This window comes from Muscardinus avellanarius, assembly GCF_963383645.1.
Source record: "Muscardinus avellanarius genome assembly, chromosome: 14".
NCBI lineage: Eukaryota > Metazoa > Chordata > Mammalia > Rodentia > Gliridae > Muscardinus > Muscardinus avellanarius.
This window is the reverse complement of record NC_137800.1, coordinates 61,552,142-61,623,929: the sequence shown is the minus strand read 5'-3', so window position 1 is coordinate 61,623,929 and position 71,788 is coordinate 61,552,142. Positions and strand designations below refer to the sequence as shown.

General features: G+C 45.0%; 2 protein-coding genes across 3 annotated transcripts in view; one reads left to right on the top strand and one right to left on the bottom strand.

The window, feature by feature from the left end:
- The window catches only part of CHRNA6 (cholinergic receptor nicotinic alpha 6 subunit), a gene marked incomplete at both ends in the record, with an annotated part of 7,827 nt that extends 3,921 nt beyond the window's left edge, over positions 1-3,906 (top strand). For both annotated transcript variants that reach the window (XM_080710808.1, XM_080710807.1), the window contains 3 exons: positions 1,926-2,035; positions 2,134-3,106; positions 3,775-3,906. In XM_080710808.1, the coding sequence (XP_080566934.1) occupies positions 1,926-2,035; positions 2,134-3,106; positions 3,775-3,906 (1,215 nt within the window). The remainder of the gene's footprint in view (positions 1-1,925; positions 2,036-2,133; positions 3,107-3,774) is intronic.
- Positions 3,907-13,291: 9,385 nt separating this feature from the next.
- CHRNB3 (cholinergic receptor nicotinic beta 3 subunit) lies at positions 13,292-40,522 on the bottom strand (the record flags this gene model as incomplete). The annotated part of the gene is made up of 5 exons (XM_080710717.1): positions 40,370-40,522; positions 38,865-38,909; positions 19,721-19,830; positions 18,391-19,273; positions 13,292-13,426 (listed from the first exon to the last, which is right to left on the bottom strand). The coding sequence occupies exons 2-5, from the start codon at positions 38,889-38,891 to the stop codon at positions 13,292-13,294; spliced, it is 1,155 nt and encodes a 384-aa protein (XP_080566843.1). The 5' UTR covers positions 38,892-38,909; positions 40,370-40,522.
- Between the last annotated feature and the right edge of the window lie 31,266 nt (positions 40,523-71,788).

Genomic DNA, 71,788 nt, shown 5'->3' with positions numbered 1-71,788 from the left:
CTCCGCAACTTCACCAGACTCTGTTTCAAAATAAAAATTAAAAAGGGCTGGGGGAAGACCGGGCGTGGTGGCTCACTCTTGTAATCCCAGCATTCGGGAGGCTGAGACAGGGGGATCGCAGTTCGAGGCCAGCCTCAGCTACTTAGTGAGGCCCTTGGCAACTCAGTGACACCCTGCTTCAAAATAAAGAATAAAAAATAGGGCAGAGGGTGTGTAGCTTGGAGGTAGAATGTTCCTGGTTCCATCCCTAGTACTGCAAAAAAAAAAAAAAAAAAAAAGGCCAGGGGTATAGCTTGGAGGTAGAATTCCCCTGAGTTCAATCCCCAGCATCTCCCCAAAAAGTCATTATCAACAAAAAAGTCTTGATGTTTTATACAGATTTGGTAACAAATTCATCACCATAAATGTGAACTATATAGTTGGTTATATTTATAGCTATACCTCAAGCCCTTTTGATTTTTTTCATTTTGAAACAGAATTTCTCTAAGTTGCTAAGACTGGCCTCGAACCTGGGATCCTCCTGTCTCGTTTTCCCCAAGTACTAGGATTACAGGGCCGCGTCACCAGAGCAGGACTATTGACCCCAGTGACATTCTGAGCTATACCCCAGCCCTATTTAATTTTTTATTTTGAAACAGATTCTCACTAAGTTGCTGAGGGCCTTGCTAAATTGCTAAGGCTGGCCTCAAACCTGTGATCCTCCTGTCTCAGCCTCCCAAGTGCTAGGATTGCAGGTGTGCATCACAACGCCCAAGCTCTGGCTTATAGTTTTAATATCAGAATAGGTTTCTACACCAGTTTGAATATAGCTCACAGAATCTGGAAGTTATGCCTATTACTTTGACAAGCTAACTAACGATCCACAGATAATTATCTAATTAAACATTTGCCAAAACCAGCTCAGCTACTTACCTCCCCGTCTCTCATGGATGTAGTTTCCCAATTTTTGCGAGAAACCAATATACTCTCCAAATAAGAATTTGTTTTATTTTACTTTTATACTTTCATACTTTCATCAGCGTACCGTTATTATACATCATAGTAAGGTGCGAAGTGACGCAAACATGCACAGAGCACTTGGTGTGTTTTCCTCCCATCATGCTCCTCTCCCTTCGCCTCCTCCCCGTCCATGGTAGTGGGGCGGGTAGTGACTCCTTCCTACAGTGCACATAGCATTATCTGAGCTGTTTCCTTCATCAGTTCTTTTTCTCCTCCCCACCTCCCTCTCTGGCCCCCTCCCCTACTCTACTCGGCTCTCCTCATTTACCTGAAGTCCCTTTTGTTTCCTGTTTTCTCTCTAGCTTCCACGTACGAGAGAAAACATATGACCTTTGACTTTCTAAGACTGGCTGACCTCAGCATAACATTCTCTAGTTCCATCCATTTCCCTACAGATGACATAATTTTATTCTTTATGACTGAGTAAAACTCCACTGTGTGTATATGGCACGTTTTCTTTATTTGTTAATCCGCTGACAGACACCGAGGTTGGTTCCATAACTGGCTGCTGTGAATTGTGCTGCTCTGAACATGAGTGTGCCTCTGTCACTACAGTATTCTGACTTCTGGAAAGATAGCAAAGGGTGTAGAGCTGGGTCCTATGTGGGTTCCAGCCCTAGACTTTTGTGGAGCCTCCATCTTAATAAAACTGTTGAACCAACAGAAAGTGAACACCGAAAGAATGTTATTAAGACATTTTTTTTTTTTTGGTGGTACTGGGGTTTCTGGAAGCCCTTCTACCTCCGGGCTACACTCCCAGACCTATTTTATATTTTTATTTGGAAACAGGGTCGCCTAAGCCAGCACGCGCGGCTGGCTTCGAACCTGCGCCATCCTCCTGTCTCCGCCTCCCAAGCACGGGGATTACAAGCGTGCGCCACCACGCCTGGCAAGAAATTTTAAAGTCTAATTTTAATTCCTTTTAGATCTGGAGTGACTATAAGTTGCGCTGGGATCCAGTGGAATATGATGGCATAGAGACTCTCCGTGTCCCAGCAGAAAAGATCTGGAAGCCCGACATTGTTCTCTATAACAAGTAGGTGCACCCAGCAGCCACAGTCTCTTCCCAGGTTGCCCTTGGCCCATACTGACCCTGGTGGGGGGCGCTGCTGACGTATCTGATTTACTTTGCAGTGCCGTCGGTGACTTTCAAGTCGAAGGCAAGACAAAAGCTCTTCTTAAATACGACGGCACCATCACCTGGACTCCGCCGGCCATTTTTAAGAGTTCCTGTCCTATGGATATCACTTTTTTCCCTTTTGACCATCAGAATTGTTCTCTAAAATTTGGCTCCTGGACATATGATAAAGCAGAAATCGATCTTGTGATCATTGGATCGAAAGTGGATATGAATGATTTTTGGGAAAACAGCGAATGGGAAATTGTCGATGCTTCTGGCTATAAGCATGACATAAAATACAACTGTTGCGAAGAGATATACACAGACATAACCTATTCTTTTTACATCAGGAGGCTGCCCATGTTTTACACCATTAACCTGATCATCCCCTGTCTCTTTATTTCATTCCTCACTGTGTTGGTCTTTTACCTTCCTTCGGACTGTGGGGAAAAAGTGACTCTCTGCATCTCGGTCCTGCTCTCTCTCACGGTGTTTCTGCTCGTCATTACGGAAACCATCCCGTCCACGTCCCTCGTGGTCCCGCTGGTGGGCGAGTACCTGCTATTCACCATGATCTTCGTCACGCTGTCCATCGTGATCACCGTGTTCGTGCTGAACATACACTATCGCACCCCCACCACACACACCATGCCCCGGTGGGTGAAGACGGTGTTCCTGCAGCTGTTCCCCCAGCTCCTGATGATGCGGCGGCCTCTGGACAGGGTGAAGGAGACGGGTGCCCATGAAAACCCTGGTCTTTTCCGTAAGCCTGCCAAGGCCAACGCTGCTAATCTCAGAGAACCCAGACTCCTTAAGGAATGCTGCCGCTGTCACAGGTCCAGCGAGCCAACCCCCAGGGAGAGATTAAGCCATCAGCCTCTACAGTGGGCCACAGAAAATTGGGAGCACTTACCCGAAGTTGAAGATGTGATTAACAGTGTTGATTTCATAGCAGAAAACATGAAGAGTCACAATGAAACAAAGGAGGTAAATGTCTCAGGCCTACTGGTGCTTTAGACAGAGTTCCTGAGCATGATTGTGGTATGTAAGAGGGCCGTGCAGCCTTGCTTTAAACCCAGCTCTATTTTGCAATTAATTGGTAGGCTGGCGAGTCAGAGCTGGGGGCACAGTGTGGATGGGAGGGTAGGGTGCAGCCCCAGAGCAGATTGAGAAATCTGGTTCAAATGAGCATTCAGAGGTGGGTGCAGGGATACATACCTATAATCCCGGTACTCGGGAGGCTGAGACTGGAGGATCGCAGGTTCCAGGCCAGCCTCAGCAACTTAGCAAGGCCCTGTTTCAAAATAAAAAATAAAAAGGGCTGGGGGTGTATCTCAGTGGTAGAATACACCTGGGTTCGGTTTCCAGTAATACGCGCGCGCGCACACACACACACACACACACACCTACCTACTTAAGGTTTTCTGCACCCTCTCTAGCCAGCCCCATGAGGTACCAAGGAGGCATGTCCATCTTCCCCAGACAAAAGGAACATTTTATGGGCACTACATAGGAGACACAGGTCAGGCCAAATAATACCAATATTTACTTTAAAAAGCACTGGGGAAATCTTCTTTGAAAAAACTGACTTACAAAACAACAGATTTCTAATGGTTTTCCTTTTTAAAATAGCTTTGACTTTTGTTTGCGTTCAGGTAGAAGATGACTGGAAGTATGTGGCCATGGTGGTCGACAGAGTCTTTCTTTGGATATTCATCATCGTCTGTGTGTTCGGAACTGCAGGGCTATTTCTCCAGCCAGTTCTCAGGAACACAGGGAAATCTTAACGTGTATGTATCTCCAGACACTCACAAATACTGCATTCTGTATTTCTTACTATAAGGAAAGACCGAGTTCCCACCTACTGAAACTTAAGACTAACTGAAGAAATACTAACTGAAGTATTTCTAATTTAGGAGCCTGAATGCCCTTCTTGTAGCACAGGGAAGTATGTTAAGATGTTTATATACTGGAGCCCTGAGCTGGCAGCACCCATAGGCTGTCAGGTCAGCTTCCCTTGACTGCACGTTTGGCTTCCAGGGACACGAATGGCCCGCAACACAGCTACACCACGCAGCCAACCTCAAGCCACACTAAGGACAGTGGGTGAAGACGATAAATGCCTCCGGTTTATGCCGTTTAACTGTGAAAATCTAGAACTGAGAACTTGCTGGCATCCATGACACTTGTGAACTATTACATCTTTGCTTTCTCGCGAATGTCTCTGTGATATCACTCACATCCGTCAGCATTATTTGACACATTAATTGGTTAAAGGAAATACAAGATAGAAACTATCTTAGCAGACTGTATTTGATTAGCATTTGTGTTAGTCAGTTTTTGTGACTGTGATAAAACACCTGAGGTAATTGACTTAAAAGGAAGAAAAGTTGATTTGCACTTATGGTTTCAGAGGTTTCTGTCCATGGTTACTCAACCTCATTGCCCTGGGCCTGTGGTGGGGCAGAGCATCATGGGGGAGCACATGCTGGAGGAGGCCTGTTTACTTTGCAATGAAGCAGAGAGAGAGGAGGGGCCAGAGGCCCAATATCCCCTTCAGGGCTACTCCCCAACGACCTACCTTTCTCTCACTAGGCCACACCTCCTCAAGGTTCCATCACCTCCCAGTAGTGCTGCAGCTGAGGACTGAGCCTTTAACACATGAGACCTTGAGGGACCGCGCAGGTCCAAATTGGAGCTGCATTCATCTGCCCAGCACTGCTTTAGGCACTGCTAGAGTAACAGAAATGGGCTCTTCCCCCCAAGACCTTGAAGCTGTTTAGGAAAAGTCATATATACAAAGATCTGCAGGATCAGATATTGTGGAATATCACTAGGGCAATCAAAATAGGAGAACCTGATGCATCTGGCTAGGGAAACTAAAGCAAATCTTGTGTGCCCAAAAAAGTGTTTTTCTAGTCTTTTTTCATCAATACCATCCATTTAATGGTGGCATATACCTTTAATCCCAATACTGGGCAGGCTGAGACAGGAAGATGATAGGTTTCAGGCCAGCCTCAGCAACTTAGCAAGACTGTCAGCAACCTAGTAAGACCTTGTTTCAAAATAAAAAAATAAAAAGGACTGGAGTATAGCTTGGAGGTAGAACATCCCTAGGTTCAATACCCAGTACCACAAAAAAATACCATTTATTTGTTCCTTGTACTCAAACTAAAGTTTTTTTTTTCTATAAGAAATCATAATCAAGCCAGGTATGATGGCACCCACTTGTAATTCCAGTACTTAGGAGGCTGAGATAGGAGGGTCACAGGTTCTCAGCCAGCCCCAGCTACTTAAGTGAGGACCTCTGCAACTTAATGAGACCCTGTTTCAAAATAATTTAATAAAATAGGGCTGGGAGTGCAGCTCAGAGGTAGAATGCTCCTGTGTTCAATCCCCAAAACAAAAAAGAAAGACAGAAAGAAATTATAATTATGTACCATTTGAAACAATTTCTTTTCTTTTCTTTTTTTTTTTTGGTGGTACTGGGGTTCCTGGAAGCCCTCCTTCCTCCGGGCTACACTCCCAGACCTATTTTATATTTTTGAAACAGGGTCTCTTACGCCAGCGCGGCTGGCTTCGAACCTGCGCGATCCTCCTGTCTCCGCCCCCCAAGCGCGGGGATTACAAGCGTGCGCCACCACGCCCGGCAAACAATTTCTTTTCTGAAAGGGAGAACCTTGGGAATTTTTATTCTACTCTACTTATTGTATAAATATTATAGCTCTGTGTGTGTGTGTGTGTGTGTGTGTGTGTGCGCGCGTGTGTGCATGCATGTGTGTATGTGTGTGTTACTGGGGATTGAAACCAGCTGCATTCTATCTCTGAGATATACCCCCCAGCTGTATTTTTTTTTGGTGTGTGTGTGTGTGTGTGTGTGTGTGTGTGTGTGTGCGCGTGTGTGTGCATGCATGTGTGTATGTGTGTGTTACTGGGGATTGAAACCAGCTGCATTCTATCTCTGAGATATACCCCCCAGCTGTATTTTTTTTTTTTGGTGTGTGTGTGTGTGTGTGTGTGTGTGTGTGTGTGGTACTGGGGGTGGATCCCAGGGCGTTTTCTACCTCCGGGCTATACTCCCAGATCTATTTTATACTTTATTTGGAAACAGGGTCTCACCAAGTAGCTGAGGCTGGCTTCAAACCTGTGCAATCTTCCTGTCTCAGCCTCCCAAGCGCTGGGATTACTAGCGCACGCCACCACGCCTGGCTTATTTATTTATTTATTTATTTATTTATGAAACAGGATCTCACTAAATTGTGGAGAGCTCACTAGGTTGCTGAGGCTGGCCACGAACCTGTGATCCTCTTGTCTCAGCCTCCCAAGTACTGAGATTCTAGACGTGCCCCCCCTGTCTGGTTGGTGCATCAAAATTTTATCACCACAGTGTAAATTCTTGTCTCTTTTACAGGAGCATTAGGTACTCTGTAGTATACCGGGTAGAGGACTTGAATTGGAATTACTCTATTTTGAAATACTTTTACTATCTGTCAAAGACAAAATTACAAGAAAGTCAGTTTAAATGTCTCAGTTGGCTTTTATCTGCGATCATAGAATCAGACAGCTCCTCGTTTCGTAAAACAGAATGAGTGTTCTGATGAGCTGAGCAGTGAGGTTGGTTTCATAGACAGAAGAGGTCTGAGGGAAGCAAAGACAGAATGAAAAGCAGATTGGTCCCTGCAAAGCCCCTGCCCTGTCCGGGCCCCAGCAGGGAGGGCCCTAGCACGCGGGCCCACACGGGCCTGCTGGGGCTGGCATTTTCTCTCTCACTGACCTGACTTCTCACACGGTCAGATAACCACCTTAGTTTCAGCTTGGTAATGTGGAGCTCTGGCAGGAGTGACTCCAGTTTGGTTTATCTGTGGGGACTTATACAGAAGCTCTCCAAACCCCTGGGGGTGTAGCTCAGAAGTAGAATATCCTGCCTTTAATCCTCAGTACAAAAAGAAAAAAAATGGCAGGGCTTCAGACATTTATTTAGGGAAGCAAGAAATACACATTCAAGGGAGTTTCAGACCATTGAGTGAGAGAGACAGAAAGAGGGAGAGACACCCTAGGGAAACGTGACGCTTCTTGTATAGGAAACTTGGTAAATGGTGAGCACGTGGGGTGGTGTCAGTCTAATTCCTTTGATTCAGGGTCTGACTTTTCTCCAGACTTCAGTCTGACACTATCTGCTTGATGGATAACAGTTAAAACATTCAAGTTGGTATTATCTAGTTGATGAATCAGCCTAAAAATACATTCTGTAGGCTAATAAAATCTATATACACCAACTAACTGGTCTTACAGTACGCTAAGACTTCCTGGACCTTTGGAGAATTCAGCCTTCAAGGAACACAAGCCTTTAGATGGGAAAGGAGGCTGATCATGGAGTTTTTAGGCTTAGAGCGACCTTCCCTCTTTTCTCCGCTGTTTGGTTGAGACTCGCTGGCTTCTTGACCTGTTCAAGCTGCTGTAGCAAAAATTCCATAGAGTGATGGCTTATAAACATCAGAAATTTATTCCCCATAACCTGGAGGCTAGGAAGTCCAAGATCAAGTTGTGGACAGTGCTAAGGACTGGCCAGGGTCCCTTTTTGACTCCTGCATGGCCATCTTCTCCCTGTATCCTCACTTGGTGGAAGGGCCTGGGAAGCTCTCTAGGGCACAAATCCCACTCAAGAGGTCTCTACCCTTGTAACCACCTCCCCAAGGCCCCACCCACAGCACCACCACACTGGAAGTTGCCATTCTAACCCAAGTTTAAGGAGGAAAACAATATTCGGTATACAGCATCTGGGTACTGCAAAAGCCTTCCAGAGTTGAAAGAGTGACAGAAAAGTCAGGCTTGGTAGTGCATGCCTGTAATCCCAGTACATAGGAGGCTGAGGCAGGAGGATTACAGGTTCGAGGCCAGCCTCAGCAACTTAGACCCTGTATCAAAAGAAAAGATAAAAAGGGCTCACAAGTGTATAACATCACTGAGTCCAATCCTCAGTACCATAATAAAATAAAATAAAGCAAATAAGTAACTGGTACAGAAACAGGAGGTGCTCAAATGTGGTGTCCCTGTTCTTACTGTTGTCCCGTCACGGCAGACAAGAGCTGCCTGGGTCTTGGAGGCCTGGCCTGAGGGCCATCCCGAGCAGGTGCTCCCGGGCTCCTCCGACGGCCCCTGGTTCTGAGGCGCTGCTTCCCTCTCCCGCTGCCAAGGCTCGCTCCCCTTTCTGCTGTCCCCACCTGGGTTTCCTTCTTCCACCTCAACTTGGCCTCTTCTGCTGTGACTTTAATTTCTGTTGCTCCCCTTTTACACACACACACACACACACACACACACGCACGCACGCACGCACGCACGCACGCACGCTTCCAGTTGGTGTTCTAAGTGTGTAAAAGGACACTTTTGGCTGCCACAGTGAGGCAGGATGCTGTTGTCACTTAGGGCCGAAGGACTAAGGATGATCCTGGGCACCCAGCAGTGTAGGGGGGCAGGCCACCATAAAATCTTCTCTGTCAAATGACCATAAGATGACCAAAGACTCCCCTATGAAAAACTGAAACGCTGTTAAGATGTTAAGAGTATTCATGGCAGAGCACTGAAAAAGCGCAGGGTATGCGGGCTTGTGAAGGGGCAGGCACCACACGGCCTTTCCTGGCCACAGGAGCTGAGTAGAGTGATCCTTTTCTACTCTTTTTATCCCCCTGAAGGTTGACTTTTACAGATGAAGAGGACCTTCGCCTATAAATCAGGTGCGATGATAGCACCTTCCTTGTAAGGCCGTGTTTAGAAGGTTGCCTTAGCCGGGGTGGTGGTGCATGCTTGTAATCCCCGCGCTTGGGAGGCGGAGACAGGAGGATCGCGCAGGTTCGGAGCCAGCCGCACTGGCTTAAGAGACCCTGTTTCCAAATAAAAAAATATAAAATAGGTCTGGGAGTGTAGCCCGGAGGTAAAAGGGCTTCCAGGAACCCCACTACCACCAAAAATAAATAATAAATAAATAAATAAACAAATAGATAAAAGGTTGCCTGAGCCAATGGTCACAATTCTCCTTCCTCTGTTAATTCCCTTGGGGTCCAGAAATCCTTTGGCCTCACTGGATCCCGCCGTTGCCCAGGGCTGAGTGGCCGCTCCTTCAGGTGGGCATGTCCAACTCTACAACAGGCCCAGCTGACTGTCTCCTTTGCAGTCACATCTGCCAGAAGCTACGGCAGTCGACATCAGCTGGCAGCTTCTCTGCTCTCAACTCATTTCCCACAGCTATGATCATGTCCCTGAGCCAAAGACGTAACGCCACTTTTATTTTCAAAATTATTCTGCTGACACATTGAGCAGACAGTTTACATACAAGGAGAAATACATGCTGGGTTAAACAAAAATTGTCACCGCCATGGCTGATAATTAAATGAATTCATTTTTTTGTGTGTGGTACTGGGGGTGGAACCCAGGGGCTTTTCTACCTCTGGTCTATACTCCCAGATCTATTTTATACTTTATTTGGAAACAGGGTCTCACTGAGTTGCTGAGAGCCTCACTAAGTACCTGAGGCTGGCTTCGAACCTATGAGATCTTCTTGTCTCAGCCTCCCAAGCATGGGGATTACAAGCATGCGCAACCATGCCCGGCATGAATTCATTTGAATACATAATAGTAGGTGCTTCATATAAAGAATTTTGACTCAATCAAAAGGTCCAAAGCTGGATGTGGTGGTACACACTTGCAATCCCAGCATTTGGGAAGCTGAGACAGGAGGATTGCAGGTTCGCAGACAGCCTCTGATTCTTAGTGAGGCCCTCTGCAACTCAGTGAGACCCTGTTTCAAAATAAAGAATATAAAATAGGGCTTGGGGTATAGCTTAGAAGTTCCATCCCTATTACCATGAAGAAAAAATTTAAAAAGTCCATCCAAGCCTAGCATTGCAATAATTACTCTTTGGAAGTTACGGTGTTCAACGTGGCTGGTTAGGTAAAAGTCCATAACTCTGCTGTGTGCCGGCAACGGGCTATACCACTAGTTTACCCTGGGTATATGGAGAGATTGGACCAACATTACCTTAATCCAGGGATTCATCTCAACACTAAGGATACAGCCACCAGATAGTGTGTCTCCTCCTACAGCATGATATGAGGAGGCATTAATATCTCTGATGTGTTCTTGCCAAAAGGATTATTGAACTAAAATCATATTGAGGATTGCAGTTGACATTTTCAGATTATAGGAAATACAGGAGACAGAGGAACAAACTAAATGGCTAAATGATACCAGAAGCAAGCGACCAGAGGAACCAGAAATAAGACAATTTATTTATTTATTTATCTATTTATTTTAGTACTAGAGATTGAACCCAGGAATATTTTACCTCTGAATATTTTACCTCCCTGCTCTTTTAAATTTATTTCTATTTCTATTTTATTTTATTTTTGTGGTACTGGGGGTGGAACCCAGGAGCTTTCTACCTCCAGGCTACACTCCCAGACCTATTTTATATTTTATTTGGAAACAGGGTCTCACTAGGTTGCTGAGAGCCTCACTAAGTAGCTGAGGCTGGCGTCGAACCTGTGTCATCCTCCTGTCTCAGCCTCCCAAGCGCGGGGATTACAAGCCTGCGCCACCACGCCCAGCTCTTGTTTGTTTGTTTGTTTGTTTGTGGTGCTAAGGATTGAATCCAGGGGCACTCTACCTCCCAACTATCCACCTGGCTGCATTTAAAGCCTTAAGCCTTTCTGTGTCTCTGTCTGATTAGAAAGAGGCTTGGTGCGGAAAGTTCGTGTCATGCTAGTATTTATCAAAACTAAATTTAATTCATATCTGTCATGGCATGGACTGCAGGTTGGAAAAGAATTTCCAAGACAGAGGGTAGAGAGATTTATTTTTAAAAGCAGGAAGTACACATGTGGGGGAGAACACGGGCTATTTCCAGAGTAAAAAATGCATTTGGGGTTCGCGGCTCTTCTTTCTTAGAGGACTTGGGGGTGGCAGGAGAGCTGTGAGGACGCACCTCCCAGGTCCTGACGGGCCCTTCGAGGACAGTTGGAACTCGGTTGACTTGGGCCGTGTGCGTGGCTGGGCCTGGGCCTGGGACGTGTCCGTGGGTGGCAACATGGCAAGGGGCTTGCTGGGGACTGCGGTGAGAGCAGGTGTTCTTAGAGCTTCCAGTGTGCCCCTGGCAGCCTCACAAGGTTAAACACGGCACCACAGCATGCAAACCCATTTTCTAACGTTAATATTGCATTTGACCTAGCACACTAACTAGTTAAAGCTAAGCAGTGAGTTAAAGCCAATAGTCTCGACAAAAGGGACAAGAACCATCAAGCCGGCCTTCGCCCTTTGAATCCACAGACCCACCAGGACATACAGAGAGAACCCTTGACTCCCGTCACAATGTATTCCTGCAATTCCTGTCCCGACAGTGAGTAAGCAGCTTACATTTCCTCAAAGGAACAAAGTTTCAATTAGAAGCTGTGTAGTTTAAAAACCGAGCAAGCTGGGCCTGGTGGTGCACACATAGGTGTAATCATAGTACTTGGGAGGCTAAGATAGGAAGATCACTGGTTCAAGGCCAGCCTTGGACATTTGGTAAGATCTTATTTCAAAATTAAAAAATAAATAAATAAAAGGGCTGGGGATGTAGCTCATAGCTCAGAGGTAGAGTGTCCCTGATTCAATCCCTAATACCTAAGTAAATATTATGAAAGTTCCAATATAATTCTCCAAAGTACAGAATTGTAGAGCAGAAAAGAGTTTCAGAAATCATGAGGTAAGACTCTTATTACTGACCAGGAAACTAAAACCCTTACAGGGCAAATAACTAGTTTAAGATCACGGCTCACAGTAAGTCCGTGGCTGGCCTTTGTGCCCTGATTTTTATTTCACCCTGCTGCTTTCCTTTTTATGTTGCAGAGACTTGGCCTCAAATCTGTGGTCTCCTGACTCAGCCTCCCAAGTACTGGGATCACAGGCATGCGCCAACATAACTGGTTCCTCGGAGTCTCTGAGGAGCTGCGGGGGAGGGCTAAGTGTGCCTCTGCCCTGGGGCAGGGAGACACGGGAAATCTAAGAGGAACCAAGCAACTCTGTTGGAATGAATTCCATTAGATGAGGAGACATCAAAAACCATCACCACAGAACAGTCAGTTCTGGCTTCCCTGGGGAAAGGCAGCAGGATGGCAGCGCATGCGCTCCTGGTAGCAGAGCACTTTGTTTCCATTGTAAGTTATTTTGATATGACCTTAAAGCAACTCGGGGCAAGTTCTACTTTTCCAAACTTCAGAAAATTTAATACTGCTGAATAAACCATGAATGACACCTACCTTAGAGTCTGCCATATTTAGCAAGTTTTTTTCTGGGTTTTTTTTGTTCTTTGTTTTGGACTGGGGATAGAACCCAGGGGCATTCTACCTAGGAGCTACCTCTCAGCCCTTTTTATTTTTTATTTTGAGACAAGGTGTCACTAAGTTGCTGAGGGCCTTGCTAGGTTGCTGAGGATGGCCTCAAACCCGTGATCCTCCTGTGTCAGCCTCCCAAGTACTGAGATTCCAGGTGTGCACCTCCATGCCGGGTAGCAAGGTCATTTTTAAGGAAAGACATACTGTGAGTGACGCTAGCTGCCAGTGGCGCCTTGGAATCTGATAACACGCAAGCCGGTCTAGTGCCAGTGATTCCTCAAATCATCACTGAGACGTGTCCCGACGTCTCTAGAGAAGTCCCACACGGTCCCAGTGTGCAACTGAGACCAGACTACCAGAAGGTGAGCGGATGCAGGAGGCTCGGGGCCTTTCAGGAGGCCTGCGTGTGTGTAGATGATACTAGGGATTGAGCCCAGGGGGCTCTTCCTCTGAGCTATACCCCAGTTCTATTTTATTTTTTATTTTGAAGCAGGGTCTCTATAAGTTGCTGAGGGCCTAAGTTGCTGAGGCTGTCCTTGAACCCCCAATCCTCCTGTCTCAGTCTCCCAAGTACTAGGATTATGGGCGTGTGCCACCACAACTGGCCCTCCTTTCATTCTTTAAACCTAACCCACTCCTGGTCACAGTCAGCTCTGGCAAACCACGTTTACCCAGGTTCCTCCTGCAGCGGCCCTAGGAGAAGCACATGCAAACCTTTGGGCTCTGTGTGCGTGCCAGCCAGATGTTGGTTCTAGGGTGTATGTTATCTGTATGGACTGTCTTTTAAGTGGCTAGGAAGACTTGTTGCTAATGGTAACTCTGTAGCCACATCTTCAAAGCAGGGGTGAAGATCAGAACTGAGCCTGTAACTGACGCTATTAGAAAGAGCCACAGGAAGATTCTGTCCAGGACTTGAGCAACGAATTTCCAGTCTTGTACTACCTGTGAGAGAAAAGACAAGTTTTACTCAAGACACTGGCAACTGTCAGGAACTCATCCAAGAGCCCAGAGCCATAAACATTCATGTTTACAGCACTTACTTGAGTTTCTTTTTTCTTTCTTTTTTCTTTCTTTCTTTTTTTTTTTTTTGTGGTACTGGGGGTTGAACCCAGGGGCTTTCTACCTCCGGGCTATACTCCCAGAACTATTTTTTATATTTTTATTTGGAAACAGGGTCTCACTAAGTAGCTGAGGCTGGCTTTGAACCTGTGCGATCCTCCTGTCTCAGCCTCCCAAGCGCAGGGATTACAAGTGTGTACCACCATGCCCGGCCCTTACTTAAGTTTCTAACACACCTAACATATCACCAGTAACACAGGCCAGATCGTATCCAGTCACTTGGGTAATTGTGCCCAAAGGAAACAGTTTATAAGCTGAGTGTACAGGAACACCAAAAGCAAAGAAGTAAAACAGAACAAATGGAGCTATGTATTTGTAAATATTACTGATTTTTACACAAATAAGAAACGAGTATATCTTTTTACAATGCTTCTTGATATACATATGACAGTAATCACACATTGATAAGAATTTGGACAAATGCCACAGGTCTTTCCTTCCACTCCACATGTGGGTATGGCTGCTGCAGGTCTAGAATGACAGACACTCCCAGGAGGAATGACCACACACACATGTGTGTCCATGTGTGTTGCTGGGGATTGAACCCAGGGCTGTTCTATCTCTGAGCTACACTCCCATTTCTTCCTAGTTTTCCTTAGAAGCAGGGTCTCACTAAGTTGCTGATCCTGGCCTCGAACCTATAATCCTCCTGTCTCAGCCTCCCAAGTACTAGGATCACAGGCGTGTGACACCGTACCTGGTAGGTTCTTATCCTTTAAGGGAAAGTAAATGCTCCATTTCTACTCTAGATAGTCCCCAACGTCCGATGGTTCAACAATGAATTTCCAACTTAGAATGAATGGTCTGAAAGCAAAAACCATTTGTGGAAATCGTACTTCAAGCTTTGAATCTGGGGACTGAGGCGCAGCTCAGTGGCAGAGCAGCAGCCTGGCATGCACAGGGCCTGGGTTCAATTCCCAGAAGGGGATCTTTCCCCAGGGTGAAGGATCCGCAGGGCAGCCCTTTGCCAGGGTGCTGGGAAGCAGCAGCAGCCGCCGCAGTTCCTGCCCAGTCCTGCGGTCAGATCAAGAGGGAAGCAGCTGGTCCTCTGTGTGCCGTGCCGCTGGGCCCTGCTGCTGGGAGCTCTGCATGTTTGAAATACGTATTTCCAACTCACGGTGGGTTTACTGGGATGTAAAGCCATCGCTAGTTAAGGAGCAACTGCCAGTGGGCATTTTACAAACATTAAACAAAACAGAAGGCCCACCTCCATCCAGGCGGGAGTGGCACGGTCACTGCTGCTCACTGCTGCAGGAAGCTCTGGCACGGAGCCCATTGTATTCCCAGCTCACAGAGCTTCAGAAGTAAGACCTGACTCGGAGGGCGGGAGCGCACGAAAATGCGCTGAAACTGTTAAAAAGTCCGTGGTAGAGGCGGGGCGTGGTGGTGCACGCTAGAATCCAGCACTGGGGAAGAAGAGACCAGAGGGTGGCGGTTTGTGGACAACCTCGGCTACTTAGCGAGGCCATTCACAACTCAGTGAGACCCTGTTTCAAAAATAAGACTAAAAAATAGGGCTGGGAGTGTAGCTCAGAGGTACAATGCCCTTGGGTTCCATCCCTGGTACCGCAAAAAAAAAAAAAAAAAAAAAAAAAAAAAAAATGTCCATGGTAAGTGGTAGGATTGTTAATGATTTTAGTCCTCTAGTTTACATTGTTCTGAATTTTCCAAATCCCTATATTTATCATGTATCATTTTATCATTTTTATAATTATAAAAACTCTTTAAATCATTGCATTAGGTTTTTTTTTCCCCTTTTTCTTTTTTTCTTTTTTTTTTTTTTTTGTGGTTCTAAGGGTTGAACTCAGGGACATTTTACCTCCAAGCTACACCCCCAGCCCTATTTTATTTTTAGTTTGAAACAAGGTCTCACTAGGTTGACGAAAGCCTCACTACTTGTTGAGGCTGTCCTCACATCCAGCTATATCATTTTTATAATATAAAACTCTTTAAATATTTAGGGTTTATTTTGCCACATTTGAGATTGAACCCAGGGGCAGTCTACCTCCAAACTCCATACCCACCTTATTTTATTTTTAGTTTGCAACAGAGGCTTGCTAAATTGCTGAGACTGGTCTCAATCCTATGATCCTCTTATCTTAGCCTCCTAAGTACTGTGATTACAGGCATATACCACCATGCCTGGCTTGCATGTTTTAAAAGATATAAAGAAGAGTCAAGTGTGTTGTCACACACCTGTATCCCAGCTCTTGGGAGGCTGAGACAGGAAGATCACAGGTTCAAGGACAGCCTCAGCTACATAGTGAGGCTCTCAGCAACCTAGTGAGATCCTGTTTCAAAACAAAAAATAAAAAGGTTGCTGGGCGTGGTGGCGCACGCTTGTAATCACCGCGCTTGGGAGGCTGAGACAGGAGGGTCGCACAGGTTCGAAGCCAGCCTCAACTACTTAGTGAGGCTCTCAGCAACTTAGTGAGACCCTGTTTCCAAATAAAATATAAAATAGGTCTGGGAGTATGGCCTGGAGGTAGGAAGCCTCTGGGTTCCACCCCCAGTACCACCAAAAAAAAAAAAAAAAAAAGGTCTGGGGGTATAACTCAGAAGTAAAATGAACCTGTGGGTGGGCGGGGAGATGTCATGAAGCCAGGTACAGTGGTGCACACCTGTAATCAGTACTTGGGAAGCTGAGACAGGAAGATCCTAGGTTTGATCTTCCTAGGAACTTAGGGAGATCTTCAGCAGCTCAGGGATACCAGATTTCAAAACAGAAAATTAAATAGGGCTGGAGGAACCTTCTCTCTCTCTCTCTCTCTCTCTCTCTCTCTCTCTCTCTCTCTCTCTCTCTCTCTCTCTCACACACACACACACACACACACACACACACACACCCCACCTCTACTTAATGGCAGAAATTCTTGTTCTACGGTGGCAGTTGTTTTTCTAGTCTTTCAGAAAAAAACCTTAAGTGGATGAAACATAGGACAAATGGTTAAGGGAGAGGATGTCTAGGCCTGTGAGGACAAGATAACATGTAGAAGAACATTTCAAAAACATTCACATTCATGGGATGAGGACTTCGGCACTAATTCTCACCATTTGTATGCTATTTTATTTTATTTTTTGTGGTACTGGGGATGGAACTGAGGGGCATTCTACCTCTAAGCTAAATCCCCCAGCCCTATTTTTTTATTCTTTATTTTGAAATAGGGTCTCACTGAGTTGCAAAGGCCTCATTAAAGTAGCTGAGGTTGTCCATGAACCGCAGTCCTCCTGTCTCAGCCTCCCAAATGCTGGGATTACAAGCATGTGCCACCACAACTGGCCATTTATTAATATTATTATTATTATTATTATTACTATTACTATTATTTATTATTATTATTATTATTATTATTATTATTATTATGGTACTGGGGAATTGAACACAGGGACATTCTACCTCTGAACCACACTCACAGCCTATTTTTTATTCTTTATTTTGAAACAAGGTCTCACTAAGTTGTGGAGGGCCTTACTAAGTAGCTGAGGCTGGCCTTGAACCTGTGATCCTCCTGTCTCCATTCTCACCAATTTTAGACTAAAATCATTAAACTCTATTCACTGGTGTAATGATGTAATTTGTTTTAAGCATATGTGTTGGCACACACTGCATATTTTGTATCTTTTGCCATTAAATTCTAATGTTTTTCAAGGTCGTTTTCAGAAAATGGAAGCTCAGGTTGAATAACTGTTCAAAAGTCATACAGCCTGGGTGTGGGACCTGAGCCCAGGACTCTTTTTAGATGGAAATTCTCCTTCCTTCCTTCCTTCCTTCCTTCCTTCCTTCCTTCCCTCCTTCCTTCCTGAGCTGGGGTCTCACTATGTTGCCCAGGCTGGTTTCAAACTCCCGTACTCACGTGATCCTCCTTCCTCAACCTCCATAGTAGCTGGTACTGCAGGCTCGCCACTACATCTAGCCTCATACTCCTTTAAAAAACATCTGTAAGCTAAATAACGCGGTACTCTTCTTCAACAAAATATCTAATTAGATATATTAATTTAAAATCTTTAATTTTTCCAGCCTTTTATTTCTAAATATTGTGTGTGAAAATATCTCTCATCCCATGAAAATGAAAGATAAATTACCAGAGACAAACGTAACAAGACAAAAAGACGTAAGTGATTATTTAAAATAGAATTGAGTAATTATAAGGAATAGTGCTTGGTCTACAGTCTCTTTTGCTCACTATAATTTTGTGGACTTCTTCCGGAAGATTCATACTAAAATCCCTATTGTATGTTAGGGGCTTGTTTTAAATTTTGTGGGCGCAACGATGATAGCTAACACACACACCTGAGTTTATAGCAGCGCAATCCACATAGCCACGTTATGGAACCAGCCTAAACTGTATAATACACACGATGGACTTTTACTCTGCCACAAAGAGAAGAAGCTTATGTTCTTTGCAGGAAATTGAATGAAACTGGAGCACATATGTTAAGTGAAATAAGTCAAACTCAGAAAGTCAAGGGTCATACTTTTTTTTCTCATATAGAAGCTAGAGAGAAAAAAAAAGTGAAAAAGAGGGTCTTGTGATGGTAAAAGGGATGACAGAGTAGGGAAGGGGGTGGAGGAACTGGGGGATCAAAATGATCAAATTATGTCATGGGCATGTATGAATATGCCAAACAAACCCCAGGATTCTGTATCATTATTATGCACAGATAAATAAGTAAAAGGACAAGCCTGCAGAACACCCAAAAAGACGATAGCAAGCGGTGCCCCATTTCAGGCTTCGACAGCATCTTGTTGAGACAGATGTGAAGCGTGGCCGCCGCCGGCCCCTCACCTGGCTGCTGAGGTGTTCCTTCTTCACGTGCCTGGAGATGTAGCGCACGGACTCGGCGGCCTTCTCCAGGAAAGCCACCAGAACCTTCTCCCCATTGCTCATCTGCTTCTGTTTCTTTTTGTCCAGGACTTTCCCTTTCACCACTGGCTTCCGCTCGTCTCCATCTGGGAAAGAGCAGCGATCCGTGTGGTCCTTCATGCACAGTAATTTAGGAAGTTTTTGCAGAAACAGCTTCTTCACCCAGGGGGCCATGGGGTGGTAGGTGGAAGAAGATCTGTGGTGAACATTGATTACAAACACGGTGACGATAATCGACAGGGTGACAAATATCATAATGAACAACAGGTATTCCCCGATGAGAGGGATGACCTTGGAAGAAGACGGGATTATTTCTTCAATCACTAAAAGAAAAACGGTCAGAGAAACCAACACGGATGTCGATAGTGAAAGTTTTTCTCCTTCGTCGGAAGGTAAATAGAACACAAGGACTGTTAGAAAAGATAGCCCCAGGCAGGGGACGATCAAAAAGAGAGTGTAAAATAAAGGCAGGCGTCTCAGGACGAAAGAGTAGGTAATAAACGGGTAGGAATATAAGCCATCCCTTCTGTTTCCCTTCATCCCCCTTGCGTTTAGAATTTCCCATTCTCCATTGTCGAAGAAGTCGTTTCTGTCAACATTCTCGTCTATCAGAATGAGGTCAACCATGGCCCCATCGTAGGTCCAGGACCCGAACTTCATGGAGCAGTTCTGCCGGTCAAAAGGGAAGAAGGTGACATCCATGGTGCACGAGCTTTTGTAGCTGGCAGGAGGCGTCCAGATGACAGTCCCATTCGATTTCACGATGACCTTGGTCATGAGTGAGCCTTCAAAACGCCCATCAGCACTGCCATAAAAGTAGTTTCATATTAGTGGTTATTTGAGCACTTAGTAGTTTGAGTCCTCCCCCAACACCCCACTGTATTATTTGTATTGTATTACTTGCCTACTACAACTCAAACACCATTTTAAAAGGAAACAATCACAGCTGGGCACCATACTTGGGAGGCTTATAAGCTTTAGGCCAGCACACAGTAACTTAGACCCTGCTTCAAAATAAATAAATAAATAAATGAATAAATAAATAAATAAATAAATGAAAGGGCTGGGGTGTACCACAGTGGCAGAACCCTCTGGGCTCAATGTCCAATTCCAAAAAAAAGAAAAGAAAAGAAAAGAAAGAAGAAATGATTACTTTGTTAAAGTTGCATATTTTGTAATTATTTTGCCTAAATCCGATTTTTCTATATCTACTGTTAATCTGTTGAATGTGGTTTTCTTCTGCGCTACTTACTTTTCAAAGAGAACTATGTCGGGAAGCCAGAGAGATTCCGACGGAACCTTGATTGAGTGGATTCCACCGTATTCATCAGGATTCCAGCATAGTTTGTTGTCTGTCCATTGCTGCACAAAATGAGTATGTTGTAAATTTATTCTGAAAATCAGTGTGTTAGACCTTCAGGTGTCTCTTCACTTACCAATCTGCATTTTACTTAGGAAGGGAAATTTGACTGTGTCGACCTGTTAACCCTGTGTGGACCCAGCAGGGCCATCAGAAGGCCTCGCAAGCCAGCCTGCTCCAATCAAGGGCAGGCCTGCGCGCCTGGCCTGCCTGCTAATTCCACAGTTGCCACGTCTGTCTCGTGGTGATGAGGCTCCGCAACAAATGAGGCTAACATATGATGCAGCTTTTAGTCTCTCTCTCTCCCTCTCTCTCTCCCTCTGGTACTGGGGATGGAACCCAGGGGCATTCTATCTCCAAGCTACACCCCCAGACCTTTTTAGTTTTTATTTTTATTTTATTTTATTTTTGCGGGTCTGGGGATGGAACCCAGGGGCAGTTGACCTCCGAGCTATATCCCTTGCTCTATTTTTTTATTCTTTATTTTCAAACCAAGTCTCACTGAGTTGCAGAGGGCCTCACTAAGTAGCTGAGGCTGTCCGTGAACCGTGATCCTCTGGTCTCAGCCTCCCAAATGCTGGGATTATAAGCGTGAGCCACCAGGCCTGGCAGTTAGTTTTTATTTTGTAACAGGGTCTTGCTAAATTGCTGACATTGTTCTTGAACTTCTGGTCTTTCATTCTCAATCTCCTACAGGATCGAACGACTGTGCTCAGTTCAGCCCATTTTCTCTTAAAAAACAAACCAGGTAGCCAGGTGTGATGGCTCATGCCTGTGATTCCAGCATTTGGGAGGCTGAGACAGGAGGATCATGGTTCTCAGACAGCCTTAGCTACAACTTAGTGAGGCCCTTTACAACTCAGTGAGACCCTGTTTCAAAATAAAGAATAAAAAATAGGGCGGGATGTTACCCAGAGGTGGCAATTTAGTGGAGATTTCAGAAACCTGTTTCCAAATAAGAAGTAAAAGATCTGTCTGGAGGGGGTGTAGCTTGGAGGTAGAATGCCTCTGGGCCCAATTCCCAGTACCACACCAAAAAAAAAAAAATAATAATAATAAAATAAACAAAAGAGATACATTTTTAACAGTTAAAGAAAAGCAGTAATAGATCTAATTTAGCTTATTCTAGGAGGGTTGGCCCAGTGAGATTTTGTGGGGAGGGAGTGCTGGGAATTGAACCCAGAGGCTTTCTATCTCCAAACCACACTCCCAGCCTATTTTTTTTAAATTTGGAAACAGGGTCTTGCTAAATCGCTGAGGCTGGCTTCAAATCTATGATCCAAATACTGGGATTATAAGTGTGCACCATCACGCACAGCGCTGAGATTTTAATCTTTTGGTACTAGATGGTTCCAATTTCGAGCATCACTCAAGAGCCTTGGACAAACGTCCACCCTATATACTAGCATGAGACATCCAGGGAGCGGGAGTCTACCTGAGGAGGAGAGTGCTGATCCAGCACACACGGAGCCCCCAGCACCACATACATTCAGTATCTGCTGCTGTTATTCATGATATTGTAACTTTTGTCCAATGAAAACAATTTTTCTAAGAATTCTTTTTTTGTAGTAGTAGTAGTAGTAGTAGTAGTATCTGGGTTTATTTGGAAAGCTTCTAATTATATACTTATACTTGTAACCCCAGTACTTCGGAGCCTGAGGATCACAGGTTTGAGGACAGCCTCAGCAACTCAGCAAGACCCTGTTTAAAAAATTTATATATATATATATATATATATATATATATATATATATATATATATATATGGTTGTGGGTGTGGCTCAGAGTTAGAGTGACCCTGGGTTCAATTCCCAGCACCACAAAGATAAATAAGTTAAATAAATAAATAAATAAATAGTGGCTGGGGGTATAACCTCGAGATAGAATGTCCCTAAATTCATCCTCAGCACCACACACACAATTACAGCCCCAATGTTGTTAGCCTCCATATAATTACATATATTTTCTTTATAAGGAAGAAATCACTTAGCATGTCTTCTAGGGGTGATGGACTAGGGGCTGATGAATCCAGATGAATAAACCTGACTGTTAATTATTACATTACGAAGGTCAAGAGGATAATGTACACAGGACCAGTTACAGCAGAAGTGAACCTTATTTAAAAATTTTGGGACTTCCGGGAAGATGGCGACCGAGAAAAGCGGGGCTTAAGAGCCCCGCTAACAACAAATCTCCATTACCACAAAATCAGCGCCTTTCATAGCCAGAAAACACCATCACCAGTGAAACAAAAAATCACCAGGCTCCAGAGAGAAAGCAGACTGAGAACAGAGCCACAGAGGAGATACACCGGCCTCGCGCCCAAGGACGCAGCAGACGTGGCAGCAGCACCATACTGCCGGAGGCACCGGCGAATTCACGGGACGGCTACAGCAAGCCGAGGTGAGCCACTGCGGAACAGCTAGGCGGGATTTCTCCATGCAGAGAGCATCTAAAGCTCCCAGTGGCCGAGCTCAGCACACGCTGCAGGGATTCAGAGTAGAAATCAAAATCAAGAAGAAAAACGCCAGCCCCATAGCCGAGGGCGTAGCAGCGGCGCCATATTGCCACCGGCGGCAGCAGCAGCGAATTCAGCGAGGCCAGTACAGCTACATCTGCGTACTCAAGAACAGTGAGTCAAATTGCGGGCCACAGAGGAGAAATCCCAGTACTGTACTCCCTGGGACTTGACCCAGTGGGGGAGGGGCGGTGGCAGAGATATCACATCATAGGAGAACATGCAACCTGGCACCCACCACAGTCTAAAGCAGCCTCTATCGACTCTCTGGGTTGGAGACTCTGTGATAAAACCCAGTAAAGGAGTAGTGGGGTCTGAGATACTACTGACTCGAGATCCAGAACACCTTAAGGGAAGTCATAGTGACCCAAGGGAAGAACCCAGAGAAGGCACAAACTTCTGAAATCATGGGAAAGAGGAATAATACTGGAGCAATTAATGCCCACAACCCCACAACATCAGAACCCGATAAAACAGAAAATCAGAGATTTCTAGAAGATCAAATCAGGAAAATAACTGTAGAAATAATAGAGGTGCTTCGAAAAGAACTCAGAGAGAGCCAAAAAGAGATAAAGGATGCAATTAATGAAGTAAAGGCCTCAATTCAAAACACAAACAACCGATTAGAACACATGGAGAACAGAATCTCGCTCTTAGAAGATGAGCAATCCAAAAATGAACGCATAGTTTCTAATCTAGGAAAAAATATCCGACAGCAGGAATCTGATATTGAAGAAATATGGGCCCATTTTAAGAGAGCTAACCTAAGAATAATTGGAATAGAGGAGGGAAAAGAAAGTGAAACCAAAGGGATCAACAATCTCTTCAAAGAAGTAATAGCAGAAAATTTTCCAAACATAGAGCAAGAGGTTGATACAAAGGTCCAGGAAACTTATAGAACTCCCTTTAGACAGGATCGGAGAAGAGGATCCCCACGCCACATAATTGTCAAAATGACCAATGTGGAAGCCAAGCAGAGAATCTTAAAGGCAACAAAAGCAAAGGGCCAAGTGACATTCAGAGGCAAACCAATTAGAATCACTCCAGACTTCCCAAACCAAGTCATGAGAGCCAGAAGGGCTTGGAGTAACATATTCCAAACTCTGAAAGAAAACAACTTCCAGCCAAAAATTTCCTACCCAGCAAAACTTTCTATCAAATTAGATGGAGAAATAAAAAGCTTCCATGACAAACAGAAACTGAAGGAATTTATGTCTTCAAAACCAGCACTAGAGAAAATACTCAAAGAGATTAACTACAAAGAAGAAATAGGTAACACACACCAGAACCAGAGAAACAAGATTTTCCATCCAACAGACAACTAAGATTGGTTATCTGTGGAGATTCATTATTTATGTTAGTCTTTTACCTATCTCTAAATGGTATTGTTTGCCTTTATAGTTGTTAATTTTTAGGATTTCTAGTTGGAATATTAATATACCTTCAGATTTAGCAATTGGAAATATTTTATCCCATTCTATTAGTAACTGTTAACTCTGTTTACATTGTCTTTGTATATACAATTTTTTTATTGTTTTATTTTTTAGGGAGTCTGTATACTCCTCTGTTGCCTGTGTCATTGAAATCATAACCAAGAAATCACTGCCAATTTCAATGTTGTGAGGTTTTATGACCCAGATTTTCTCCTAAAAGCTTATAGTCTTAAGATTTGTATTTAGGTCTATTATCTATTTTGAGTTAATACTTGTATATGGGATTAGGTAAGGGTCCAATTTTATTCTTTTCCATGTAATTATTATTTTTTAACAATATTTAGTTAAAAGATTATCATTTCCACCACCAAATGTTCGTGGAAACCTTGTCAAAAATAACTTGACAATATAGGGAAGAATTTAGCTCTAGGCTTGTATTTAACTCCAATGGTTTATATATCTGCCTTTAGAATAGTACTACACTGTTTTAATTATTGTAGCTTTATATGGTTTGAAATCAGAAAATATATATCTTCTAGCTTTGTTCTTTTTCAAGATCGTTTTGGGTACCTAGACTCCATATTCCATATTAGGATAGATTTTTTTCTGAAAAATAAATATATAAATATATGATAGTTTCACCTAAAAAATAGAAAAAAATATTCTCTGGTAAGAAAGAAAGCAAAAAGAAATATTGAAATGTTATCTTTAAGTCATCAAAAGCTTGGTATCAGACAAATGAAACTGTTATGTGAGATTATCATTTTTAATTTTAGATAAATTGCCATAATACTAGATGTCAACTACTAAGCCAAGCATGGGAGGGAGGGATAGGGAGAGAATGGGGTGGGGATTGGGTGGGGGCTGACTGGGCATTGTGTGCATGTATGTCTACAAAAGTATGTATCCTACTATGATGTATGAATACAGTGCACCAATAAAAAAAAATAAATAAATAAAAATTTTGGGACCAAAATCTTATGAAATCTGATCTGAAATTAAATGCTCCCATCCCATTGTCCCTCATGATAGCTGAGGAACCACGTTAATGACACTTGCGAGGGTAAAAGTTCACATCCAGTGCAGTGCTTCCCGGAGACCCCAGGCCAACTTCATCATTACAAAGCCAAGAGTCAACCTGTAAGGCTGACCCCACTAGGTGGTAAATGTTGAAATACGTATGATGCCTGAAAAATGGTGGAACTGTCCAGCCTAAACACGACTTTGTCTATCATAGACAATATTTATGAGATGATCATTAAAAAACAAAATTTAAAAAATCTGAGCCTTATCTGGACATGGTGGTGCACAGCTGCAAGCCCAGTAATTGGGAGGCTGAGACAGGAGGATCACAGGTTCACAACCAGTCTCAGCAACTTAGACCCTGTTAATAAAAATAAAATAGAGGGGATGGCTTAGATGTAGAATGCCCTGAGTTCAGTCTTCAGTATCACTAAAAAGTAAAATAAAATAAATATAAAGGTCTGGTGGTGTGGCTTGAAAGGTAGAACACCACTAGGCTCAAAACCCAGTTACAATCAATCAATCAGTCAATCAATCAATCAGATATGGGCCTTTAGAAACCTAGAATCTAAAACATAAAAAATTACTTGACTATGGACAATTGTGCTTATGAAGAGTGACAATTTAAGAGTCAAAGTAATAAAGTACTTACATCTGGGGATGGTGGTGCACACTTGTAATCCCAGTTTTTGGAAGGCTGAGACAGGAGGATCGCAGGTTCGCAGCCAGCCTCAGCTACTTAGTGAGGCCCTCTGCAACTCAGTGAGACCCTGTTTCAAAAATAGGGCTGGAGTGTACCTCAGAGGTAGAATGCCTCTGGGTTCTGCAAAATAAGTAAATAATTTACCAAGTTTACCTGGTGCTTACAGGCTTCTCTTTACTTCCTCCTCTTCCCTTGTGTGTGTGTGTGTGTGTGTGTGTGTGTGTGTGTGTGTGGTGCTGGGGATGTAACTCAGAGGCTTTCTACCTTCAGGTTAAACCCCTAAACCTATTTTATAATTTATTTGGAAACAGGGTCTCGCTAAGTTGCCGAGATCCTCACTAAGTAGCTGAGGCTGGCTTTGAACCTGTGCGGTCCTCCTGTCTCAGCCTCTCAAGTACTGGGATTACAAGCGCACGCCACCACACCCGGCTCTCCTCTTTCCATCTTAAAGAGTAAATATAATGAATAATTTATTTCCTTGCTATCATGGTAAGTCTGAGTCTTGGAAATGTTGGGGAAAACTCATAGCAGCGTTTTTCATTTCACTTCCATTTTATTTATTTATTATTATGAGGAGTAGTAGTTCTGGGGATTGAACCCAGGGACTTTCCACCTTGAGCTACACTTCCAGCCTTTTTATTTTTTTACCTTAAAACAGGGTCTCACTAAATTGCTGAGAGCCTCCCTACTTTGCTGAGGCTGGCCTCAAACCTGTGATCCTCCTGATTCACCCTCCAAAGTACTGGGATTACAGGTGTGCACCACCATGCTTAGCCATTTTACGTACTTTTGTGTGTGTGTGTGTGTGGTACTGGGGGTGGAACCCAGAGGCTTTCTACCTCCAGGCTATACTCCCAGACTTATTTTATACTTTATTTGGAAACAGGGTCTCACTAAGTTGCTGAGAGCCTCACTAAGTAGCTGAGGCTGGCTTCGAACCTGTGCGAACCTCCTGTCTCAGCCTCCCAAGCGCTGGGATTACAGGCATGCGCCACCACGCCCGGCTACTTTTAAAATTTTTCCTTATAATAAAATTCACTCTTTTTGTGTACAGTTCTATATGCAAATAGTTGTATAATAACTACCACAACTAAGATGACAAAACAGGTTTTCACCCCAAACTTCCTCTGGTGCTGTTCCTTTGCAATCAGCTACATCTCCACCCTGACTTCTTGTTCCCTTCGTTTTGCCTTTCCCGGGATGCCCTGTCAGTGAGATCGTCCAGTGCACGGCCTGTTGGTCCTGACTTCTTTTCTTAGCAGTGCATTTGGATTCTTCTGTGTTATCCTGTCAGGAGTGAGTTCATGTATAAATGTACTGCAGTTTATTCATTCACCTGTTAGGATATCTGAATTCTTTCGAGGTTTCAATAGTTACATATAAGGCCATTGTAAATACTTCAGGTTTTGGGTGAAATAACTTTTCATTTCTCTTGGGTAAACAGGGTGGGATGGCTGGGTCATGGAGCAAGTATATACTTAACTTTACACAAAACAGCCGGTTTTCTAGAATGGCTGTCATTTTCCATTCCCACCAGCCACACAGGAGAGTTCCAGTTCTTTTCATCTTCTCCAGTACTTGGTGTTATCACATTTTTTACTTCAACTATATTAGAATAGAGGTGACATGGTACCTTATCATGGTTCATGACATATTTTCCTAATGACTACTGGTGCACCTGCTCATGTGCTCATTTCCCGTCTACATATCTTATCTGGCGAAGTGCTGTTAAGTCTTTTTGTGTTTTTTAGTTGGGTTGTTTGTTTTTTCTTTTATTTCTTCTTTCTTTCTTTCTTTCTTTCTTTCTTTCTTTCTTTCTTTCTTTCTTTCTTTCTTTTTCTCTTCTCCTTCTCCTTCTCCTTCTCCTTCTCCTTCTCCTTCTCCTTCTCCTTCTCCTTCTCCTTCTCCTTCTTCTTCTTCTTCTTCTTTGGTGGTACTGGGGTTCCTGGAAGCCCTTCTACCTCTGGGCTACACTCCCAGACCTATTTTTTTTAATATTTTTATTTGGAAACAGGGTCTCTTAAGCCAGCATGGCTGGCTTCAAACTTGTGCGATCCTCCTGTCTTCACCTCCCAAGTGCAGGGATTACAAGTGTGCACCACCACACCTTGCAGGGTTGTTTGTTTTCTTAAACTGACTTTATGCATTGTGGATAAAAGCTCTTTGCCAAATATTTTATTTATAAATGTTTTCTTTTCTTTTCTTTTTTTTTTTTTTTTGCGGTACTGGGATGGAACCCAAGGACATTCTACCTCAGAGCTACACCCTCAGCCCTATTTTATGTATTCTTTATTTAGAAACAGGATCTCACTAAATTGCAGAGGGTCTCACTAAGTAGCTGTGGCTGGCCGAGAACCTGTGATCCTCCTGTCTCAGCCTCCCAAGTACTGGGATTATAAGCCTGCACCATCATGCCCGGCTATCGATGTTTTCTTAAGATTTACCTTCTCTTTGGTTTTTTAATAATGTCTCTCACAAGACAGATATTCTAAAACTTCATTTTTACACCAGATATGGTGGCACATATATGTAATACCAGTGCTTGGGAGGCTGAGACAGGAGGATTGTAGGTTTCAGGCCAGCTTTGGCAGCTTGGTAAGACCCACACCCACTTGGTGACCCCCTGTTTTAAAATTTAAAAAAAAAATGAAAAGAGATGAGAGCATATCTCTTAGGTATAATGCCTCTGATATCAATCCCCAGTACCAAAATAAATAAATAAATAAAATTTCATCTTATTAATGTTTTTAATGGATTGTATCACGTGTAAGAAAGCTTTTCTTAAACCAAGATTGCAAGGATTTATCTTGTCTTCTAGAAATTTTGTAGCTTTAAAGTTTTGTTTTAGGTCTAAGATCCACTTTCTGCTAATTTTTTTATTAAGATGGAGTATAGGTTTTTCATTTTGTTTTGCATATGGTTCAATTGTACTTTTATGGAAAAGACTAAAACAGTTTCCACTGAATTGGCCTTTGTACATTTGCCAGAAGAAAATTCACCATGTGGGGGCATTTGGGGCTCAGTCTGTTTTATTGGTTGTACATGTCTACCTCTCCCCACAAGATCACACTGTCTTAATTACCACATAGCTTGACTGCAAGTTTTGAAATCAGAGAGTGTGAGTTCTCCAACTGGGTTCTTCTTTTTCAAAATTGTTTTGGTTATTGTATTAGTCAGCTTTTTCATTTGGGCTGTAATCAAGATGCCTGATAAGAACAACTCAGAGGGGGAAGAATGTATTTGGGGTTCATGGTTTCAGAGGTTGAGGCCATGGTGAGCTGGCCCCAAGGCAGAAACATCCTGGCAACAAGGTGTGGCGGAGGGGAGCTGCTCAGCTCATGGCAGGAGGAAGGGAGGGAGGGACCAGGGACCTGCGCGATCCTCCTGTCTCCACCTCCCAAGCGCGGGGATTACAAGCGTGGCCACCACGCCCGGCAATGGTACTTAAATCTAAAAACAATTTTAGTTGTTCACTGCTGCTGTGCAAATGTACACTGATCTCATACTCAGCTTGTGCGCGTCGCCTTGCTTGGCCCATTTTGTTTAGGAACATTTTTTGTATGTTTTCTACACGGACGATGATGCCGGTTAGAGAATTTTAATTCTTCCTTCCCAGTCTGAATGTTGCCAATTGTTTTTCCTTGCCCTAATGCACTGGCCGAGCTCTCCAGCGTGGTGTTAGGCAGGAACTGTGAGTGCGGACATCTTCCCTTGCTCCTGATCTTTGGGGGAGCACATATAGCTGCTCACTATTAATACGTTAGATGTTTGTTTTTTATACATATCCTTTGTTAGATTAAGGAAGATTCTTTCTATTCCTAGTTCTTTGAGATTAAATAAAAAACATGACCAGATGCAGAATTTTGTCAAAAGCTCAGCATTTACTGCATTTTTTTGTTTTTTAGTTTTTAAATATGGCTTTTCTTCTTGATCATATGGTTTTTCTTCTTTAGTCTGCTAAGATAATGGTTAAATTGATTGATATTTTTCCTTCTCTCTCTCTTTTTTTTTTTTTAACTGAGGATTGAACTCAGGTGCATTCTACTCCTGAGTTGCACCCCTACCTCTTTTTACTTTTTGTTTTGAAACAGGGTCTCACTAGTTGGCTGGGACTGGCCTCAAATCTGTGATCCTCCTGTCAGCCTCCCAAGTACAGGTGTGTGCCGCTTTACTTGGCTTAAAAGTTGCCTTTATTGATGATGGTGATGTTCTGATGTGTAGCATCCACTTGAGTCCTTTCTTTTTACTAATGCTAATTTTCTCAATGACTTATGAATTCCATATTAATCTCAGATAAGGCAACCTTGGCTCAGAGGCCATGTAGCTGGCTAGTAAGAGGATCAGGGTTCCAGGCCAGGAGAGGCCCACTGCTGCCCGGGGTGGGTGCAGAGGCGCCATCTATGCCTGCTGGAGTGCAGAGGCCCAGAGCCGTGCTGCCCAGAGTCCTCGATGGTATTCTAGCCAAGGTCTGTCTGAAGCCAAATCCTGCATCTTTTTACCTTTCCCCATGTTAACTGCTGTATAAAAACCCGTGCCTAGAATTCTTCATAATCTTAAATTGTTTTTTTTCCAAGCGTCTTGAGGTTTAGCTCATGTGGGCATTTCTGATGCTGATGGCAATAAAGCCTATTAACTGTATACTCAGGCTAAAACTGCAGTAGACTCCACCTCTCCTCTGCGAAAGAAAGAAAGCAGGAAAAACAATAAAACATAAAAACTGTTTGACCTTAATGGTAAAATATGTGTTAAAAACTAGAGGAATTAGCTGGGTGTGGTGGCACACACTTGTAATCCCCGCGCTCGGGAGGTAGAGACAGGAGGATCGTGCAGGTTTGAAGCCTGCTTAAGAGACCCTGTTTCCAAATATATATATAAACATAGGTGTCTGGGAGTGTAGCCTGGAGGTAGAAGCGTTTCCAGGAACCCCAGTGCCACCAAAACAAAACAAAACAAAACAAAAACAAAAACAAAAAACAACTAGAGGAATTAGCAAGTTGTGGTACAATCCCAGTACTTGGGAGGCTGAGACAGGAACACCGCAGGTTTGAGGCCAGCTCAGCAACTTGTGAGGCCCTCCACAACTTAGTGAAGCCCTATTTCAAAGTAAAGAATAAAATTGGGCTAGGGATGTGGTTCAGAGATAGAATGCCCCTGGGTTCTACCCTCAGTACCACAAAAATAAACCAAAATAAGGATACTGAGCACAGCTAATGAATCCAACCTACAGAGCTCCATGTGGAGCCTAAAGATTGCAGGACAATGAATTGCCTGCTCCTTGGATCCAGGTTTCTTCCTTCTACAGACACAATGGCAGAGCTTCATCTATGCCCTGGTCTCTCCTACAAGGGAGGAGGGAGAGTAACTAAAGTCAGGGGTTTCTGCCTGGCTGCAAATTGCAGCAAACAGACATGATTCGCAGATTTGCAAGTTGTTCTAAGGGAACTAGGGCAGGCCCCAGGGGAGGGATTTCTAAGCCAGGAATATTCATCTTTCTTACCTGACCTCCAACAGCTGGGTAAACAGCTGTGGCCAGAGATAACACAGGAGGCTGAAGGTTTTTGAGGAAGTCATTCCATTCAACAAATATGCAGAGGTTCACAAAACTGGGAACAGTGCTGGTCCCTGCTGCCAGGTACTCCTAGCCTATGACGGGACACAGAACTGGACCCTGGAGGCAATGGGAAAACTAACTTCCTTCCTTCCTTCCTTCCTTCCTTTTTTCTTTCTTTTCTTTTCTTTTTTTTGTACTGGGGATTGAATCCAGGGGAGTTCTGCCACCCAGCCATACCCTCAGCCTAATTTCTTTTAAACAGGAGCTCACTAAGTTCCTGAGGCTGGCCTTGAACCTGTGATCCTCCTGCCTCAACTGCCCAAGCACTGAGGAGAGATGACATTTGAAGCCGAGACACTGTTTCAGTCAGCATGCTCACTGCTGTAATCCAAAACAACCAGCCACAACCTAGGGAAGGTTTATTTGCTCCCAATGCTAGAGATTTCAGGGTTCAGTTTATGTCAGGTCAGTTATGTTGGCAGAGGAGAGAGAGAGCGAGAGAGTGAGAGAGGATGAATGGATGTGATAAGGTCTCTGATCTTACAATAGAGACCAGAAGCGAGAGAGCCAGTATGAGGACTCAAATAAATAAGCACAGATCCCAAGGCCACATCCCCAGGACCCAACCTCCAAAGACACCCTACCTGTCCTGTAAATTAATTACAATGGATACATCCACTGACAAGATTACAACCCTCCTGAATTAACTATATCAACTCTGCGCATACATGCATGAGCTCTTCAGGGCCATTCTATACCTAAACCATGACAGGCAAGAAGAGTGAGGAGTCAAAGCAGCAGGCAGTGGTGTGGGGTCCACAGAAAGTTGGCTACTGGTGAAACAGCATGGACAGAGGCAAAGGAGTGAATGAATGAATGAATGTTGCACTTGAATCCTTGAAGAGATCTCCAGCAGAACAAAGGCTGCATTTCTAACCAATATAGAAAAAGGGGAAGGCTGGCTTTTGGCCAACGCCACTCATTTTTGGTGTACCTCAAAGAGTAGGCACACTGAATTAGAACGAAAACCCCTGAGTTGCACACCTGGGTTGTCCTTTGCTAGCTGGACAATGGGGACAAGTGGCTCCCTGGTGAGAGCCAGCTCTCACAAGCATGGTGCCCTTCCATCACCAGCGCTGGGGAGTTCAAGTCTGTCCTGCCTGAGATGCCCAAGCAGAGGACAACCCTATGTCTCCCACTTGTGAGCTCTGTTGATGCTGGGTGGCTCTATGCCCAGGACAGCTGTGGCTGGAGAACGTATGCACTGCCAGGTATCTCAGGTGGTGCCTCAGCAGCCGGCTGAAGATGCAAAGCCCAAATCCTCTGTTTTGTGCTCTAGGAGCGGAGGGATTTTTCTAGTCAATTACTGTCTTTTCAGAAGCCCTGGCCACAGCTGGAGATTAACCTCCTGTCTCTCTTTTCTTGTACTAAGAGATTAGAAATAATACCCCATGTTTGTGTAGCATGTTCTGGCTCCAATTCTCAAAGCCCTTCACAAGCATCAGCTCTGAGCTGCAGACATTCTTTGTTTGAGAGCTGTGCTTTTACAGGAAGCAGAAAGCCAGGATCTCTCAGAGCCAAATATCAAAGTTAATCTATACAAAGAAACAAAACATATTTCAAGTTTAGGATTTTCTTCCGGGGGAGGTACTGGGGAGTGAACCCAGGGGGATTCTACCTCTGAATTACACCCCCAGGTCAATTTTATTTTTATTTTGAAGCAGAATGTCATTGAGTTGCTAAGGCTGGCTTCGAACCTGAAATCCCTCTATCTCAGCCTCCCAAGTACTGGGATTATAGGTGTGCACCAACATACTCAGCTAAACTGAGGCTCTTAATTTGCAAGAGTGCAATTTCAAAACCATATCAAATTTGTGTTCCCTTTAAATTGTTTTTTTCTTAATATCACCTAAACTCATGGGGCTCTAGCTATTTATTACAGTCTAGAACCAAATTTCATTTAAGTTGAAATCATAAGATATTTTTACTGTAAATAAATTCCTCAAATTACTTTTTCTTTAATACTCAAACCAGAAGACAATAAGAAGCGAGCCAGGTGTGGCAGCGCACACCTATGATCCCAAAACTTGAGAGGTTGAGAAAAGAGGATCACAGGTTCAAGGCCAGCCTCAGGAACGTAGCAAAACACAAACACCCAAGTTAGCCTAGACTCACATAGGTCAGGATCATCGATATCACCCAACAGGAGAGCCAGGGTCTAGCAGAGCCAAATATTACAGCTAGTCTACACAAAGGAACAAAAAATATCTCAAGTCTAGGCTTTTTGTGTGGGAGAGGTACTGTATGATGTGTTTGTGTTTTAAGCTAAGTATTTTAAAGGTAAAAAATTAAAAGTTCATAAAGATAAAAAGTTCAATAAATTCATTTATCATTATTATTATTTTGGTACTGGGAATTGAAGCCAGGGACATTCTATCTCCCAGCTATACTCCCAGATTTTTATTTATTTATTTATTTTTTATTTTTTTGCAGGTCTGGGGATGGAACCCCGGGGCATTCAAACCTCCAAGCTACACCCCTTGCCCTATTTCGTTTATTCTTTATTTTGAGACAGGGTCTCACTAAGTTGTAGAGGGCCTCACTAGATAGTTGAGGCTGTCCGCAAACCACGGTCCTCCAGTCTCAGCCTCCTGAATGCTGGGATTATAAGCGTGCGCCACCACACCTGGCCATATTTTATTATTTTGAATCAGAGTTTCACTAAGTGGGTAAAATTCTTGCTAAGTTGTTGAGGCTGGCCTTGAACCTGCAATCCTCTTGACTCAGCTTCCCAAGTACAGGGATTATAGGCATGTACCATAGTGCCTGATTCATTTATTATTGAAGAAAGAAAAAAATTGGAGGAGAGGCACTAGAGATTGACCCCCAAGGACATTCTATGTCCAGGTTATATATCCCCAGCTCTTTTTATTTTGGAACCAGGTCTAAGTTGCTGAGGGTTTCACTAAAGTTGGAGGCTGGCCTCCAACCTGTGATCATCCTGTCTCAGCCTCCTGGGATTATACGCACAGCCTGGCTTCCTGGCTACTTTCTTGATTTGAAGCCTCTGGGACATCCCTGAGATCTTTAGTTATATTAGCCAATAATGTAATTTTTTGGGGTTGTACTGGAGATTGAACCCATGGGCATACTACCTCTGAGCTACACCCCCAGACCTATTTTATTCTTTATTTTGAAACAGGATCTCACTAAGTTGCAGAGGGCCTCACTAAGTAGCTGAGGCTGGCTGTGAACCTGCGATCCTCCTGTCTCAGTCTCCCAAATACTTGGATTATAGGCATGTCCCACCATGCCTGGCCAATAATGTAATTCCCAAACCCAAATCAGTGCTGGTTCCTTTACCCCTGAAGACAGCCGCATGACATATTATATGTCTCATATTCCCATTAGGTTTAAATTGTTAAAGCCAAGAAATGTGTGATTTGTCGTTAAGGATGAAAAGGCCTTCCAAAGAGACACAGGAAGGGATAGGCATTAAACTAGACATGCTCACACACATCACCTGTCTCCTTTAACCTCTGAATGACGCGTGAGCTTGGCAGCGCCTCTGTTTTACTGATGAAGAGACTGAGGGTCTGGGGGTGAAATGACTTGCCCAGGTTTATATAGTAGGCTGTTTAGCCCTGACTTACCTCTTATCCACTCGAATATGACATCTTTACTGACCTCCTTTGCTAAGGTCAGAGTGAGGCTGTAGCCGGGCGTGGTGGTGCACGTTTGTAATCCCAGCGCTTGGGAGGCTGAGACAGGAGGATAGTACAGGTTCGAAGCCAGCGTCAGATACTTAGTGAGGCTCTCAGCAACTTAGTGAGACCCTGTTTCCAAATAAAGTATAAAAATAGGTCTGAGAGTGTAGCTCAGAGGTAGAAAGCCTCTGGGTTCAACTCCCAGTACCAAAAAAAAAAAAGAGTGAAGGAAAGAAATCGAGATTCCTAGTAAAGGTCTGAGAGAACTTCATGGACTTACAAGAGCTGTTGCAGGGCGAGGAAGCTGGGCATTGGTGGAGGTGGCCTGGGCCTTTAAGTCCGTGGCAGGTGTGCTCTGGCTCCTAGAAGCTCCAAGGCCGGCTCCAGCGGCAACACAGAAGCTAGCCTCGTGGTTACTGAGCTTTGGACTGATCTGAGCCAAGCCCAGCTGCTGGAGCAATGCCGCTAGGTAGGGTGCTGGCCTGGCCAGACATCCTGGCAGCTTTCTGGACAGGAGAAGAAGCCTGGCCACCTATTGGTGTTCATGCTCAACCCTGCCTTGCTCAGGGCCTGGCGCGATCCCCAGCACACAGTAGGTGCTCAGGGAGCTCGTTTCTGTTCTTCGTCATAGTGACAACATCCAGGCAAATGGTCCTCCCTGTGTCATTAGAAAAGAGGGTGGTTTCTTTATTTCCTTTTTTTGTGTTTGTGTGGTACTAGGGATCAAACCCAGGAACATTCTACCTCCAATCTATACCCTCAGCCCCATTTTATATTGAAACAGGGTCTTGCTAAGTTGCAGAGGGCCTCACTAAGTTGCCGAGGCTGGCCTTGAATCTGCGATCCTCCCATCTCAGCTAACCAAGTACCAGGATTACAGGTACGCACCACAGTGTCAGGTTGTTTTCATTTCCTTTCAGGTGCTTAGAGGGCAGGCAGTCCTCCTAACCTTGAACAATGATGAATGATTATATATTGTGGGCAGGGAGGGGATAGGGCACTAAGTCCTTTCTCATGGAGTCAGTGGTAATAGCATATTTATAGTTTAGAGGTGTTTGATTACTCTCTGGAAGTACAATGACGGAAAACAAGAGTCTGCAAAACAAAAGTCAATAAAATAAAAATAGCTCCATGTAGACTTTCTCTGTATGTCACTGGATTTGTGCTTTATAAAGGTGTTTGACTGAAAGAATAGAAAAGAATGTCTAAATCTACCAGAAAACAACAGCAAAAACAGAAGACCAGACAGGAGTAGAATGGGATGGTTCTAGTGGATACACAATGTGGATATAACTAGTGGGTACAGAATGTGGATATAACTAGTGGATATAGAATGTGGAAAAAAAACTAGTGGACATAGAATGTGCCCTGGAAGGGCTCATGTATTGGCAGTGCAAAAATGTTCAAAGGAGAAATAACTGAATCATGAAGGTTCTAGTCTCATCAGTGGATAAATCCCTAATCATTTGAAGGGCTGGTAGGGTGTGGATGGAGGAGGTGGGTCAATGAGGGTGAGGCCTTGGGGACTGTGTCTCCCTCCTCCATGTGAGAAGGTCGGGGTCCCTGTCGCCGTCGCTGCCAGCTATGCCTCAGAACTGACCCCATGGACGCGACCTCCGACACCCCGAGCCTCCTGTGGCCTTCCCTCCTCTAAGTCGCTCTCGTCGTGTATTTTGGTCACTGTGGTGGGAAAGCTGATGGAAACAATTAAGTACAAAACAAGGAAACAGACAGAAACAAACAACAACAACAACAAAAATCCCAGTCCGTCAGTTGTGCATGCTACTGTGGAACATGGTTCCTTCCAAGTGAGTCACATCACACTCTCTGCAGCTGTGAATTAGAGAATCAGTCCACAAGGTGAGAAAAGAGGGAAGAGGCAGAGGGAGTCTGTGGGTCTTTATCGAGATGGCAGCACTCTGGGATTGAAAAGACTTCACAGTAGGCTTGCGCAGGGTGAGTGCTCTGGAAAGCCATGCTGTTGAGGATGTGGTTCAAGTTAAAAGTATGATTCTCCTCCTCCTCTTCCTCCTCCTCCTCCTCCTCATCCTTTGTTTTTTGCTGCTCAGGGTTGGAGGGCCCTTCTTTTTTTTGTGTGTGTGTGGTACTGGGGGTGGAACCCAGAGGCTTTGTACTTCCGGGCTATACTCCCAGACCCATTTTATATTTTATTTGGAAACAGGGTCTCACTAAGTAGCTGAGAGCCTCACTAAGCAGCTGAGGCTGGCTTCGAACCTGCGCTATCCTCCTGTCTCAGCCTCCCAAGTGTGGGGATTACAAGCGTGCGCCACCACGCCCGGCTTGGAGGGCCCTTCTACCTCTGATTTACACTCCCAGATATTTTATTTTGAAACAAGGTCTCACTAAATTACTGAGTCTCACTAAGTTGCTGAGGCTGGTCTTGAACGTACAATCCTGTCTCAGCTTCCCAAGTATTGGCTTACAGGTGTGTACCATCACTCCTGGCTAAAAGCATAATAATTCTCTAACTCTGATTAAAGTCTTCAGGTGGGAAAATTTTGGTGGTGCTTAGGGACTCTCCCCAGCTTCTTTTATCTGTTGTTCATTATAAGCCAGAAGCAGAAAGAACCAATGTTTGGAATAGATAACTATGTCAATATGAACAAATGAAAAGCATTGTATATGTATGTTAGAATTAAGTGAGATATTCATATATCCCCATGAGGAGTATTTTAAGTCTATGGGCAGATTATGGAACATTACATTCTATAAACAGCAAATAATTGTTAAGAAACGAAGCCCAAAACTATGCAATTAAACCAAACTTTAGTCTACTATCAAACAAATGCCAATATTTTCTCCTTTCTTATAGCATATGCAAAATTGGGTTTTGAAAGTCCAGTACTTACTGACAACTCCAAAACAAATTTCTCTGAACAGAATTCTGATTTGGGATACCAGGTGACACGCGGGAGGCGGAGGCAGGAGGATTGCGAACACACCGTCAATTAAAGAATCAGAGGAAGAGAAAGCAGTAAAGAGTATAATAATTCTCAATAATTGAAGGTCAGCCTCAGCAACTTAGCAAGAGCTCGTTCTGGGGGTAGAGCCCCTGGCTTCAATCCCCAGTACAAGAAGAAGGAAAAGGAGAGCTGGAAAGTGCTCAAAATGCATATTAGTTTTGTTGGGAAAACCTGTGTTCAGTATTTGGGGCTTCACTTTGCTTGGAAGTCCCTGCTGGGCGGCCTCCCGCCGTCCCCGTGTCTGGGGTCAGCTCTTTCCGGGGATCGGTGGGCCCACTTTTGCCATGCGGGCCCACAGGAGACTGGGCGGCTGGATACCGAGGTTGGCATCCAGTTGCTGTAACTTGTGGATGCGGGATGTTGTGTCTTGGAGTCCCCTCTTCTTTTTCTCCATGGAACCCAGGGAGCCACGTCCAGGCTTCCCAGTCAGAGTCACCCTCCCCCAGCCCAGTCCCCACCGAGGGTCCTGCAGGAGCCTTGTCAGCAGGAGCTTCCTGGGATCCTCTCTAGTGCTGCCCAAATAGAGTAAAACAGAACAGCCCCTTTCCAGCTCTTCCCAGATCTCTCTCCCTGAGGAACTCCATATTCTTTTTTTTTGGGGGGGGGGCGAATGGGGATTGAATCCAGGGGTATTCTACCACTGAGCTACATTCCCAGCCTTTATTTTGAGGCCGGGTCTCACTAAGTTGCTAAGGGTCTCATTAAGTTGCTGAGGCTGGCCTCAGATCTGTGAACCTCCAGTCTCAGTCTCCCAAGTACTGTGGTGTGTGTCAAGCGTCCCCCTTCGATATACTTTTTTTTTCTTTTTTTCTTTATTTTTTTTTTTTTTTTTGTGGTCCTGGAGGTGGAACCCAGAGGCTTTCTACCTCCGGGCTACACTCCCAGACCAATTTTCTATTTTATTTGGAAACAGGGTCTCACTGAGTTGCTGAGAGCCTCACTAAGTAGCTGAGGCTGGCTTCGAGCCTGCGCGATCCTCCTGTCTCAGCCTCCCAAGCGCGGGGATTACAAGCGCGCACCACCACGCCCGGTTTGCATAATCTTTTTTCAGGTGAAAGGCTCTGTGCGCAGAGGAGCATTTCGGGCGGGCACACTCGCTCCTTGGTCTGGTACTTACCTGTTTGAGCCACACATTTGTTGTCATCAGTTGATTCTTTTCATCCTAAGAAAAAGACGATAAAAAAAGATATTGTGGATTAAAATGGAAGGAAGCTGGTTTTTTATTTATTTATTTATTTTGGCTTTTCATTAGCAAGAACTCTCCGAGTCTTACTGTGCGGTGTTCAGAAGTCAAAAGAGTCCCGACTCAAGAACTCTGCAGTGGTCCTGACATATTATGCATGTTTTGCTTACAGCGAAAATAACTATTAAAACAATTAGCTGTTCGTTGTGGCAACATTTATGTAAAATTGCATGACCCAGGAGGCACTTTAAGGATGCAAAGGAGAAGGAAATACTAGCTAGGCTGAAGACAAGCTTTACATAATTTTCTAGAGGGGCCCCTGGGGGCCACAGCAGGACGGCTGGCTGCACGGGGGGAGTTGAAATTCTCTCATTTCCCCAAGAACATACTCACAGCAGAAGCACAAACCCACAGGAAAATAAGAAAAGAAAAAAAAAAAAAGAGTTGGACTGGAAGAGGCGGGGAAGGGGGTCTCCCAGGGAGTGCAGGGGCGGCCCAGCTGTCAGCACTGTCCGGTCTCCTGGCTGGCTGGGCTTAGAGTGGTCAGGACCGCTCCGAATCAGCCCTGGGCAAGTCCTCATCCTAGCTTCCCAAGGACCCCCTCACTGCTCCCAGCAGGCCCACCCGCCCTCGGTCAGGGTCACCGTGAAGGTTAATCCACCTCAATTTCCCATTCTTAGCTCATGTCATGTCACTGGCTTCTTGGGGCAGATTTTCTCTTCTTTTCTTTTCGGTACTGGGGATTGAACCCAGGGGCATCCTGCCTCTGAGCTAAACCCCCAGTCCTTTTTATTTTTATTTTATTTATTTATTTATTTGTTTGTTTGTTTGTTTGTTTGCTTGTTTGTTTTTGGTGGTACTGGGGGTGGAACTCAGGGGCTTTTCTACCTCTGGGCTATACTCCCAGACTTATTTTATATTCTGTTTCGAACAGGGTCTCACTAGTTGCTGAGAGCCTCACTGAGCAGCTGAGGCTGGCTTCGAACCTGTGCGATCCTCCTGTCTCAGCCTCCCAAGTGCTAGAATTACAAGCGCGTGCCACCACGCTCAGCTCACCATAAATAATAATAATAATAATAATAATAATAATTATTATTATTATTATTATTATTATTATTTTGCGGGTCTGGGATGGAACCCAGGGGCATTCAACCTCTGAGCTACACCCCCTGTCCTATTTTTTATTCCTCATTTTGAACCAAGGTCTCACTAAGTTACAGAGGGCCTCACTAAGTAGCTGAGGCTGTCTGCGAACCGCGATCCTCCGGTCTCAGCCTCCTGAATGCTGGGATTCCAAGCAGGCACCACCACGCCTGGCTACCATAAATAATTTTTAAAGTTGAAATGTCAGACACAGGGAAAGAAATATATATCTTAGGGTCACAAACAAGTTATAAGGAATGCTTGTTGTTCTTAACTCAAGGCTCATGATTACTCACCACGTCTACGAGCTGAGAGATTTTCAATCCAAAATACACTTTTATGGTGTCGTTAGAATTTAATACAGGGCGAACCCATTTCTGATAATCTTGGAATAAATGTCTAAGGAGGGCATCTTCATTTTCGGCGATTGAACTGACTCCTTCAGTAGCTGTAAGAACCAGGAGAGAACCCGAAATAATACAAGAGGCAGATGGTGGCCTTAGCCTCCCGTGGCCTAAACCTGCTTCTGCTTCTTTCTTTCTCTTTTTTTTATTCCTCTCTTTCTGTTTTTCTTTTTTCTTTTCAGTTTTTTCCCCCTTTTTTGTACTGAGGATTCAACCAGGGGCATTCTACCTCTGAGCTACACACACCCCAGCCTCCTTTCTTTCTTTCTTTCTTTCTTTCTTTCTTTCTTTCTTTCTTTCTTTCTTTCTTCCTTCCTTCCTTCCTTCCTTCCTTCCTTTCTCCCTCTTTCTTTCTTCCTTCCTTCCTTTCTTTTTTCTTTCTTTCTCCTTTCTTTCTTTTTTGTAGTCCTGGGGATGGGACCCAGGGGCCTCGACCTCTGGGTGGGCTACACCTCTGACCTATTTTATATTTTATTTTGAAACAGTGTCTGACTAAGTTGCAGAGGGCCTCACTAAGTAGCTGGGGCGGGCTTCGAACATGTGCCATCCTCCTGTCTCAGCCTCCCAAGTACTGGGATTACAAGCGTGCACCACCTCACCTGGCTATTTTCTATCTTGAAACAGGGTCTTGCTGAGTTCTGAGACTAGCCTCGAGCCTGCGATCTCCTCTCAGTGTTCATCTTACATAAGTGGACTCTGTGAAGCAGTGCGAGAGGCCTCGGCCCCTTTCCGTGTGTCCACACGCTCAGTGCACACCTGCCTCCTTCCCGTTCTCTGGCCTCATCCTTAGGAATTCTTTCATTCTGAAGTCTTTCCTCGGCCAGCAACAAGGTCCCACTGCTCCTCTCAGCCCCACCCATGCAAGGGCCTAAGAAACATCCTCAGTCCAGACTTCAACCTTCAAGTAGAGGGAATGTCTTTAAAACGAGTCTAGAGATGAGTTGTGGTTTTTACAGCTGTGCTAGTGAATGTAAAGCAGGTAAGCATCTGTTTTAAAAATACTGTCTCTTGGTATATTCGACACCTTTTCATATCCTAAAGCAACTCATTCTGGATCGTATGTTTTACCAAACAAAACCCTTCTTTCTCCCCTGAGAGACACACATGAGGGAAAATTAGACCGCACAAGACACATTCTCTCCCAATAAATATATATATTTTTATACTGGGGATTGAACCCAGGGGCGTTCTACCTTCAAGCTATACCCCAACCCTTTTTATTTCCTATATGAAACAGAGTCTCCCTAAGTTGTTGAAGGTCTTGCCAAGTTCTGAGACAGGCCAGGCAGACACAGGTGGAGGTACGAGGGTCCGCCTGCTCAGCCATCCCCATTCTTTTCTCTTCCGCTCATCAAAGCATGTCAGGCCGGGTGCAGGGCTGCACGCCCGTAATCACAGTACTTGAGAGACCGGGTCAGGAGCGTTCAAGGTTTGAGCAACTTAGCAAGACCCTCGGCAACCTAGAGAGACCTGGTTTCAAGATAAAAAAAAAATTTTTTTTCTTTTTAGCCGGGCGTGGTAGCGCACACTTGTAATCCCAGCATTCGGGAGGCTGAGACCTGGAGGATCTCGGTTCGCGGACAGCCTCAGCTACTTAGTGAGGCCCTCTGCAACTCAGTGAGACCCGGTTTCAAAATAAAGAATAAAAAATAGGGCAGGAGGTGTAGCTCTGAGGTTGAATGCCCCTGGGTTCCACCCCCAGACCCGAAAAAAAAAAAAAAAGAATTTAAAAAGGGCTGGGGCCATAGCGTGAAGGTAGAATGCCCCTGGATTCAATCCCAAGTACCAAAAAGAAAAGCATATTAAAATGCATATTAAAATGCAGGCCTTGCTTATTTATTTCAAAAGTACTCCTTAGTAACAGGGCTGCATCAAGGAACGGGAAAGCTTGGCCTCTGCCAGGCTGTGTACCAGTGAGGAGCTGAGCCCTCAAATCTTCCAGGAATCTTTCTGGGAGGGAGGGAAGGGCGGGAAGAGGGCGGCAGTTCTCAAGTGACCTGGGCTTCCTCTCGCTGCCCTCCCGCACTCGGTCGTACTGTCCTTGAGCGTGCTGTATTTCAACTCTGATTGCTTCCCATCTTCTCTTCCACTTCCACTCTAATCATTTCTCGATTCCTGTCCTGTTTCCCAATTATTTCTGTTCTATCTCTCTTTACAGTCCATTTTTCACAGCAGCCAGACCTTTAAAAAATAGAAGCTGCTTGGGAGGCTGAGCCAGGAGGATCACAGGTTCGAGGACAGCCTCAGCAACTTAGTTCAACTGGAAGTGTAGGCCCAAGGTAGAATAACTCTGGGTTCAATCCTGGGCGGGGAGGGAAGAGAGAAAGGCTGCTCTTAGAAGATGATTAGCCCTGCCGGGCACAAATCTGCAAGGAGCTTGGGCTTCCTGGTTTCAGCCTCAGTGCAGGAGGGAGGAAAAGTGAAATGATAAAGAAGTGAATCTGAAAAGGACCCCTGGAGCCGGCCATGCCCCTGGCTTTACAGGCGCCATTGTGTGGGGGTTGAGGGGAACAAGTGACTGCCTCCTCCAGGTCTCATTACCACATAAAGATTGCCTCCTCAGCCAGCCGAGGTGGTGCATGCCTGTAATCCTAGTACTTGGGAGGCTGAGACAAGAGGGTCACAGGTTCAAAGCCAGCCATGCAACTTAGCAAGGCTCTCAGCAAACTAGCAAGACCCTGTTTCCAGATAAGAAATTTTAAAAAATCAGGCTGAGTTGTAGCTCAGAGGTAGAATGCCTCTGGGTCCAATTCCTAGTAACGCACGCACACACACGTTTCCTCAATTCAATTCTGTGGACATATATTCGTGTACCACTGGAAGTGTGTGGGGGTTCCCATGAGGGGAGCCCCAAGACATGGTTCTTCTTTTTTCTTTTTTTTGGGGGAGAAAGCATCTGGGGATTGAACAAAAGGGCGCTTTTTATCCCTGAGCTATACCCTAGGTTTTTTTTTTACTTTTATTTTTATTGAAACAGGGTCCCGCTAAGTTGCTGACACTCACCTCCAATCTACCATTCTCCTGTGCCAGCCTCTCAAGTTTTAGTTCTTAGAAACACAGGTTTTGGCCCCAAGGTTGCCACATCTGGGTGGGTTTGGAGAAGGGTCTGTCTATTTAGGGGTGGTTCTGGGGGAGACCCAGAGTGTGAAAGGTTCTATGGAAATTTTTGTTTTCAGGGTCTCTTTTGGGAAAATCTGAGGTGATTGGAGAAGGTGTACAGTCCTCAAGGGGTGGGAAACCCTGAGGGAATATATGTGTGTGTGTGGGGGTATTGGGAGTGGAACCCAGAGGATTTCTACCTCCGGGCTATACTCCCAGACCTATTTTTATATTTTATTTAGAAACAGGGTCTCACTAAGTTGCTGAGAGCCTCACTAAGTAGCTGAGGCTGGCTTCGAACCTGCGCGATCCTCCTGTCTCAGCCTCCCAAGTTCGGGCCACTGCCGGGCTAACCCTGAGGGAATATTTAACAACACACTCCTCAGGGCTCATGCCTAGGTGGGGTGTCTCTGGAGAGTTGCAGCCACGTGCCTCCTGGTGCTCCTGCCTATCTAAACACCTAATGGTTATTGCTATTTTTCTTGCTGTTTCATTGTTAGCATTGTATTTTCCAAACTGCATTAACTGTTGGCTATTGTTTGGATTGTTGCTATCTCCTGGTCCCCAGGGGGCTGCCTTTGGGAGGTGGTGGGTCCTTTAAGAGGCGGGGCCTGGTTGGAGGAAGTTAGGTCATTGGGGGCATGGTCTCAAAAGGGATTGTGGGATCATGCTTCCGGCCTTCTCTCTCTCTCTCTCTCTCTCTCTCTCTCTCTCTCTCTTTCTCTTTCTCTTTCTCTCTCTTTCTCTTTCTCTTTCTCTCTCTCTCTTTCTCTCTCTCTCTTTCTCTGTGTGTGTGTATGGTACTAGGACTTGAACCCAGGGGCATTGTACCTCCAAGCTACACCTCCAGCCCTCTTTATTTCTTTTTTTTTATGTTTAAACAGTTTTATTAGGTTGTTTAAAGTCTCACTAAGTTCCTGAGGCTGGTTTCAAACCTGTGATCCTCCTGTCTCAGACTCTCAATACTTGGATTATAGGCATGCACTGCCACTCCCTTTTCTCTTTATAAGTTGATTATTTAAGGTGTTTAGTTATAGTAATGGAAAGCTGGCTAATGCACAGTTGTTTAAAGAATTCTATTACCTGGAGGCATAATAGTCTAAGCCCAAGTCACAGGTAATGTTTGTTTGGTTTTAGGAGGACACCCTGAGCCAGTGCTGGTGGCCTGTAGTCCTACTCAAACTTCTCTTCACTGTGTCTGTATCTGGCACAGGTGCTTTGCCTGTGGACCTCTTTAGTGGGCACAGCTCTGGTCACTTTGCTGGAGGTGGACTACAATGTTTCCTAGGAGGAAGTGTTCCTGCTTCAAATTAAACCATGCTATCCTTCAGTGGCTTGACACACCTGTTGCTCCTAACAGCAAGAATTCAACCAATAACCAGGCATGGCTGTTCACACCTGTCATCCCAGGGCTTCTGAGGCTGAGACAGGAGGATCACAGGTTCAGAGACAGCCCTGGCAACTTAGCAAGGCCTTGTTTCAAGACAAAAAAATAAATAAAAAGGGCTGATGTGTAGTTCAGAAGTAGAATGCCCTTGGGTTCAGTCCCCAGTACGAAACCAAATCAAACAAAACCCACCGAGTAGAATCACCAGGGATGGAGGTGAGATGCCCAATACTAGCCTGAGAAAAATAACTTTTTCTTTGGAACCCAAGGCTTGACCTTCTGGTCTCTTTATTCCTTCTCAGTTTTTCTTTCCTTGAGCTCTCAGTCTCCTCTGCCCCCTTTTAGCCTCCATTCTGACCTCCATTCTCAGCAAAATTTTGATCAGTTTACCCACACCAAAGTACAAATCACCAGCAAAACAGGTCAAACCTCCCCGGGTTCATCATGGTTCTAGTGAAGGTGACACCATTGTTTCTCTTAAGCCAGGAAGAAAAGAAATAATTGAAGAAGTTTAAACCTCAGCAAGTATGACTGAGAGCTGCATATTTTGTTCTTGCGCTTCTTGGTATATTTTGGATTTTCTTTCCAATATCACCACGTTGGCCAGATTTTTTTTTTAAGTGTGTATACAAATCTAGTAGCCTCTTCTGTCAACACACAGACCCAGGCCTCAGGGTGAAGTCAAATGGTAAATATTTAGTGGATTCTTGTCAGCATAAGAGTTTATTAAAGTGGCTTTCTTTTATTCCGGGTTTCTACATCCTGAAGCTAGTCCCAATAGACAACAGGCGCTCAGTAGATATTTACTGAATGAACATACGGGCATTATCGAGTGGTGACATTGAGGGAAGGATGGGTAGATGGGGCTCCTGCTTTCTGGTCACAGACGCAACACATGAAATGGGAATCAGTAAAAGGCACCACACAGGCACACGCAGACATTCTTTTTACTAAAGCCAGAAATATAATGAGTAAGGATTTTTTGGTGGTACTGGGGTTCCTGGAAGCCCTTCTACCTCCGGGCTACACTCCCAGGCGTATTTTTACATTTTTATTTGGAAACAGGGTCTCCTAAGCCAGCGCGTGCGGCTGGCTTTGAACCTGCACGATCCTCCTGTCTCTGCCTCCCAAGCGCGGGGATTACAAGCGTGCGCGCCACCACGCCCGGCATGAGTAAGGAGTTTCCCATTATAATTTTCTTTTCTTTTAGTACTAGAAATCAAACCAAGGGACATTCTACCTCTGAGCTATGCCCCCAGCCCTTCTTATTTTTTTGTTTTGAAGCAAGCTTTTGCTGTTTCTGCAAGTCCCCCTAAGTTGCTGAGGCTGGCCTTGAACCAGTGACCATCCTGTCTCAGCCTCCCAAGTGCTGAGATGACAGGCGTGCTTCCCTTTATAATTTGAAAAGAATAGTTTTGTGTAATTAAAAGAGACCGCGCGCGCGCGCGTGTGTGTGTGTGTGTGTGTGTGTGTGTGTGTGTGTGTGTTACTGAGGACTGAACCCAGAGGCATTCTACCTCTGACTACTAACCCAGCCCTATTTTATTTATTTGGAAACAGGGTCTGACTAAGTTGTGGAGGGCTCTGTAAGTTGCTGAGGCTGGTCTCAAACTTGCAATCCTCCTGTCTCAGCCTCCCACATTCTGGAATTGCAAGTATGAACCACTATGCCCAGCTAAAAGAGACTATTAACTTTATGATGAGTAGGAAGGTTAATGAACTTAAGAAAAGGTGATACACATTAAAAACAGACTCCAGTGGATCTAGAAACAGTCACAGACATGAGCTCTGTTACAGACCTGTGAGAGACCTACGCAGCTCAAGACACACTCAAGGAGAGTTTTGCGGCCTGCACCCTGGAGACAGACCCACGCCCTTCTCCGATTCTGATTTTCTTAATGAAATTGTAATTGTGCAGAGGGTGATATGCAAATGAACCAAGGCAGTTTGTGCTAATTACTCTTGCTGGCTAAGTGAGATGGTTTTCCTGCGGAAAGCACAGTAAGACTGATTCTTTCATAGAAAATAAAGTACTCTAATAAATCAAGGCAGAGAAACTTCAGATACTTGCACTTGTTTGCCAACCCATGGAGATTTATGATTGACAAACTACATTTAAGGCTTTGCAGAGACCAAATTGTATGATGTTTGGAAATAGGTTTGATGCTCTCTGCATTTAGAAATGACTGCATGTCTTTGAGTCCTTGCTAGGAAGAAAGGCTGTTTTTGAAGACAGGCTGGTGTTCAGGTGTGTCTCACAGCCCTATCTATGACTTTCAAGCTAGGATTTATTCTAGACATGGACAAATCTGCCTCAGTACCTCCAGTTCTCCATCTGAAAATTGTGATAATCAAATGTGACAATAATACTATGATAACCCCAGTACTTGGGAGGCTGAGACAGGAAGAAAATAGGTTCCAGGATAGCCACAGAAAGACCCTGTTTCAAAATAAAACTTAAAAGGGCTGGGGGTATAGCTCAGAGGTAGAATGCCCCTGAGTATAATCCCAGTGCCAAAAAAAAAAAGACACTACTGACAGATGACTGCAGATACAGATTGCTAATGGAACAATACTTTTCTCACCATCTGACTCTTGGCTTTGGATGGATTCTGGCGTGATGAGAAGCGTTTTCTGTTCTTTGGTGTACACAAAAGGTGAGATGATTCCAAACCCCAGGAAGCCAGCAGGGGCCAGTTGGACCAGTCTCCTAAACTTTTCAGGACTTTCTTATTCTTCTTATTCTTTACTTTTCTCCAATATTTCTCATTTTATATTCTCTCTCTCTCTCTCTCTCTCTCTCTCTCTCTCTCTCACACACACACACACACACACACATACACGCACACACACACACACACACACACCTTTTATTTATCCTCCTTTCTTAACAGATAACAGTCACATAACACAGACATAAATATTCAATATTTTTCACTTAATTGTGATATGCAAGTATACCAAATCTTCTTACACATAAAATTTATCAAAATAGTTATATAGATCTACAGGATATATTAAATATCTACATGCAAATGTAGTAATTATTAGAAAATACAGTATTAAAATATTGATATTGCACATTTCTGTGCCAAATGTTTTAACAATCCTCTGAGAGCATCCAGTAGCATTTTCCTTGCTTTGATGTCTCCCTACCAAACTCATCATGACTCAAAAGGAATAACACACAATAAACAACCCAAACATAAGCTAATGGAATTCATAGATGCGAATTCTTTAACAGTGCACAGATTTCATAGGATTACCCACTGGAGCCACTCTTAAAGGTTATGTAAAGATATCCACGTGTGGCCTTTCACAGCTCTAGCATGACCAGCTGGCTGTGCTCCCCATCTTCACCAGTTCCATAGCACGGTGCTAACAGCTCCGTTGCGCTTACCTGAGGCGGTGGCCTGGAGGACCAGAGGTGCCAGGAGAAGAGCTGCCAGCATCATGGTGTCTGCTGAGAGAGAACGTCTTCCTTTTAAGCCACAGAGCATTTCCATTGGAGCTTGGAAGAGAAAACACTGTGGCTTAAAGTCCAAGTGGAACCCGAGGGGATGGTAACCACCTGCGGTCAGAGGAAACAGTCTCAAGCCACCTCGCGTCAGCGCAGGCGTCTCAAAGTGCACTTCATCGACTTGAACCAGCTGTCATGTCCTGTAAGTGTAAGGCATATCTCTGGGTCCTAACTCCTGACTTATTAATTCACTGTCTCTCAGAGAGATGCGGGGTGATAGAGAAAGGACAAAGCTGGACAGCTTTGGGAAAGGGGTGTGTGTGTGTGTGTGTGTGTGTGTGTGTGTGTGTGTGTAATGGTTAGAGATCTGTGTAAAGGAGAAAACAACCTGCCTTTTATAAGGAGTAACACACAATAAATATCAAAACAAAAGGAACATGGAAATTAACGAAAAGTTCCCACACACATCATCCCTCTCCCCCCTTTTTACTTTGACTGTGGGGCTCACAAGCACACCCCTCCAGAAGCCTTCCCTGTATAAAAGGGGAGAACTGCTGATCGGAACTCCCCTCCTCTGCGCTGTGCCCACTGGCTCAGAGCAGCCTGGACAGCTGCAAGTGTGGCGTGAGGGTGGTGTGGACAGCAGAGAGCTGAGACCAAGCAGAGTTACCTGTGTGGGGAGGATTGGGGGGCAGTCTGCTCCAGGGCAGGACAAATTCAACTTTCGGGAGATGATTCAGTTTCTTTTCTCGAGGATAGTTCATTAAACCTCCACTCTGCGTTGTGAATCAGCTTTCTGTTGTCATAACAAACCCGACTGGTAATGAACACATAGAGAAAAGGTTCGCTGGCCTGGGCTTTCTGCTGGTGATCGGTGGACCCCTTGCTTCAGGCCTGTGCTGAGGCAGCACTTCATGGCGGGAGCCTGGAGCAGAGCAGCTCTCAGCCACCCGCAGGGTGCTCACTCCTGAGGAACCATCTTAATGAAGGGAGCCCAGGCTCGGAGCTGGGGAACCCGGCTCTGCAGCCTCCCAGCGCTCTCAGGCCCCACCTCGCTACAGTGCTACAGTCGTCTCAGAGAGCCCTCTGGCCTTGCGGTCAAAAGAGAGAGGCTGGGAGCCCATTAGTGGGAGTGCACCAACTGCTGGGGGGGGGGCTGCCCTCCGCCATTATTCAGCAAGGTTTGCACCCTCTCCCCTCCTCCGAGGCCCCTTAAGTCTGGCCTTAGCCATTTGTGCAAAGCCAGTCTGCGTGTACGGCTAGCAACAAACCTAGACTCCCCAGCCTTCAGATCCTGCTGCTACTCACAGTCATGCTTTGCAGGGGGATCAGTGAGGGCCGCAGGTGTTGGGGAGAGCCAGAAGGCCGCAGGTGTGGGGCCCGACTTTGAAATTCTCACTGCCTTCACACAATCTTTAACAACATCTTTCTCTAAAGCTTGTGTGTGTGGGGGTGGTAATGGAGATTGAACACAGGAGGTATTCTACCTCTGAGCTCACCCACAGCCCAAGGATCTTGTTTCCTCTCATATGCAGAAGCTAGGGAGTAATCAGGATACCAGAGGGGCTTCGGATGAGGGAGGAGAAACTGAGTGGAGCCAGGGAGGAGGGCTAGGGGAAAGGGAGAGAGAGGGAGGACCAGTGAAGGAATCACTCCCACTGACTGCATTTATACAAGAATTCCAGTGTCGATCTCAATATCGTGTATACGGAAGGCAGGGGAGAGCAGGGAGGGGGCTGGGGAAGCCACCAAACACTGTGTGCACGGGTGCCACCATCACTATGAACTCCATTATGATGTGAGACTGTAGTGCACCAACAGAGTAAAAGAAAAAAGAGAAAAAGAGAAAGGAAGGAAGAAAGAAAGAAAGAGGGTCTTGCTAAGTTGCTGAGGCTAGTCTCAATCCTGAGATCCTCCTGTCTCAGCTTCCCAAGCACTGAGATTACAGACGTGCACCACCATGCCCAGCTGATAATATTTTCATTTTAAAACATATCAAGCTGGGCGTGGTGGCACACGCTTGTAATCCCAGCATTTGAGAGGCTGAGACAGGGGGATCGCTGTTCGCAGATAGCTCTTTGCAACTCAGTGAGACTCTTTCAAAATAAAGAATAAAAAAATAGGTCTGGGGGCGTAGTTCAGAGGTAGAATGCCCCTGGCTTTCATCCCCAGTAACGCAAAAATAAATAAATAAATAAATAAATAAATAAATAAATAAACCGTACTGAATCCAGTGACTAAGGAGGGATGGCACTTTGTCCCAAGAGTCTTAACCTTTCTTTCCCTGCACTATTTCCAGGTTTGACAGTCTCTCAATAGTCAAAGTTCTTATTATTTATAGAGATTGGAGCATCATGGTTTTAAATAAGTATCAAAATATTTCCTGAGATCAAATAATAAAAGCCCAGGGCTTCTGGGAAGTGCTTTGCAGCCTTCCCAGGTTGGCGTTAGCTGGGATGTGGCAGGAGAACGAAGCACTTTGAGGAGGAAGTGTGAGGCTTGGGCACCCCCTGGTGGACGATGGAGTGCACTGCAGATCCATACAAATGTTCCTTTTGGTATCATATACAGAACAACACAATAATGTTCATTGTGACATAATCATGCATGCATAAAACATAATTTATCATTGTAAAGGATGTACACTTTAGATATTACCATTATTATCTTTTATAGTTGCTGGGGATAGAGCCTATGGCCTCATGCATGCTAGGCAAGTGTTCTACATACCCCAGCAATTAGATATTATATTATTTATTCCTTAACTTTGTATGTATATGTGTATGTATGTATGTACATATTTACATATTATATGCTTTATTATTATTATTATTATTATTATTATTATTAAAAGTTGCACAGTGGCACACACATGTTATCTCAGTAATTTGAAGGCTGAGACAGGAGAATCACAGGTTTGAGGCCAGCCTTAGCAACTTGGAGAGTGTTGCTGTGTGTGTGTGTGTGTGTGTGTGTGTGTGTGTGTGTGTGTGTGCACTCTACCTCTGAAGTACACCCCAGGCCTTTAATTTTTTTAATACTGGGCATGGCAGTGCATGCCTGTAATCCCAGTACTTGGGAGGCTGAGACAAGAGGAGCTCAGATTTGCAGCCTCCTCAGCAACTTAGTGAGGCTCTCAGCAATGTAGCAAGACCCTGTTTTCAAGGCTGGGCATGGTGGCGCACGCTTGTAATCCCTGTGCTTGGGAGGCAGAGACAGGAGGATCGCGCAGGTTTGAAGCTAGCTGCGCTGGCTTAAGAGACCCTGTTTCCAAATAAAAAGTATAAAATAGGTCTGGGAGTGTAGCCCAGAGGTAAAAGGGTTTCCAGGAACCCCAGTACCACCAAAAAAAAAAACACCCTGTTTTCAAATAAGAAATAAAATAGGACTGGGGGTGTAGTTTGAAGGTAAAATGCCCCTGGGTTCCATCTCCACTACAGAAAAATAATTATTATTTTTTTAATTTTGAAACAAGGTCTCGCTAAATTGCTAAGGCTGACCTCAAACCTGTGATTCTCCTGTCTCAGCCTTCAAATTACATGTGTGTGTGTGTCACTGTGCAACTAATAATGATAATAATAATAATAATAATAATGATAATAATTTCAGCATGAAGATTTCTCAGAAAACTGTGAAAGCATCTATTATATGATCTGGCCATACGGCTCCTGGGCATCTTTCTAAAGGGACTGGAATCAGAGAACCACGTAGTATATGCATACCCATGTTCATAGCAGCACAGCTCACGGTAGCCGAATTATGGAACCAACCTAGGTGTCCATCAACAGATTAATGGATTACAAAATATGGGATATACACAAAAGGGAATTCTACTTAGCAACAAGTAACAAAGTATGTAATTTGCAAGAAGATGGAAAGACCTGGGGAACATTGTGTTAAGTGAGATTAGCCCTTCACAGAGAGTAAAAGGTTATATGTTTTCTCTGATATGCGGAAGCTCGGGAGTAATGGGGACACACGAGAGACTCCAGATGACGGAGGGGAAACCTCAGTGGAGCAGGGAGGTGGTCTAAGGGAAGGGAAGGAGGCAGAGTGAGGTTCATTCATAGAATGACTACCATCAGCTATGTGTACATATGTGAAAATACCAGTGTCAGTCTCAGCACTTTATATTGGGGAGGGGGGAGACGGGGAGGTGGGGGCGCCAAGTGCTCTGTGCATGTATTTCACTGTCCACATGATTTCTATTATATGACATTAGAATGCATCATAAAAGCATATAAAATAGTAATAATAATAAAAACAACAATAATAAAATAGTTGACCTAAACCCATAATAAGCACTAGCAGGCCCAGGGGGAGGGCGTGGGGGTCTCACGCAGCTGCGCCCAGGAGCCTGGGAAGCTGGTGAGACGGATGTGCTGATGCCGGTGACTGCGGCGCCAGGCAAGCCAGAGCCCAAGCACCTGGCCAGCCGCCCAGAGTCTGGCAGAAACTGCGGCAAGAAGCGTCTGGACCGTGGGAAACAGTCCTGGACTTACAATGTCAAGGCAGTGTTTCCCAGACCTGCCTGTGTGGCCCGCTCACCTGGGAGCATTTGAGAAATACAAGCTCCTGGCACCTTTCCCCAGGAACTGATTCAGCGGCTCGGGAGTGGGGTGCACGTGGGTCTGCAGAGAAGCCAGGGCTACAGACCACCGACCGCCCACTGACGTCTGCTTCCAAGTTTAACCACTGTGACGACCCGGAGAAAATGCGCGATGGTGAGGGGCCACCCCACATCTGACCACCTCCAAAGGGCGTCATGAGGGCGCCGTGACCAGGAAGGCCCAAGCTGAGAAAGTCAGTGTCACCAGAAGGAACCCGGAGTCCAGGTGGCAACTCTAAATGGGCAGGGAATGTTTTCATAGTTCTTTCTTTTTCTTTTCTTTTTTTTGTTATTGAAGATTGAACCCAGGGGCATTCTGCCTCTGAGCTACACCCCACCCCTATTTTATTTATTTATTTATTTATTTATTTATTTATTTATTTATTTATTTTTGGTGGTACTGGGGTTCCTGGAAGCCCTTCTACCTCCGGGCTACACTCCCAGATCTATTTTTACATTTTTATTTGGAAACAGGGTTTCCTAAGCCAGCACGGCTGGCTTCGAACCTGCCGTGATCCTCCTGTCTCTGCCTCCCAAGCGCGGGGATTACCAGCGTGTGCCACCACGCCTGGCTTATTTTTTTATTTTCAAACAGGATCTGGCTAAATTGCCGAGGGTCTCACTAAATCTCTGAGACTGGCCTCGACCCTGTGATACTCCTGTCTCAGCCTCCCATGTGCTGGGATGGCAGGTGTACACGCACAGGGCTTTCTTGTCCTCTTTTCCTTCTCTGCTGGGTTTATCTAGGCCTTTACTTCATCTTGTTGGAAGGACACGAACATCCCTCTCAACAGCCACCTTCTCCAGCGCTCGTCCTGCTGAGCTCAGGCCAGTGGGTCCTGGACAGGTCTGTTGGCCGAGGCTTGGGTCTTCAAGAAAATGAGCCAGGTGACTTGGCAGTGGTTTCAGCCCCTCCTGGGGGTGCCGCCAGCAGGGCTCCTGGCCCAGGTCAGCTGCCCCAGGTGTCCAGAGCAGGTGGATTGCCAGAAGCAGAATGGAGGGAGTGCGAGGCCAACCCATGGGCCCAATCTACAAATGGAAGCCCAGCGTCAGACGGGAAGGAGCAGCTCTTGGGGCAGGAGAACTTAGTGGGAGGAGGCACCCGGCTCTGCCCTGCGGACACAGCCTCGGCGCGGCCAGTTGGTAACTACCTGGTGAAAGGACCGAGTTGTGCAAAAAGAATGTGGCTCTCGCACCTGGCCTCGCCCTTTCGGAACTGTGTGCCCTTGGACTAACAATGTTTTGTGGCCTTACTTCCCTTCACCCGGGAGAGAAGCTCAACTCTTTATTCTCTATCTGGTTGCTCAGTACAATACCTGGGGAAGCTTTTAAAAACTCTCCATGCCTGGGTCTTCTACCAAGATGTACTGATCAATTGGTGAAGCCAAGAAGCTATATTTAAATGTGTGTGTGTGTGTGTGTGTGTGTGTGTGTGTGTGTGTGTGTGTTTTGGGGACTGAACCTAGAGACCTCTGAGCTACTCCCCCAGCCCTTTGTGTTTTTTTATTTTGATATAGAGTCTGGCTAAGTTGCCAAGGCTGGCCTCAAACCTGCAATCCTCCTGTCTCAGCCTCTGAAGTACCGGGATGACAGACGTGTCCCACCACACCTGGCCAGGAACTGGATATTTTTTAAAGCTCCCGAGGCAATTCTAATTTGCAGCCAGAGCTACAAAGCACAGTACAGGGGAGCCCTATACTCTTTGGGTTTGGAAACCCTATGGTTCTGTGTCTTACAGGATGACCAATCCTCCCGGCTTGCCCAAGACTGTCCCAGTTCTGAGACACAAAGTCATCTGTCCCAGGGAACCTCTGATGCTAGCCCCCTTCCACATAATTTCATCAATGACATTGGTACATAAAGAAAGAAGTCAGAACCCCGGGATGTGTGTTGCGTAAGACTTCACCAGGCCTGTCAGTAAGCAACTTACTATGCCACCACACACCTGCCAGGGTTGGTTGGTCTGTTTTTGTGGTACTGGGGATGGAACCCAAGGGCATTCTACATTCAAGCTACACCCCAGCCCTATTTTGTTCTTTTTTTTTAAATCAGGGTCTCACTAAGTTGTGGAAGGCCTCTAATTGCCAGTTTTTAACTACACATTAGAGCAAAACCTACCTTCTACTGGATTCTAAAGATTACGCAGCAGCCATCCTGGCCTCTTCCCTCTTCTCCAACCTGATGCTCTGCCTTTTCTTCCTGACTCGAGGGTAAAATAGGAAAAATTAAGCCGGGCGTGGTGGCGCACGCTTGTAATCCCCGCGCTTGGGAGGCGGAGACAGGAGGATCACACAGGTTCGAAGTCAGCCGCGCGCGCTGGCTTAGGAGACCCTGTTTCCAAATTTAAAAAAAAAGTATAAAGATGGGTCTGAGAGTGTAGCCCGGAGATAGAAGGGTTTCCAGGCACCCCAGTACCACCAAAAAATAGGAAAAATTAAGAACAGAACACATTTAAAGGCATTCATTCATTCATTCAACAAGTACCTATTCAACTTCTACCTGTCCAGCCCTCTCGTCACTCACCTCAAAACCAATCCAGCACCTAGGCACATTCTCTCTGTCTCCAACACATATCTTTTTTTTCTATACTTTTATTGGTGCAGTGTAATTATACATCATAGAGACATCTGAAGTGATAGCAACACACCTGCACACAGCACTCGTTGTATTTCCCTCACATCCCACCCCACTCCCCACTGCTCCCTCCTGGCACATGTTAGGGAGATCGGTAGTTGTCTTAGCATTCTAACTGCTATAATCTAAAAGACCTGACCACATAACTAAGAGAAAGGAATATTTATTTGTTCAATTTTCTCAGAGATTTGGGGGTTCAGGCCAAGTGAGTCCGGGGACCACAGATCTCAGGGCATGGAGGTAGGAGGCAGAAATAGGGAGAGCACAGGATTTCACTCTCACAGCTTGGAGGCCAGGAGCAAGGGAGAACAAGCATGCCAGGGAGTCAAAGAGACAAGCACAGCCCCTAAGGCCACACCCCCAGTGACCCAGCTTCTCTAACCACACCCCACCAGCCTAGGTTACACCCAGATAAACCCATCACGATGGATTTACCCACTGATGAGATTACAACCCTCACGACTCAATTACACTGACCCTGAACACCAACTTCTGAGCTCGCCAGAGGTCATCCACAGCTAACTCTAACAGTCGTGAGGCCTTCGTACATGGACGTAACCTTATTTGAACCGTTTCCTTCTTTGGTCCTCCTTTTCCCCATCACCACCTCCCTCCCCAAACCCCTTTCACCATTCTGTCTCCTCTCCTCATTGACTTAAGTCTCTTTTGCTTCCTGTTTTTGTTCTAGCTTCCACATATGAGAGAAAAAACACGGCCCTTGGCTTTCTGAGGCTGGCTGATCTCACTTAGCTTAGTATTTTCTGGTCCCATTCATTTTCTTGTAAATGACATGATGTTGTTCTTTCTTATGGCTGGGTGAAATTCCACGGTGTATTTACCACAGTTTCATCATCCATTCATCTGTTAACAGACACCTAGGTTGGTTCCATACCTGGGCTGTTGTGAACTGTGCTGCTGGACACGTGGATCTGCGTGAACCATCCTGGTATTCTGACTTTATTTCTGACAGGAGCCTCCGTGCTGGTCTCCAGTGGTTGTGCTGATTTCTAATCTCACCAACGGTGTGTAAGAGATCCTATTTCTCCACATCCTCACCAGCACATGTCTTGAATCTTGAAACACATTCCTGCTGAGAGTCCTGATTCCCTTACCCCAGCCAAGGGCTTTCAGGCTGGAGAGAGGTCAGAACCAGCCGGTAGGCATGTGTTAGTCCACTTCTTGCCACTATAACAATATACCAGAGATGGTCAACCTGTAAGGAGCAAAGGTTTACTTCTCCAAATTTCAGAGGTTCTGGTCCATCATTGATTGGCCCCATAGCTTTGGGTCTAAGGCAGGCAGCACACCATGATGGGAGCACAGAGCAAAGCTACTGACATCATGAACCAGGGACAGAAGAGAGAAGAAAAAGAGAAAGGGACTGGGGTCCACAATCTCCTGAGAACACACCCCCATGATCTGCGGCCTTCCCAGCAGGCCCCACCACCTAAAAGTCCCAGCACCTTCTGAGAATGCTGCCCTGAGGACCAAGTCTGTAACACAAAGGCCTTTGGGGGATGTTCAACATACAAACTGGCGGCTGAAACCCTTTTTCCACCTGGTGCGGTGGCACATGCATGCAACCCCAGAGACTCAGGAGGCTGGGAAAGGAGGATTGCAAGCTTGAGTCTAGCCTAGGAGACTTAGCAAGACTCTGCCTCAAAATTTAAAGGAACGGAGCCGGCGTGGTTGCACATGCGTGTAATCCCAGTACTTGGGAAGCTGAGACAAGGATCGCAGGTTTGCGGCCAGCTGCAACTGATTAGTGAGGCCCTCTGCAACTTAGTGAGACCCTGTTTCAAAATAAAGAATAAAAAATAGGACTGAGGGTGTGGGGTTCAATCCTCAGTTCTGAAAAAACATTTTAAATGTTTTTAAAGGGATAGGGGTATAGCTCTGTGGCAGAGGGCCCTTTGATTCAATCCCAGTACCACAAAATACAATGAATAAATAACCCTAGTTCCTGGGTTCAGAGTTCCTGACTGAGGAAGCCTGAGATGGGATCAATTAGCTGTCTTTGCAACAAGGTTCCAGGTGAATGAGTGGAGATCCAGCAGGAAAAGACATCAGTCCCTAGAGCAGCCTGCCCTTTGATGTAAGGGGCTTATTTGTTTATTTATTTATTGTGCTTTTTATTTTTATTTATTTATTTATTTATTTATTTGGTGGTACTGGGGTTCCTGGAAGCCCTTCTTCCTCCGGGCTACACTCCCAGACCTATTTTATATTTTTGAAACAGGGTCTCTTAACGCCAGCAGGGCTGGCTTCGAACCTACGCGATCCTCCTGTCTCCGCCTCCCAAGCGCGGGGATTACAAGCGTGCGCCACCACGCCCGGCTTATTTTTATTTTTTATTGGTGCATTATATTCATACATCATATTGGGGTTAAAAAAAACTTGTGTGTACATACCTGTACACATCACTGATTTAACCCCTACCCAATTCCCACCCCATTCCCTCCCCATCCGTCCTTCCCTTGCTTGGCTTAGTGGTTGACTTCGATATGTTTAAGTACATTGTGTGTTTTAGAGATTTTCCTCTTCCCCCTCCTTTCTCCTCCTTTAGGTTGCCTTGTTTGCTCCTCTATAGGATTTCCGTTTTCATCTAGAGTTCCTCCTATGACCCATTTCTCCCTAACTCTCACATATTAGGGAAAGCATCTGATTTCTTGTTTTTTGTGACTGACTAATCTCACTTAGCATAATGTTCTCCAGTTCCATCCATTTCCCTGAAAATGATGTAATTGAGTTTTTTTAAAATGGCTGAGTAAAATTCCATTGTGTACATATCCCACAGTTTTGTAATCCATTTATCTGTTGATGGGCATCTTGGCTGTTTTCATAGTTTGGCTATGGTGAATTGTGCAGCTATGAACATAGATACACATGCATTAGTTTGGTAGTTTGGTTTCTTTTCTTTTGAGTAGATACCCAGGAGTGGTATTGCTGGATCAAATGGTAGATTTGTTCCCATTCTTCTGAGGATTCTCCATACTGTTTTCCAAAGTGGTTGCACTAATTTGCAATCCCACCAACAATGTCTTAGAATTCCCACTTCTCCACATCCTCGCCAGCATCTGTTGTTTGTGTTTTGAATGATTGCCATTCTAGTTGAAGTTAGGTGAAATCTCAGGGTAGATTTGATTTGCATCTCTCTGATTGCCAGTGATGTTGAGCATTTTTTCATGCATTTATTGGCCATTTGAATTTCTTCTTTTGTGAAGTGTCCATTTAGTTCGTTTGCCCATTTTGTTATTGGATGCTTTGTTTTGTTAGTGTTGAGTTTCTTGAGTTTTCTGTATATTCTAGATATTAGTCCTCTATCGGTGGTGTAGGTGGCAAAAATCTCCCATTCATAAGAGGCTTATTTAAAAAAAGCTGTGAAAGAATATGCACGGCAGGCCAGTGCTGTGCCCAATAAGGACTCCTAAAAACTGCATTTTGCTGGACATGCTGGTACATACTTATAATCCCAGAACTTGGGAGGCTGACAAAAGGCTCAAGGCCAGGCTCAGCAACTTACACTCTAAAAAGGCTGGGGTATAGCTCGGAGGTAGAATGTGCCTGGGTTCAATCCCCAGTACCCCAATGCCCAAACCCCCTCCCACACAACTGTACAACAAAAAAATGCATCATCATAACCATTTTTAAACGTGCCATTCAGTGGCATTAAATATATTCACATTGTTTCTCAACCCTCGCCACCACCCACTCCAGAACTGTTTTCATCCTGCAAAACTGGAACTCTACCTGTTAAACAGTCACTTCCCATTCTCCCTCCCCCAGGCCTGGAAGACACCTTCTACCTTCTGCCTATGCGTGTGAGGGCTCTGCTGCTGCCCAAAAGTGGAATCATCCATTGCGTCTGTAACTGCGACTGGCCCATTTCACTGAGCGTAACAGCCTCAAGGTTCAGCCATGCTGTGGCATGCGTCAGAATGCCCTTCCTTTTTAAAAACTGAATAGTAAAGCCGGGTGTGGTGGCGCACGCTTGTAATCCCCACACTTGAGAGGCTGAGACAGGAGGATCGCACGGGTTCAAAGCCAGCCTCAGCTACTTAGTGAGGCTCTCAGCAACTTAGTGAGACCCTGTTTCCAAATAAAATATAAAATAGGTCTGGGAGTATAGCCCGGAGGTAGAAAGCCTCTGGGTTCTACCCCCAGTACCACCAAAAAATAAATAAATAAATAAATAAATAGTATTTCGTTGTATTATATACCACATTTTGTTTATTTATTCAGTCTCAGTGTCCCAGTATTGATCCCCCAAAAAAGGCAGTCAGAGCCTGAGGTGCTGCGCTTGGTGCTGCATGCACTCGAGCAGAAAAGAACACACAGCCTCATCTGTTACACTCCAGAATGGCCCCCTCCCTCTCCTTTGCCGCCGTGTTAACCCATAGTAAAAGTGTAGAAACAATCAGAGTTTTGAAAATATAAAAGCGATTAGAAGCCCTGAAGTCACACATAAGCTCTGCCAGGTACATCTTAAAACTACAAAAATAGCACAAGTGTTATACAGTGTCACTGGAGATTGCACACACCTGCAATCAGTATCCTTCTCCCCTTTCTCTGTGACACAGCATTGGCATATGAGTGCAAAACCCACACGCTACTTCAAAGCACCCCTAGCTGGTAGGTAGTGGGTACAGCAGAGAGAGGGAAAATAGACCGTCAGTACCTGCCTTTAGCAGCTAAGATAGTAAGTGAGACAAGATAGCACCACTTGCATGGGAAAGTAGGTTACTGGCCTGGTTGGCATGGTGACGCCGATAATAAATTACCAGCAAAAACTGTATTTAGAATAACTTATTTTCAAGTTATTCCACTATATGCCACTGATGTCGTGATTTTATTCTGTCCCTTCTTTCTGCCTTTGTAATAATAAAATTGCTTAAGCTTACACCAGAAGGGTTCTGGCTATTTTTTTCTAAAGTAGCTAAGAACAAGAACCCATGGCTGTATCTCATACCGGTACAGTTTTGCTGTGCCACCGGTACAGTTTTGGTGCCCAACAGGGGCTCCGTTACAGTTTTGGTGTGCCACCATAAGTTTTTGGCGCCCAACAACGTGGGGCACGATAACCAGCGCCAATAGGCTCTCCATGATCGTGGGGAACCCCCTGCCACCGCTGAGCTACAGCAGACTCTCCAGGGGAGGGGGAAATTTCCCTTTATAATCTTTACAAAAACTGTTTAGTATCCAAAAACTTCAGTAACTGATTTTCAAGTTACTCCACTATATCCCTCTGATAGAGTGCTTTTACGGCTGGTTTTCCTTTCATGCTGCCGAGCTGGATGGTTTTTTGGTTTTCATTTTCCAGCTCTAAGCTGGATTGCTGATGCACTGCTCCGCAGTGGTCCAGCCTCATCTTATTGCTACTGAGCCTCCTTCTGTGAACCCAGTATGTTGGTTCTGGTTCTGATGTCTAAAGGTCAGTACCCCCCCCCCCAATGTGATCGGATCCTGGTGGATGACTGGATTATCCTGTCCCTTCTTTCGGCCTTTGTAATAATAAAATTGCTTATGCTTAAAAAAAAAAAAAACTTTATTTAAGAGTCGGGGGCTCGAGGGGAGGGAGAATTCTGTCTCAGACTCTCTAGCGTATGTCTCTTCAACACACTGCTTTTTTTTTTATCTCCTTTCTTGCTTTCTAATAAAATCCTGCTTAAATTATTTCAAGTGAATCTCATAACTCTTCCATTTTCCCAGTTCATAATATCTATCTGCACTGAGGAAAAGAGCCTGCCTCACAGAGCCATTACAAAATGAATGCTTTCATTCACCGATGGACACTTGGGTTGCTTTCACTTTTTAGCTATTGTGAATAATGTTGCTCTGAACATGAGTGCATAAATATCTCTTTACATCCCTGCTTTTGATTCTTTTCTATACCCAGAAGTAGAATTTCTGGATCTCATCATATAATAATTCTATCATTAATTGCTTGTGTGTGTGCTACTGGGGATTCAACCCAGGGGTTTCTACCTCTGAGCTACACACCCAGCCCTTATTTTATTTTTTATTTTGAAACAGAGTTTCAGTAAATATCTGAGGGTCTTTCTAAGTTGCTGAGGCTAACCTCAAATCTGAAACCCTCCTATTTCAGCCTCCCAAGTACTAGGATTATAGGCATGTGCCACCATGCCTGGTTCCATCTTTAATTTTTTTAAGGAACCACTATACTGTTTTCCACAGTGGTAGCACCATTTTACATGACCACCAACAGTGCACAGAGTTAAATTTCTCCGTATCCTCACCAATGCTTGCTATTTTTTTTATAGCAGCCATTCTAGATAATGGAGCTTTAAATCTACACAATTAAGGACATCTGTGTAACTGCAGGGTCTTGTTTTTGTACTGGAGATTGAACCCAGAGGCATTTTACCTTTGAGCTACACTCCCAGCCCTTTTTAGTTTTTATTTATTTATTTATTTATTTTTATTTTTTTGTCAGTCTGGGGATGGAACCCAGGGACATATGACCTTCGAGCCACATCCCCTACCCTAATTTTATTCTTTATTTTGAAACAGGGTCTCACTAAGTTGCGGAGAGCCTCACTAAGTAGCTGAGGCTGTCCGCGAACCGCGATCCTCCGGTTTCAGCCTCCCGAATGCTGGGATTACAAGCATGAGCCACCACGCCTGGTTTTATTTTCATTTTAAATCAAGGTCTCAGTGTTACCATTTTGGATTTACCACAGGTCATTTTTCTCAGCTCAGCATATAAATAGTCAGAAAACCTAATATGCCAGGCATGGTGGATGCATGCATGCAATTCCAGCATTTGGGAGGCTGAGTCAGGAGGATCACAGTTCACAAGCAGCCTCAGCTACTTAGTGAGGCTCTCTGCAACTTAGTGAGGCCCTGTTTCAAAGTAAAGAATAAAAAATAAGGCTGGGATGTAACTTGGAGGTAGAATGGCCCTGGGTTCCATCCCCAGTACTGAAAAAAAAGGGGGGGGGGGCTAATTGCAATGCTAGAAGGTTTATTGCAAAGCAAGAATAATCTGTCACACCAGAGAGGAGCAAGGCAAAGTACTCAAGGAAGACACTCCCATCCTCTGGACCTCAAGCTTTATATCTAAGTCCTGTTTCCTTATCTCAAGAAGGCGGGCATCCAGAGCTGGCTGACCCATCCAACAGGGTACGTCCTCATCAGCAACCCTGGTTGAGTAGTCACAGGGTCTTCCTTTAGTCCCAGTCACTGTGACTAGATCATCACTATTTTGCTGAAGGTCTCACTAAGTTGCTCAGACCTGCCATCCTGTCTCAGCCTCCCAATTACTGGGATTACAGATGTGTGCCATCACACCCAGAAAACTGCAGTTTTTAGAAGCCCTTACTGGGCACAGCCCTTGTGTTTCCCTTTGAACCCTACCCCGCTCCGCTTTCTTCCCTTCCTGCACATAGCAGTGAGATTGGTAGTGATACCTTCATATATGAACATAGCATTATGTAAACTGTTTCTTCTGCAGTCCTCCTCCCCGTCCCCAGCTGTCCTCTCCCACTGGTCTCCTTGCTTTTCTCATTTATCTAAAGTCCCTTTGGTTTCCTGTTTTCTCTCCAGCTTCCACATTTGAGAGAAAATATCCGACTCTTGACTTTCTGGGACTGGCTGATAACACTTAGCGTAATGTTCTCTAGTTCCATGATATATAATTACAATGCACCGAGAAAAGTGCAAATAAATAAATAAAATCCCTTATTGGAAACGTAATGAGAGAGCGAAGACAAATGCACTTTGAAATGAAATCTCCTGACTTGCATTTTGGTGGAATTTCTTTCATCTGCCCCTGGCTGCTGACCTTCTCCTGTCTTGCTCATTTTGTCCAGACCTCGTCTCTGTGCATTCCTCATTTGCTCTTGCGCTCCATCTTGGGGAACAATCGTCTTATCCACAGCTGTTTCCTTCTTAAAACCACTGGGCTCTTTCTTGATTTGAAAACGAGAATGAACTAAATTCACTGTTGAGTTTGTTGTTGTTTGTTGTTGTTGTACTGGGGATTGAACCAGGGGCATTCTACCTCTGAGGTACATCCCTAGCCCTATTTTATTTTTTATTTTGAAACAGGGTCTTGACCGGCTGATGAGAGTCTCACTACTTGCTGAGGCTGTTCTTGAACCTGCGATCTTTATGTCTCAGCATCCCAAGTACTGCTTGGGATTATAGGTATGTGCCACCACACCCAGCTCATCGCTGAGGTTTTTTTTTTTTTTTTTTTTTTTTTTTTGTGGTACTGGGGTTCCTGGAAGCCCTTCTACCTCCGGCCTACACTCCCAGACCTATTTTATATTTTTGAAACAAGGTCTCTTACGCCAGCGCGGCTGGCTCTGAACCTGCGCGATCCTCCTTTCTCCGCCTCCCAAGCGCGGGGATTACAAGCGTGCGCCACCACGCCCGGCTCATCACTGAGTTTTAAACAGCAGAAGTTTGGGCCAACTTTCAAATCTCTCTCCCTCTCCCTCTCCCTCTCCCTCTCCCTCTCCCTCTCCCTCCCCCCCCCTCTCTCATTCTCTCTTAATGGCACTAAGGGTTGAATCCAGGGGCATTCTGCCTCTAAACTATGCCCCAGCCTATTTTATTTTTATTTTGAAACAGAATCTCACTGCGTTACTAAGGCTGACATCAAACCTTGATCCTCCTGTCTCCGCCTCCCAAGCGCGGGGATTACGGCATGCTGCACTATGTCCAGCTTGGATGCTTCTTAACTTTTCCCCAAAATGTCAGGGCAAATGGAGTTAAGGCTCACTCTTGGGGAATCACATCTATTCCCTTTTTCTTTGTAGCTGCTGAGAACTTTGTGAATACTTTGTCTCATCTGAGTTTGTCCTTTGTTTCTGTGTTAGTTTGCTTGCCCCAAGCATGAACCTTCCGATGGTCTGTGTGCCGTTGAATCCCTAAGCTGGTGGCTGGTGGGCAGCCTTCAGTTAAAGCTGCGGCCAAGCTTACCCTGAATGCAATGTAACTTTAGCCTGTCACTTTGCTTGCAGAGCCCGTCACTACCGATACTCCTGGTCCCCTCTGCTCCTCCCAGTCCTGGGCAGCGGTTGCAGTGAGACGCCCAGCCTCTCTGTTCTCATCTGCGTCCTCCTGGCTCATGGACTCCCGGTGGGCCTCAAGTGCCTGGTGCAGCAAGTCCACAAAGCCTGCCTCAGACTTCTTTTGGAGGAAGCCTGCTTGGCTCCTGGGACACTGCTGGTGTGTGCTGAGTCAAGGTGAGGTAGCTCTGCTGTGAAGCTGCTTACCAGGTTCGCCATTTTTTTTGTGCTGGTATATGTATATATCTTTTTTTTTTGTACCCCTAGCCCTTTTAATTTTTTTATTTTAAAACAGAGTCTCACTATGTTGCTGAGGCTAACCTTGAATTTGCAATCCTCCTGTCTCAGTCTCCCTAGTACTAACTAGAATTACATGCATGTGCTACCACATTTGTGTGTATCTTTTTTTTTTTTTTCTTTTCAGTACTGGGGTTGGGATGGGATGGAATCCAGGGGCATTCTACCTTTGAGCTATACCCCCAGCCCTGTTTTTTATTTTTTACTTTGAAAGAGGGTCTTACTGAGTTGCAAAGGGCCTCACTAAGTAGCCAACGCTGTTCTTGAACCTCCAGTCTCAGCCTCCCAAATGCTGGGATCACAGATCTGCACCACACACAGGCTTCTGTGAATCTTTTTATTGATAAGAGTTACCCAAAAGAAATTACCCCCATATAATTCTTTCCTATTGCAAAAAAGGAAAGCAGTCTTCTCTATGGAAATTACAATACTGCATAGAAGCCAGGAGGCTTCCCTTCTGTAGCTTTCCTTCTGTAGCTGTAGCTTAGGTCTCCGTTGTGTAACTTTTGTACAGGTGTCTGTTTCTTTCCTGGATGTACTGGTTTCATGTTTCTCCTTTTGTAAAATTGCGCAGCCAGATTAGATTGTAAGAGCCACACCCCAGCCAACTGGGAAGGCGCAGTGGCTTCTGGTGAGGAATGAAGGGTCGGGTGGATGCCGCCCTTGTGTTTGTACCTTCTGCACTGAAGTCAGTCGCCTTGCTGGGTTACTCTGACTTCCATGAGTTTTTACTTGCAGCCACACTAAAATCCATTTCTAACACCATTATGACTACGTTTTGTTGTTGAGGAACTACCTTGTTCAAGTCAACAGCAAGGCCAAAGAGCCTTTTGCCCTAATTCACTGTCAGACAGGTTGAGACAGAAAGACAATTGTGGATTTTCCTTCCTTTTCTTTCCTTCCTTCCTTCCTTTTTTTTTTTTTTTTTTTTTTTTGCGGTTCTGGGGATGGAACCCAGAGGCATTTGACCTCCGAGCTACACCCTCTGCCCAATTTTTTAATTTTTATTTTTGGTGGTACTGGGGTTCCTGGAAGCCCTTCTACCTCCAGGCTACACTCCCACACCTATTTATTTATTTTTTTTAAATTTGGAATCAGGGTCTCTTAAGCCAGAGAGGCTGGCTCCGAACCAGCGCGATCCTCCTGTTTCCGCCTCCCAAGTGCAGGGATTACAAGCGTGCGCCACCACACCCGGCTTTATTCTTTATTTTGAAACAGGGTCTCACTGAGTTGCAGAGGGCCACACTAAGTAGCTGAGGTTGTCTGTGAACTGCGATCCTCTGGTCTCAGCCTCCCAAATGCTGGGATTACAAGCGTGCGCCACCACGCCCACCTTCTTTCTTTCTTTGATACTGGGGCATTCTATCTTTGAGCTACAACCCCAGCCCTTTATTTATGTATTTATTTATTTATTTTTAAAAAACAGGATCTTACTTGGTTGCTGAAGCTAGCCTTGAACCTCCTGTCTCAGCCTCCCAAGGACTGGGCTGACAGAGTGTGCCATCACGTCTAACAGTTGTGGATTTTTGATGTCATTCCACTTTTTAAACAGGGATTCACGAAACATACCCTGCATGGCTACGCTTCCTATCTGGAGAGAAGTTGGGGTGGAACAAAGAGGGGGCGGGGGACTTTGACATCCTTGGGTCTCCTCAATTTGGCTCACCTGTCTCTTGACCCAGCTTACACTTTCTACACTGCTATTAGTCACAGGGACAACAGGACTGTAGTAGGGCGATATTGGGTTTGACCTCGGGAGGAAACAGAACAATCCCAAGAAGGATGGCTCAAGACCTGCAGAGAAATGGGCCAAAGAGAGGGTCCAGAGGCGCAGATACTAGGATTGTTTCTCCTTGCATTATTATGCAAGAAGAAGGCAGGATGTAAATACCAGAAAAACAATCATGGCTGCCCAGAGAAAAGGAAACTGAGGTAGTCCTTCTCCCTTGTGTGTCAGCTTTCCATTATTGTAACAAATACTTGTAACAAATCAATTTAATAAGAGGAAAGGTTTAAGCTGGGTGTGACAGTACACACCTGCAATCCTAGTACTTGGGAGGCCGAAACAGGAGGATCACAGATTTGAGGTCAGCCTCAGCAACTTAGATGGTACTGGGGTTTCTGGAGTCAGCCTCAGCAACTTAGATGGTACTGGGGTTTCTGGAAACCCTTCTATCTCCGGGCTACACTCCCAGACACCTATTTTTTTTAATATTTTTATTTGGAAACAGGGTCTCTTAGACCAGCAAGGCTGGCTTCGAACCTGTGCGATCCTCCTGTCTCCGCATCCCATGCAGGGGGATTACAAGCGTGCGCCACCACACCTGGCTAGAAAGATCTTAATTTATTTTATCTTTTTTTTTTTTTTTTTTGGTGGCACTGGGGTTCCTGGAAGCCCTTCTACTTCCAAGCTACACTCCCAAACCTATTTTATTTTTGGAAACAGGGTCTTTTAAGCCAGCGCGGCTGGCTTCGAACTTGCACAATCCTCCTGTCTCTGCCTCTCAAGTGCGGGGATTATAAGCGTGTGCCACCACACCCAGCTGAAAGATCTTATTTTAAAATAAAAAAAAAAAAATGAAAGGACTGGAGTGTAGCTATTCTACTTCCTAGTTCAATTCCCAGTACCAAAAATGAAAAAAAATTTAAATTAATTAAAATTCTAAAATTTAACAAGAAGCTGGGTGTGGTGGCGCACACTTATAATCCCTGTGCTTGGGAGGCCTCAGCTACTTAGTGAGGCTCTCAGCAACTTACTGACACCCTGTTTCCAAATAAAATATAAAAAATAGGTCTGGGAGTACAGCCCGGAGGTAGAAAGCCTCTGGGTTCCACCCCCAGTACCACCAAAAAAAAAAAAAAAAAAAGAAGAAAAGAAAAGAAAAGAAAATCTAACAAGGTAGCATAACCCATCTAATGTAGGCTCTAGCAAGTGACTTGAGACAAACAGACTCCTGACTGCACAGCGCTTCAGTCTCCCATGATCATCCTCAGGTAATAACAGCCTCCAAAGTAAAAATCACAAGTGGAAGAGAGACACCGCGTCCCAGGGAGAGGAGCCCAGCCGCTGTAGGGGTGAGCAGGGTGACACAGGTCCAGTTGTTGGACACAGGTCCGTGTTTTGCAGGCCTTGGGATCACAAAGCAGGTACCAGTCTGATCCACCAAACAATGCGGTGGCTGTTGCTTAAGAACAGGTGCTCTTCAGACATTAATATGAAGAGTCAGCTAACAAGCATCTCTTCAAAATCAGCTGTGAGGTCATTCACCATAGAAAATGAATAGCATGCAAAACAGACGGACACCTGGCCTGTGCAGCTTACAATCTGTACTTGCCAGCACTTTCTCGGTTGCAGTAAACAAAACTCCAATGCACGCTCACTTAGGACGTGGTGAAGCAGGTGTTTACCGGAGGGAATGCGGGGGCCTATGAGTCAAAGGAAGAGCTAAATGCCCCAGGCTCAGGGAGGCTGGGCAGAGGGACCTGGGTCCAATTCCCTGTACCAAACGAACAAAACAAAACAAAAGAACAACAAAACCCCAAATATTTGATTCAGAAGATTTTGTTAAGCATAGCACTGATCCCGCTCCTGTGTCAGCATCCGGGATCTGCCTCTAGGCAGAAGACCACCTGGACAGCCGGGCGTAGTGGCATATACTTGTAATCCCAGTACTTGGGAGGCTGAGACAAGAGGATTGCAGGTTTGCCGCCAGCCTCAGCAATCTTGTGCGACCCTCTGCAACTTAGCGAGACCATTTCAAAATAAAGAATAAAATTGAGCTGGAGGTATAGCTAGGAGGTAGAATGCTCCTGGGTTCAATTCCCAGTACCACAAGAAGGAGGAGGAGGAGGAGGAGGAGGAGGAGGAGGAGGAGGAGGAGGAGGAGGAGGGAGGAGGAGAAAGAGGACGAGGAGGGGAGGAGGAGGAAGAGGAGAAAGCAGAGGAAGAGGAGGAGAGGAGGAGGAAGAGGAGGAGGAGGGAGGAGGAGGAGGAGAGGAGAAAGCAGAGGAAGAGGAGGAGGAGGAGGAGAGGAGGAGGAAGAGGAGGAGGAGGAGGGGAGGAGGAGAGGAGGAGAAAGAGGACAAGGAGGGGAGGAGGAGGAGGGGAGGAGGAGGAGGGGAGGAGGAGAAAGAGGACAAGGAGGGGAGAAGGAGGAGCAGGAGGAGGGGAGAAGGAGAAGGAGGAGGAGGAAGAGGAGGAAGATGAGGAGGAGGATCAGGAGGAGGGGAGGAGGAGGAGGAGGAGGAGGAGGCAGAAGGAGAAGGAGAAGGAGAAGGAGGGGAGAAAGAGGAGGAAGAAGAAGAAAAAGAAGGAGGAGGAGGAGTAGACAATCTGGACACTAAAATACTGCCATAAATATGCATTTTGTCACCATTCCTTCCCATGTGAAGGTCCCTACCCTCACACCACACACTGGCTCTCACTTTTATCTGTTCCCTGTGGCTCCTCAGCAGAGAAGTGTGAGAAGTAGTGGTGGCAGACAGAAATGGGAGCGAGTTCCTGGGACTGAGTGTGGCCCTCCTATCTCCCCAGTCTAGCCCAGGGCTTTCCCACCCGGAAAATGTGGCAATGTCTGGAGACATTTTGATCAGCAGAGCAGGGAGGAGGGACACCCAGTGGGAGAGACAGGGATGCCACTAAACATCCTACATCCTGCAGAACCCCACCGTGAAGGACCATGTGGCCTTAAATGTCAACAGAGCCAGGTTAAGAAATCCTAATCCCAACCCCACATACAGTGGGGGCCCAGTTCTCTGGGTGATCAGGACAGGGGAAGGGTAAATCGGGAAGAACGTCTGCAGTGGTTTAAGTTTGGAATGTCCTCCTGACTCCTGTGCGTGACAAGACAGCCATATTGGAGGTGAGACTTGGTGGCTAAGGAGGGGCCCCTGGGGGAGTCGCCAGGAAGTTTCTGGGCCAGGCTGCCACAGCTTCTGGTTTCTCCCTCTCTCTGTCTCTCTCTTTCACTCCCTCCCTCCCTCCTCTGTCACCATAAACTGAAGCTCTCACCCTTCTCTCTCTGCTTCCTCTCACCATGCCCTGAGCTCTGCAGATGAGACATGGCCTAACATGGACTAAAACATCCAGAACTATGAGAAAATAAATCTCCCTTCCTCTAAATTGTGGTGGTCAGGTATTTAGGGCTATAGCGATGAGAATGTTCACCAAAACAATGTTCTAGATGGTTTATGTTATTGTTTTTTTGTTGTTGTTGTTGTTGTTTTTATGCTAGGGATGGAAACCAAGGGAATTTACCTCTGAGCTGCACCTCCAGCACTTTTTTCTTTTCTTTTTTTTCTTTTTCTTTTTTTTCTTTTTTTGGTGGTACTGGGGTTCCTGGAAGCCCTTCTACCTCCGGGCTACACTCCCAGACCTATTTTTACATTTTTATTTGGAAACAGGGTCTCCTAAACTAGTGCACGCAGCTGGCTTCAAACCTGCGTGATTCTCCTGTCTCTGCCTCCCAAGCACGGGGATTACAAGCGTGCGCCACCACGCCCAGCTTGTTTTTTTTTTTTTTATAAATTTTTATTGGTGAATTGTAGTCATACATCTCAATGGGATAAAAAGCTTGTGGAGATATACATACACACATCACCCAATTAGCCCCTGCTCAATCTCTAACCCCTTCCCCCCCCTCCCTCCTACTCATGCTTGGTTTCCTGATTGACTGATATGTTTAAGTACATCATATGCTTTAAAGAGTTTCCCTTATCCTCCCTCTTATCCCCTCAGATATGTCACCTTCATTGCTCCTCTATAGGGCCCCTTCTTCATCTAGAGTTCCTCCTGTTGCCCATTTCTCCCTAATATTTTGCACATTAAGAAAAGCATCTGATTTCTTATTTTTTGTGACATTTCACTGTAAATGCCATAATTTTGTTCTCCCTTATGGCTGAGAAAAATTCCATTGTGTACATATCCCATAGTTTTAAAATCCACTTATTCGTTGAAGGACATCTTGGCTGGTTCTACAGTTTGGCAATGGTGAACTGTGCAGCTATGAACATGGTCGTTCATGCATTAGTTTGGTATTTTGGTTTTCATTCTTTTTGATAGATACCCAGAGGTGGTATTGCTGGATCATATGGTAAGTTCGTTTTCCTTCTTCTGAGGATCTTCTATACTGTTCTCCAAAGTGGTTGCACCAACTTGCAATCCCACCAACAAGTATTAGAGCTTCTCTTTCTCCACACTTATTCCCACTTACTGAAAACCTGAAAGCCAGAAGGTGAGTAACTTTGACAAGATAATCCACTCACAATCAATTTTTTTTGTACTTTATTTTTTTTATTTTTATTAATTTATTTTTTAAATTGGTGCATTGTAGTCATATATCAATCACATTGGAGTACAAGACTTGAGAGGATATACAAGCACACATCATCCAATTAGCCCTCCTCCAGCCCCCATCCCATTCCCTCCCCTTCCCTCCATCGCACGCTTCTTTGGTGATTTACTTTGATACATTTGTTTATGTACCTCCTGCGTTTTAAAGAGGCTCCGTCCTCCAGTATTACATACCCTCTGATTGGTCTCATTAGTTGCTTCACTATAGGGCCCTTTCTATAGCTCAACCTCTTCCTGTTGCCCTTTTCCTCCTAGTTATTGCTGATTAGGAGAAGCGTCTGATTTATATTTTCTGCGATATTTCTCTGTGCATGCTGCGTTGCAAGTACCGATCCCACTCTTGATGGTCCCAGTAGTGGCCTGGCTACTCAGTGGACTGATCCAGACCTCGCTGGCTCAAGCAGCGGCCTTTCCTCATGGGAGGCCCCAGTTCTG